This window comes from Nelumbo lutea, chromosome 1 (genome assembly GCF_056320005.1).
Source record: "Nelumbo lutea isolate HS-2025 chromosome 1, American lotus-T2T, whole genome shotgun sequence".
Lineage (NCBI taxonomy): Eukaryota > Viridiplantae > Streptophyta > Magnoliopsida > Proteales > Nelumbonaceae > Nelumbo > Nelumbo lutea.
Genome location: NC_142684.1, coordinates 152,719,271 through 152,780,218, shown reverse-complemented (window position 1 = coordinate 152,780,218; position 60,948 = coordinate 152,719,271). Strand labels below are relative to the sequence as shown.

Sequence of the window (60,948 nt, the reverse complement as noted above, 5' to 3'; positions counted from 1 at the left end):
GCAGTAATGAGTAGCGATGAGGGCAGATTTGGCCCTCCATTGACATCATGACACATGGTATATCAAAACAATTGGACTACATCCCAACATCATCTAGGCAAAAACTTGCCTTAGCCAAAATGGGGTCCTAGCTGCTGACCTGCCTCTACCGCCGACCTAGTGACCTACTTCGGTTGCTGACCTTGCGACCTGGCAATCTGGCTCTGTCGCCAACTTGGCGACCTACCTCTCTAGAAGCTTGCCAGTTGTCTCATAACCCTTTAGGATCACGAAGCGTAACCGTAGGCCTTATCTTCATCCCGCCTGAATCGGAGGGAAACGACAAGCCTTATTAATTGGCACATTATCCTCCTTCCAAAGCAGAACGGACCCCTACATCGTTGGCCAAGAATTCCAGGAGGTTTTGCGAGACCCACGACAGCCCAACTATATAAGGGCATTAGCCCCTGAGACCCAGGTAGATGCGCAATTTAGTTCTTGTTGATCTTTAGCTCTCTCACATTTGGCTATCTTAAAATCTTTGATTCACTAACTTAAGCATCGGAGTGCCCACCCCGAGTAAAGCAACTCGGGCACTCTGACATTGTTTCCTTCCAGGTCGCATCAGAGCCACCTCTCTAACTCGTCACCATTCAGCTAGGCAACAGAGCCACCTTTCCAGCTCGTCACCACTCAATTGGGCATCAGAGCCACCTCTCTAGCTCGTCACCATTCAGCTATGCAACAAAGCCACCTCTCCAGCTCATCACCATTCAACTAGGCAACAGAGCCATCTCTTCAGCTCGTCACCATTCAATCAGGCACTAGAGCCACCTCTCTAGCTCGTCACCATTTAGCTAGGCATCAAAGCCACCTCTCTAGTTCGTCACCATTCAGCTAGGCGTCTAAGCCACCTTCCAGGTAAGAACCATTCAACTATGCATCTAAGCCACCTTCCAGGTAGGAACCATTTAGCTAGGCATCCGAGCCACCTGCCAATCGGGGAGCTGCCAAAATGTGCATCATCAATTGGCGTTGTCTGTGGGAAACGCTACAAAAGGCTATGTCCTCACCCAACTCTCCGAGCCTCAAGTAACAACAATAGCGCTTGATCGAAAGAACCCCCTAGGGGGGCAGAAGCAAAGTGATTAATCCAAACGAGTTCTCGCAGTCTTGCCCGAACAAAATCTCCCCAACTGTGAGGCCACTCCCATATGTCGAGCTCTACGTGCTCTCTGTGAGAGTTGATGGCCAATAGAATGTGAGGCCACCCCACAGGTCGAGCCCTCTGTGGTTCTCGTGGGAGTTGATAGCCAATAAACTGTGAGGTTGCGCCACAAATTGAGCCCTCCATGCTTTACGTGGGAGTTGATGACCAGCAGGTTGTGGAGCCACCCTCGCTGGTCAATCTTGCCAAGGTGACGAGGTGTTTGTAGGACGAGGTGCTGAGAGCAAAACTAGATTGTCAAAATTCTGACGACCTAGCGACCTAGAGACCTATCTCCGAACTGGAGACTTGCTTCCACCGACCTAGCGATCCGCCTCTATCACCAAGATGGCAACCTACTTCCATCGACCTAGTGATACATATAATTAGCGCGGATGAGCGTTGTTAGCCCTGTTCGCGAGGTCGCCCCTACAGGTCGAGCCCTCCATGGCTCCCATAGGAGTCGGCAGCCAACAGACTGCAGTCACCCTTACAGGTTAAGCCTTTCAAGATTCCCATGTGAGCTGGCAAACTATAGTTAGTAAAGCTGCTCTTGTAGGTTGAGCTCCTTGTGGCTTATCGTAGGATAAGATGACTAGCACCTTAGAGGACTGACACAATGCACCCGTGACACCGACCCGCTATTTAAATTCCAACATCGACACACATAGCAAGGGGAAGTCAAACTGCTTTCAGCATCAATGACCCCTAAGCCGACCTCAAAATATGTTGGTAACAAGCCAAAGGGCCTACGACGAAGCACAAATCTATTCCCTTCGCTGAGCTGACCTCTGCTTGGGAGTGGGGGGCAATTGATGAAGGCAGATTTGGTCCTCCACTGACATCATGACACATGGCTTATTAGAACAGCTAGACTACATCCTAGCATCACCTAGGCGACAACTTGCCTTAGCCAAAATGGGGTCCCAGCAAGTGACCTGCCTCTGCCGCCGACTACTTTTGTTGCCAACCTGGCGACCTACCTCTACTGCTGACCTGGCGACCTAGCGGTCTACCTCTATCGCCAACTTGGTGACCAACCTCTCTAGAAGCTTGCTAGTTGTCTCCGAACCCTTTAGGAACACGACGCGTAACCATAGGCCTTATCTTCATCCCGCCTGAATCGGAGGGAAATGACAAGCCTTATTAATTGGCACGTTATCCTCCTTCCAAAGCAGAACGGACCCCTACGTCGTTGGACGAGGATTTCGGGAGCGTTTTGCGAGACCCACGATAGTCCAACTATATAAGGGCATCAACCTCTAAGACCCAAGTAGATGCACAATTTAGTTCTCGTAGCTCTTCAGCTCTCTCACATTTGGCTATCTTAAAATCTTTGATTCGCTAACTTAAGCATCGGATTTCCCACCTTGGGTAAAGCAACCCGAGCACTCTGACATTGTTTCCTTGTAGGTCGCATCAGAGCCACCTCTCTAACTCGTCACCATTCAGCTAGGCAACAGAGCCACCTCTCCAGCTCATCACCATTCAGCTAGGCAATAGAGCCACCTCTCTAGCTCGTCACTACTTAGTTAGGCGTCAAAGCCACCTCTCCAGCTTGTCACCATTTAGCTAGGCAACAGAGCCACCTCTCCAGCTCGTCACCATTCAGTTAGGCATTAGAGTCACCTCTCCAACTCGTCACCATTTATCTAGGCATCAGAGCCACCTCTCCAGCTCATCACCATTCAGCTAGGCGTCTAAGCCACCTTCTAGGTAGGAACCATTCAGCTAGGCATCCAAGCTACATTCCAGGTAAGAATTATTCAACCAAGCATCCGAGTCACCTGCCAGTCGGGGAGCTGCCAAAATGCGCATCATCAATTGGCGTCATTTGTGGGAAATGCTACAAAAGGCTATGTCCTCACCCAACTCTCTGAGCCTCAAGTAATAACACCTTCAAGCAACAACAATAGCGCTTGATCGAAAGAACCCCCTAGGGGGGCAGAAGCAAAGTGATTAGTCCAAACAAGTTCTCGTAGTCTTGCTCGAACAGAATCTCCCCAACTGTGAGGCCACTCCCATATGTCGAGCTCTACGTGCTCTCCGCGAGAGTTGATGGCCAATAGAATGTGAGGCCACCCCACAGGTCGAGCCCTCTGTGGTTCTTGTGGGAGTTGATAGCCAATAAACAGTGAAGTCGTGTCGTAGATTGAGCCCTCCATACTTTATGTGGGAGTTGATGACCAGTAGGTTGTGTGGAGTCACCCTCACAGGTCAGTCTTGCCAAGGTGACGAGGTGTTTATAGGGCGAGGTGCTGAGAGCAAAACTAGACTACCAAAATTCCGACGACCTGGCGACCTGGAAACCTATCTCTAGCGATCTGCCTATATCGCCAAGATGGCAACCTACTTCTGTCGACCTAGTGATGCACATAATCAACCCGGACGAGCCTTGTTAGCCCTGTTCACGAGGTCGCCCCTACAAGTCGAACCCTCCATAGCTCCCGCAGGAGTTGGCGGCCAACAAACTACAGTTGCCCTTACGGGTTAAGCCTTTTAAGGTTCCCATGCGAGCTGGAAAACTACAGTTAATAAAGCTGCCCCTGCAAGTTGAGCTCCTTGTGGCTTATCGTAGGAGTAGATGACCAGCACCTTAGAGGACTGACATAGTGCAGCCATGACACTGACCCACTATTTAAATTCCAACGTCGACACACATAGCAAGGGGAAGCCAAACCGCTTTCAGCATCAAGGACCCCTAAGCCGACCTCAAAATATGTTGGTAACAGGCCAAAGGACCTACGACGAAGTACAAATCTTCTCCCTTCGCTGAGCTGATCTCAGCTTGGGGGTGGGGGGCAATTGATGAGAGCAGATTTTAACCTCCACTGACATCATGACACATGGCATATCAGAACAGCTAGACTACATCCCAGCATCACTTAGGCAGCAATTTGCCTTACCCAAAATGGGGTCCTAGCTGGTGACTTGCCTATGTCGTCGACCTGGTGACCTATTTCTGTTGCCAACCTGGCGACTTGCCTCTAGCGCCGACCTGGCGACCTACCTCTACCGCGACCTAGTGACCTGGCGATCTACCTCCGTCGCCGACCTGGTGACCTACCTCTCTAGAAGCTTGCCAGTTGTCTCCAAACCCTTCAAGATCACGACGCATAACCGTAGGCCTTATCTTCATCCCGCCCGAATCGGAGGGAAAAGACAAGCCTTATTAATTGGCATGTTATCCTCCTTCCAAAGCGGAATGAACCCCTACGTCATTGGCCGAGGATTCCAGGAGCGTTTCGCGAGACCCACGGTAGCCCAATTATATAAGGGCATCAGCCCCTGACACCCAGGTAGATGCGCAATTTAGTTCTCGCAGCTCTCCAGCTCTCTCACATTTGGATATCTTAAAATCTCTTATTCGCTAACTTAAGCATCGGAGTGCCTACCCCGGGTAAAGCAACCTGGGCACACTGACATTGTTTCCTTGCAAGTCGCATCAGAGCCACCTCTCCAGCTTGTCACCATTCAGCTAGGCAATAGAGCCACCTATCCAGCTCGTCACCATTCAACTAGCCAACAGAGCCACCTCTCCAGCTTGTCACCACTCAATTAGGCACCAGAGCCACGTCTCCAACTCGTCACCATTCAACTAGGCAACAGAGCCACCTCTCCACTTTGTCACCATTCAGCTAGGCAACAAAGCCACCTCTCCAGCTCGTCACCATTCAATTAGGCATTAGAGCCACCTCTCTAGCTCATCACCATTTAGCTAGGCATCATAACCATTTCTCCAGCTCATCCCCATTCAGGTAGGCGTCTAAGCCACCTTCCAGGTAGGAACCATTCAGCTAGGCATCCAAGCCGCATTCCATGTAGGAATTATTCAGCCAGGCATCCGAGCCACCTGCCAGTCGGGGAGTTGCCAAAATGTTTATCATCAAGTAGGCTAGTGATCTCTTCGTCGTCGTACTGGCCGGCAGTCTTTGTACTTTGAATCGATGAGTCATAGCAGCATGTCATTCTCAGTTTTGCAAGCACGTTCCGCCAGCTTCTTGCGAGTTTGGTCACGGTGACGGTGAGCTTGGATGGGGAGGTTAGGGAAGATGACACTGATGGGGTGCATTCCATTATCAAGATCATGAACGAGAAGACACATCTCTCTTTGTGCTATGGGGAACAACACATCTTGTGTTACTAGTAGTGTCGCCGATGGAGCAAAAGTTTTGTTCAGTGATGGGAGAATGGAAGTATACACAAGGCCAATAAAAGCAGGTCAACTCATGCAAGAGAACCCCTACCAATTCGTTTGTGATTCCATTTATGGGTCACCGAGTTCCTGGCTTAACGGTCGGCGTAGAGATCGAACAAGGTCGATTCTATTTTCTTCTTCCCATGGATAAACACTGTTCTGTGCTCACATATGAGATGGGAACACTTTCATACAGAGCATCCAAAGCAACCAATTAAGCGTGGAAGCTCTAACAACATTGGAAAGATATTCCCTGTGTAGGCTATGTTCAGTGACTTTATCTACTTGACTCCATCGATATTTAAAACAATGGAGCCACCGATGAAAGACCACAACTTACTGAGAGATGCTCAAAGCAGTGGACATGGAAACCTTCATTGGATACCATAGTTGAAACCCCATATATGCTTTGATTAACGATTGTCTCTTCTTTTTCTTATGCTCTTAATGATTTTGGTGTAATTTGTTAGGTAGTTTCAATTTAGTCCGATTATTGTGTTACATGGAAGAACCTCTCACTCTCTCTCTCTCTCTCTCTCTCTCTCCCCCTGTACATAAAGACACCCTCATTGTTGGCAATATCAGTGATATCGGTGTGAGCCACAGCACCAAATTTCTTGTTGTGACCCTCATTTCTCCCTCCCTCCCTATATTCTCTGAACACGTATCCTCCCCATCACCACCTCCACCAACTGAAGATGATATCTTTGCCTTCTTGGCATTACTTGAAGTAAACATAAACATTGCAAATCGTCCCCTTGGTGAGATCGGTTGCTTCACTTTTTTCGTCATCGGTGGTGGGTCTAAAGAGATGACCCTGGACGCTAGAAGAGGATGAGCTTTTGTCCATATACATAAAGTGAGAAGGGAAGGGACGGTGGCAGCTGACGTTGCTGAAGCGGGCAGGGCTGCTTCTTTGTGGCAAAAGCTGTCGCCTCTGGTGGTTGAATTATCTCTGACCCTCCATTAAGCGAGGCCAGATCAAGCCTGACGAGGAGGATCTCATTCTTCGTCTGCACCGTCTCCTTGGCAACAGGTCTACGACGACTGACCACTCACTGTACCTTCGTCTCTCTCTCTCTCTGTTTTTAGTGAAGGGTCGGAGACATTTAAATATCTCCTCCTTCGTCGTCGGAAAAGAACAGTAGTTAACAACGACGACTTACCAATTACCACTCATTGTTTCAAGAGCGATTAATCAAACCAGAACATGTGAAAAAACAAATAAAGATTGACGACATTTCTTGAATAGGGTATCTGTTGCTGTTCTTTTCTCAGCTATTAACTATGAGATAATGCGGAAGAGAAGGGAACATTGGTTGACAAGTGTAATCAATGATGTGTTTTGAGGACATGTTCTTTTGCTGGTTTAAGAGGGAATGAGTTAGGAGTATATAGGGAAAGAAAGAGAAGGGAGATGACGGGCAAGAAAAATAAAATAGAGAAAACTCAGTGGGGTATTTTGGTAATTTAATGTTTTCCATCAATTGATTTAACGGTCAAAGAGGTCTTTATCTAACGGCCAAAATTCAGAGGGTATTTTATCACTGACCCTATAGTACGGGGGGTCCTTGTAATTTACTTTTTTTTTCCATAGACTAATCCATTCATCAAGAGAAATTCTCGATTATATCAGAGTGCAAGGGTGTTTTAATAAACGAACTTTGTTAAAAAAATGGGATATCGTGCCTGTTTTTTCATTGGTGGTACCGCGGTAGCAAGAAAGTGCTACACATGGTTTTCAAAACCGGATTGAACCGGATGGTTGGACTGGAAAAATCGGGAATCATCTGTTTTATCCAAAATTGTTATTTCGCCCAAAACTGTTGATTTAGTCAGTAAATCGTTGACTTGGGCGATCGAATCATTCAAACCATTCGAACCATCTAACGGTTTGACCATTTCTTATATTTTTATTAAATTTTTTATTTTTTTTATCAAAACAAGCCATCTGTTTGGTTTGAATGGTCGGACCATTCAACCCGGGAACCGGACCCTGACCGGTTTGTTGTACGATTCGGTTTTAAAAACCTTGGTGCATGTAATATCTGTTTCATGAACTATCACGCATCTTCATCCAAGTAATATATGTAATAACTCCAGATATCTTGCCCACGTCTACCCATAACACACTACCAACATGAATTGAGAACATCTCCCCCCCACATAATACTATGTAAGAGAATGAGATATTCTCTCTGTGTGGCTACAATATTATGTGAATAGACATGAGTAGAATTTGTGTGGGCAAGAAATCTGAACTCATAAATAACAGCCAATCACCATGCGAACCTACAAAGGAGATCGGCTTTCTCAAACCCATACCCACACGGGCCACACCGTTCCAACCGCCTTTTGCGACATTGCATCGAGAATACCTCTCAATGACATAAAATACATAAGCAGGGAAATATTCTTCATGCAATGCTGTAAAGGATGCCCGAACTGTCGAATAGGCTTTACCCTGACTAAAGCCGAATTCCTGCGAAAAGGGTATGGTACCGGAACAACTTTGACCCAAGTATAAATATCAAATAAATCATCTCTCTATGAGGATCTAACCTTCCTTGGTTCCTCACTGTGCTTTAATGTGGTGAATAATATATCGTGCCCTCTTTTTAATAACAGGATTAATTCTTCTTGGAATTCATTCTTTAATCAGGTTAATTTATTCTTCTTAAAAAAATATGGTTAATTTGAAAACAAATATATAATTTTGTGGTACCGTACTGCTGTGGAGACCGTGAAGCTGCTATATCTGGAGACATTATCTGGTAACAAGATCTTCAGATGCAAATACTGCAAAGATCCTTCTGCATCCTACGGTGATATCTTGAGGGTAAACATCTCTGTTGGGCCTCCTGAAGGGCGGCTACCCTTAAGTGGGATTGCACACTGTAAATGACATTAATTTATTGCAGCTCCTCTCAACAAATATTAGGTTTGAGATATGTGTTCAAATATGATTGCACATTTTCTTGTTCTCCAGATTAATAAAAAAAAATGAAGTTGCAGAGCATGCACAGCATACCTGAAAAAGAGGTCAGCACTGCTCTTTATTCAAACATAAGGCTGTGTTTGGTTGCAGTGCAATTTTATTTGCCCTAGTTTAAATGCATGGAAGTGCAAATGTAAAAAAATGCACATTCTCGTTTAATTTTGTTTTGAATTTTACTTTATCCTGCTTCATATCTTAATTTACTTCATTCATTTGTATTGCAATCAAAGAAAATAAGTTGAAATTTGAAACAAAAAATTGGTCAGAATTTACACTCAAATCATTTGCATTGCCATGGTTTTGCATCAATACAATTTTATTTGCATTGCAACCAAACACAGCCTAATATTCTAGTTTTGTACTCTGTTTTATATTTGGTTCAGTAAGTTATCAACCATACAGGTAGACATATTTGGAGTGATCCTTCTTTTTTATTGAGCATTTAAACCAGAATCCTCATAACATAGTAGCATCTTGGTTTTAAGTGTAATACAACCTGATAGTCAAGAGCTGCCGAGACTCGGGTAGAAGAGGAAAATGAACATGCTTCAACTTGTAGATACAGCAAACACTGCTTAGAAGAACTGTAGCAGAAACACAACAGCATAAAATAGAGAAAACAATACCAAATGACTATTGTGGGCTAATGCACCTTAAATCCCAAGGTAGCTCAATAAGGCTCCAACCAATTTGGCAAAGAAAACTTTGCAGATGGTTGTATCTTTATAGAGTTAAAATCATGGAAAGTTAACAGAAAATAAGACAAAGTTGCAGCTAAGTGTTTTCTGTGATTCCAAGACAACTATATGACTAGTACTTTGGCCCTTTATTTATATACTTTGATATTAACAAACCAGGTGGCCTTGTGCTGGAATTGATTTAGGAGGTAGCATCCAGACCATCAACTCTGAAAGAAAGCAAACAATTGTTTGGTGTTATTCCTTATTGCAATCTGTTTGGGAATTTGTGATGAGAGATACAGAAGAATTTTCTAAGGAAAACATCATTCCGGTAGAAATGGTTGATATGTGTTCAGTGTTGGTGGAATGGTTGATGCTGCATTCCAAGTTGAAGGATGTGAACAAAATGGAACTTTGTACTATTTTTTGTATGCTCCAGATATTATTGTTGATAATGTCTAATTCGTGATTTTCTATTTTGTTTTGATGTAATTGTTTTCTTTTCTTTTTTAAGGTAATACATGTTTACCTTTTCTTGTATCCTTCTTTCTTTTAATGAAAATTTATTTAACTCATCAAGGGGTGAGCATTCAGTTTATTTAGTTTATTTGGTTAACCGAAATTTAGAAAAACCAAAATAACGTTAAAACCGAATTTTAATAATATACTCTATTATATATATTATAACATATATTATATATTATAAAATATATATTGTGAAATCAAATTTCAGTATATTATATATTAATATATAAATATATAATATATTATATATTATATGTTACATATTATATATTATATATTACTTATATAATAAAAAGTTTGGTTAATTCAGTTAACTGAAATTCTAATTTTAAAACCTGAAAACCGAAAACCGAATTAACTGAACCGATTTAACAAAAATCCGAACAAAAAAACCGAAACCAAAATTTTTGGTTTTAACTAAATAGTGCTCACCCCCGTCATCATCATTCAAGCCTTATCCCAACTAAGGACATGTTTGGGAATGCTTATGTTAAAAACAAGTGCTTAAAAACATGTGTTTATTCGAATAAACACTTATTTGCATTTGGCACCCAGCTTTTTCAAGTGTTTATTTTAAAAAATAAGCAATTGTGACTCTTTTATCCTTCATTTTCTTTCAAAATTTTAAAATACCCAATCCAAATGAATAAATAAAAGTACTTTGATAGAAGTACTTTCATAAAAATACTTTTTAAAAATGATTTTATATAAATGCGTTTATAAAAACACTTTTGTAAAAGTTCTTTTATGAAGCACTTCCATAAAAGAACTTTTATAAAAGTGTTTTCGTAAAAGTACTTTTATAAAAGTGTTTTCATAAAAGTACTTTCATAAAAATTACTTTTATAAAAGTGCTTTTCATAAATGTAATTTCCTAAAAGTGCTTTCGTAAAAGATGCTTTCATAAAAGTGCTTTCATAAAAATACTTTACTTTCGTAAAGTACTTTTCATAAAATTACTTTTACAAAAGTGCCTTTGTAAAGTGCTTTAAAAGGGTATAATTGGTTTTCTCAAAATTTACCGGGAACAATTATGAGTGAAAATTTTTGAAAAAGTTCTTATTGTAAGAGCACTTAAAAAAAACTAGAAATTTGGGCTTAAAAAATAACCCCTTATTTTTAAAATAAGCACTTCTTTCAAGCTTATTTCCTAAATACCAATAAGTGCTTTAATGGCCCAAATAAGCACTTATTTTTAAGCACTCCCAAACATGGCCTAAATGGGGTGGGCTACATGAATTTTACTATGAAAAAAACTAATGATAAATATTGCTTATTTATTGGATCACCTCAAAAATGGTCTATTTGGATGAGGCTTTTTCCTTGACTGACTATGGCCTTATGTGTGAAAAATTTCATGTGAAAAATTTCAGTCAATGGTCACTTGCTGGATACTAAAACGCCGCCTGTGAAAGGAATCCATATCTAAGTAGGCACAACATTGTAAACACACAGAATGAGCACTGAATAAATATTCTGATAACTATATCAAAAGTTGTTTTTTTAATCTTTTTCAAGGGTAGGCTGGGGGTATTTTAAGGGACAGGTGTCAAAAAATTTTCTAAGTACTTACACAGAGTGTTCATTGTGTTTACCTACATAATCCAGACTGCTGTGAAAGTGGTTGTCAAATTTACCAGTGTATACTAAACTAACATGGTCTCAACACAAAGGCAAACTAACCAAGAAATATTAAAAAGATTTCTTGTTATATCTTGAACAACGCTAAGCCATAATAAGTTAGTTGCATGATTCCGTTTCAGTTTGTTGTAAGCCAATAGTATTAAATGGAGTAAAGCATTTTAGTCCCCGTTCTCTTTTCAATAAACTACTTACCCAGGTAAATTCAATTACCTGGGTAAGTTTTTCCTGGGAAGCACTTACCCGGGTAGGTACATTTACCCATGTTCTTTTATTTCTCATGAAAATAAGGCAATGGCCATTTTAGCCATAAAAATCCATTATCAAAAGAGACATTTTTGTTCCATTCAAGTGTTGGCAACTCTCCCCCTAGGTGGGAAAGTTATTTACCCACCTAGGAGCAGGAAAATAAAATTTCCCTAGTCCCCACATAAATCTGAAAAAAAGAACATGGGTTTTTTTTGTCAATGGGAACCAAATCCCATTGACCAACTTCCCCCCTCTCAAATCCGAAAAAAGAACACCCCCTTAGAAGTTAGATCCAAAACTTAGCTCAACCATGTCTGGGGGAGCTGGGCCTCATAAATCTCATCATGTAATGAATGGAATAAAATGTGTTATTACCAACTAGTACCTTGTTAAAAGGGTGAGATAGAATCAAAGAGGCAAGACTTCTAAAGATATTTACACAACAAATAGCTAAATAATAATACAAAATATAGAGGCAAAACTTCCAAATCCTTTTCTCTTCTATTCAAGACCCCAACTTCTTGAATAGAAGAGGCAAGGATTTGGGATTGTTCATTTTTGTCAATGTTTGTATGGTTGATAAAGAAAATTAGATGGACTTGAAAGGCATTTGTCTCTTTTCAAATTCCACTTAATGGTTGGTTAACGATAGGTACTAAATTGGCACATTTTGAAAGTTTGGTATTGAATTGTCGTGTTTTAAAGTTTGGGGACCAAAGTGGCACTAGGCCCAAAGTTCAATGAACCAATTGGGAATTCTCTCAAAAAATAATACAAATTTATGTAGAGAATAGGAAATTGACCACTTTCACTAAAGTGCAACTTAGATTGTGATTCGATAAACTAGAGATAACCCCAAAAAATAATACTTGAATGGAACTTAGATAGACACCATTTAATTGTAAATATCATAGAGCTCCATCTTTAATTTTGCATACAAATATTGTTTGTATATTGCACGGGTCCTGACTAGTGTGATTTAAAGCTCAAAGGAGATGATGGTTCCTCTCAATCGATTGGGAATGGAAAAGTCTCCCACCTGAGGCCATAGCCATAGGCACTATCTCCCATTCTTCATTTGATGAAATAACTTGAGCGTTTCACCAAGTGAGTAGAGAGATGTGTTAGGATGAAGGGCTCCTATTTATGGATTTCATGTTTATCGAATTAAGAAACTGTGAAAGGACTCTCTAACAAGGAAAGATGATGGTATGCCATGGAAACAAAGAAAGAATTATAGATGGAGCAATCAGTGGAGCGAGATAACCATGTTGTAGTTATATATAATGCTTCACAACTTCTAGTTGGTGTAGGATTAGTAAAAATAAGGAGAAAACAAAGAGAAAACAAATTTGTTTCCAAATGCGTGTAGTAGAGCCCATGGTTTTGAAAATTGGACCAAACCATATGGTTGGACCAATTGACTTGGGAACTAGTCAAGCAATCGGTTTCGTTTAACCCTAAAATCATTCTTGGTCCAAAACCATTAATTTGGTTAGCAACCTACTGGCCCGAGCGGTCGAACCATCAAATTAGACAACAACTTTTGGCCATTTTTATTTTAATTGTTTTTTAAATAATAACAGGTCGACCATTCAACCCAAGAACCGGTCTCCAAACACTTATGTGTCTAGTCCGGTTTTTAAAACCTTGAGTAGAGTCCTTTTCTTGTAGCTCCCCATTGGATATATCACAATAGGTGTCATGTTATACGTGTACAAATATTTAATAATAAATTATATGTTTCCAAAATTTTTTACAATTCTAGTCACTTATTTATCACACATATTTGTTTAATATGATATATACAATATTAAAGATTTTCCCAAATGTCTTGTACAATTTTTTGTATTTTTATACTTTTGTTTGTTTTCATCCCTTTTAATTTTTATTATTATTTAATTATGACATCAAGGATTTATAATTTAACAAAGCAAATCTGTTTTGGTTGATTTTAAATCTGTATTTTATTTCTATCATCAATAAAAACAATTATTCTTTGGCACACTTGTTTTATTAATATGGTCAATTGATATAAGAGTCAATAAAAATGGAATGGAAGGAAATTAAATGGGGAGAAACATGGTAGTTCAAATTACATTTTATGTCCTCACAATTGGAGAGACTAAATTCAAAAATATGGGTATTATAGTCAATAGCAATATTCAATGAATGTTAATGGGAGTTAATACCTTGAGGTTGTGTTTGGTTTGAAGGAAAAAGTAGGGAAAGGAAGGGAAAGGTAGGGAAACCTATACAAGATTTGTAAAGGTTTCCCTACCTTTCCCTACTTTTTCCTTCAAACGAAACATAGCCTAAATACAAGTCTTAATGAAAAGGATTTGAATGAAAAAAGTGGTTGTTCAAATTATATTTCTGTCCTTACCATGAGAAGGGATCAAATTAAAAAAATGGGTATTTTAGTCAAACAAAAAATTCCACACCTGTAATAGTAGTATAGATATAGATGGGGTCTTAAATTTTCTTTTCATAAATGTTGTATTTGTATTTGTACAAATACAAGGTTTTGCAATCTACATATTTTTATTTGTACTCCTTCCAAACTGAGCCAAAACTACAAATTTACCCCATGATAACTCATGATCAAGGGGTAAATTCCATCCAACAAAAATTCAAAAAAATGAGTTTCATTCACACTTTTATAAGTAGTATAGATATAGATATAAATAATGATCATTTTGTTATAATACCCCTCTAGACTGTAGTTAAGTGAGAGATAGGAGTGGCAGTGGGATATATTACATAGTTTACACTACACTACTTAAGATGGTTGGCAAGGGTGGGGCGTTAATATTGGGTAATCTCGAACATCATAACACAACATTAAGGCTCAATTTGGAAAGAGTGCAAATGCAAATATGTAAAGTAAAAATATAAGGTTTATTAATATCCTATACACAGTTTTATATTGACTATCGAGCATATTTGTATTTGCATTCATCCCGTATTTACACCGGAAAAAGTATAAATATAAATATGTATAATGTAAATACATATAAAATAATACAAAATATAAGATTTTGCAGAAACTGAGCCTGAGGTTGCATTTGTTTGTGATACAAACGCAGAATTGGGGTATTTATCCGTTTCAGATTTGTGAGTGCTTGTTTGAAAAAAAAAATGCAACAATTAAGAGAAGAAAAATGTCTTTTCTGTTGACATTTTAGTAAGGTGAGGAGAGTGCATTGTTGTACCTATTTTTTGGGTACAAATTTGTATTTTTTGAATCTCAAGTTGATCGAATGGAAGAGAGACCACCGTACAGCCTTTTGCATCAATTTAAAATAAATAAGAAGAGAACAAAAATGGGTTAGAATTGAGAAATCATTTTACATCTTTGAACAAAAAAAAAGGTATTTATGCAAAGTATATATTTATATTTATATCACAAATAAACACAGCCTGAAGTGCAATATTTTTTAGAAAATGCAGTGATTGCGTTTGGCATTGGATTTTCTTTGGGTGAGAAAACCATAAATTGAAGTAGGAAATCATCCATCCGTTAGTTTTGGGGGGAGAGTTTTTTCCTTTCTTTTTTATTTTATTTTTTATGGTAATTCTTGAACTGTTGAAATAGTAGCGGATTTTTCTAAATTATCTTCGCTCCTAGGCCTCTGGGCGACTAGACGTGGACTTATTGTCGAAGCCCATAAAATGTGGTGGTTTGCATATGTTGATAAGAAGTCAAAAGAAATAATTAGGATTTTAAATAATAAATGCTTTCATAGCTCAGTTGGTTAGAGCACCCGTTTAGTAAGCGGGAGGTCTTGAGTTCGAATCTCAATGAAAGCATATTTACGTATATTTTGTTCGAAGAAAGGTTGACGTTTTTTCCTTTTTTTTTTTTTTTCAGGAATCCTCACTTATCATAAAAATTCCTGTCTTCCAGGATATTTCCACAGAGAAACAGAGCATCTTTAGCTAAAAGAATCTGACGACTGACGAGTGATTTGAAACTTATTTGCTTGTCATTTCCTGCCATACCCCTCAAACAACAAAACAGAGCGAAGTCATTCAACACGCAGTATGTTGGTTAGACACCCAGACTCTGTAACTGGGCATCCAATTATGCTATCCGTCCCTCCCTTTCTGGGTGAAATCTAATGGTTGTTGTTGAATGAATTGCATGAGTTTGGGCCTATAAAAAAAGGGCATCTTTGATTTTGTAACCGTTTATTCAAAAATAAAGCCATGTTGACGCTAAATTGCTGATTCGATTTCAACATAGAAATCCCGTTTGGTTAGACATATTTTTCAAGAAAAAAACACTGATAATTGGTCATGCCTCGAAATTTTAGATAATCGCCATTGCAGGAAGCAAATAGGGTGATGCTTAGTCGGTATCAACGGCTCAATGCAGATTTCTCAAAAATCGGTCACATTAGACCCACGTTAGCGATTAAAAAGCCCAGATGAATCTACTGTTTAGTTGGCTGATTTCTGAATAATCAATAATTCACTTAAAAACGATTATGAAAATCAGGCCTAAAAATAAAGAGGAATTGCCATTTTCGCTGCTTCCTCTTTCAGGTCGGTCCGTTTTTTTTTTTTTTTTTTAATGACATGGCATCTGGTGTGGAAAAGGGAGATTGTTCCCATAATTACTATCAAACAAACTCATTGTTGATTACTTAGGAATGGTTCCAAATAAACAAATTCTCTGATTTTTGAGAAATCAACGATCTCAGAAATTAGTGATTTCTAAGAAATCTCATCGAAGGGATCGTCAATAAAACCAAACATCACCTAGATCACAATTGTGAAAACCAGATAAGTTGTTTACAGCAGAGGCATGAGACTTTTCACAAAACAATATGTTTAAAGTATTAATACATATTGCATTGTATCGTTCATATCAGTATTATATTCTTGGGCGCTACAAATGTTGGGTCCGACTATGATATCGAAAACCATATCATATCTAAAACCTCTATTTATAGCGCTACTGAATTTGTTTAAGTAATCGGTCATTATTTTTTATATATTAATTAAAATTTAAAACACTGTTTAACCTATCTGTAAACCGAATCCTCGTTGCCCATTCTTATCTCCTTCGAGTTCCCCCTTTTGGTCGAATTTCTCCCTTTCGAAATCGTAAATCCACAATTGGGTTATGGATTTGACCTAAGTACAGGATTTGGATTTGGAGAATACATACCCCAGAATTTATGCGAGTCAAAATAATGTTCCTCTCATGTAACCTTATAAGTGGACGGGCAATTGGTTGATGGTTGTCAGACAAATCTGGAACAATCTAATATTGAACTTTAATCACCTTTTCATTGTCAACAACTAACATGCCAGCAATGCGTTTGGGATCCACCTCTGTATTTATTTTCCGCTGTAAGGCATCAATTCGATCCTCAAATGATTGCATTGTGTTTATAAGTGTTTCATCAAGATCAAATACCATGCCAAGACATCTAAGATTTAGCATGACAAGACAAGAATTGTAAAGCCCTGGTGCAACATTAAAACCCCAAAAACATCAATATTGTTCATCACTCTTCCTTGATAACATGGCTACCAAATGGAGTTCCTCCTCTCCTAGTGGCATAACTGCAATCTGTAAACCAAAAATCAACAAACGCAAGGCATAGTAAGTGAAAAAAATGCTTTGAGAAGTTGAAAATAAGCACAGGGAACTAACTAGTAATTGAGTTGTATTTTCAGAAGAATTGAATGTTAACAAAGAAGCTAAAACACTTGGTCAGTCGGTAAAAAGTAACTGAGTTGCATTTTCTTCTGGGTTGGACACATTTCTGATTTTGTTACAAGCTAGAGAGATTTTGAGATTTTGTTTTGTTATGATTTGTTATGTTGGAGTTGGAGCTCTACCAAGAAAGACCATTACTACCAGTACGATGCTGCATTAACGAATTAGCAGTTATAGTAATGTGAACAGAAACTGATCTTACCCTCATTAACTCACTCCCCCCATAAAAATACAGATTAATGAATCAAAACTAACTCCATCTCCAGTGCTACAATTCAGTTATTTCACCACCTCAGCAGTTGCCCACGGATATGTGCATTGTGGAACTCTTCTTCGATGACAGAATCCTACAACAATTCCTCCTTGGTGTCTGCACAAGAAAAAAGAAATCTGATTAATAACCAAAATCCCGAAAAATACACCTCTCATCACCTATAGACTACAGTTTATAGATGTGGCTGCAGGTGGTTAACAGAATAATAAGTACTTGAAGAGCTTAATTAATTAATTATTACCTTCCGCCAGCGAAGGTTGTCTTGTCTCTTGAAAGCGACAATGGACTCCATTGCAGCTTGAGAAGCCATTTTCCATCTGCAATAAAGGTTCTCTCTCTCTCTCTCTGTAGCAGGACTCGGTTGCTTCTTGGCAATAAGGTTGGCATAATGCAAGGCATGGGGGTTGGAATTTGGGGAAAAATCCATGGGGGTTGGAATTTTGAAAGAAAGAGAAAAGGGGGAGGGTGACGTTTAATGGTGAAGACGTTAACATCTTCCTTATCTTGAAATGTAATTTAAATAGTTGTTTTTGAAACCGGTTACCTGGGATAACCCGTATTCACCGAAACAAAAAGCCAAATGTTGATTGGTCCATCTCATGTGATAAGATATGGAAAAGATAATTTTTCCATATCATAGATTTTCCCATGTTAATAACCAACCAAAAGCCTTCTGGTCTCAAACTTACTAGCTTAAAAAAGTAAAAAGTACACTATAGTATTCTAAGATTCGGGGATAAAAAAGGCATTTCATTCAAAATCACTGTTTTGAAAATTGGATCAGACCAGACAATTGTGCCATTCAACTTGAAAAAAAATAAATAATAAATAATGAATTGATCAAAGAACCGCTGATCCGAGTGATTGATTTGATCAAACCGCTAAGAGTTCGACCCAGGCAGCAGTTTGCTTGTATACTTAATTGTATATGGACACCAAACAAGTTCTCAAAACCCAGATCCAAACTGATATGCCTCATTAACCTGTGTTTATTTAATTTTGGTGGAATTACCTGGATGGTTGAACCGCTGATCAGAAAATGGTGGTCAAAGTGATTGATTTCGTTTCCATGTCAGTTTTCAAAACCATGGGAGTACCAATTAAGCTCAACTCTAACACCTTGGATGATAAAATAGATATCTATCAAGTCTGGAGTGATTGGATCATTCAAGGCCTTCATACATCGGGTTTTACACATAGCTCTTGTTTGCTTGTTAGTATCTCGTAGGACTAAGTTGGCCAATCGGGTGATTGGGTAATTGACCAACTTTCCAGTGTTCGAGTTGCTATAATGAATCCCATAGAAAATGAATTTTTTGGAGAGTATCGGTTCCCCAAATAATTGATGCCTGGAGGGTGGGACCCACCCACCTAAAACATTAATCATCTCCCACTTCTGTCTTTACCAAGGTAAGTCGAGTCAAAATGCAATGGCACAATGTACTGAGACAACACTTGTAAGCACATTAATCGGATACCAAAAAATTAACAAGCAAAGGTGGAGTTAGGAAATTTTTATAAAGGTGGCCAAAACCTAAAGCGGAGGTGGGGGGTTAGGGGTGTCAACGGTATTTAAAAATCAAATTTTGAATTTGAGATTTAATATAATTGAATTGAATTCGAATAATTTAAATATCTAACGGGTCAAATTCGGATATGACCTACTTACCTTATTCGATTTGATAGATATCAAAATTCAACCGATTATTTAATTATTATATATAATATATAATTTTTTTAAATGTTTTAATCAGATTCAAATTTAAATATTAACTTTCAATATCCATCGAATATCGAATCGAATTCAGATATTGAATTTTTTTTAATTGAATTGAAATTTAGATATTGGCTGATCCAACCCGATTTCAATCCGTTTACACCCCTAGGGGGGCAATTGGAACTTGGAAAGGGGAGAAATATGCATGAAAAGAATTTTCTGGACAAGGTCTTATTTGCAGCTTGGCATGGCAAGTATGGAAAAATGGAGCATTGAAATTTTCTTTGGTTGATAATGTAGCATATTGCACAATATTAATGAATATTAACATAGAGCTTTTCCCCAATTATATGTGGCCAAATGCAGAAATTATATTTTATATCACTGCCATATCCATGGTTACATTATGGGCGTTATGCTCCAGCAACTTCTAACAACATTTTTTTTTTCTTTGAAAATTGCGAGAGAGGCTCCATGGTCTATTAGTCCATACAAGTGAAAGACTCCATACCTACTAAAAACAAGCAAGGAAAAGTGGAAAACAAATTCGAGTTTTTTAATCTGAAAGTGGGTTTGGTGGATATTTAAGAAAAAAAATAAACATTTTCCTGCAACATTTTGTTTTTCTCATTTCCTTGCAACTTTTTTCAGTATTAAAAAATTGATATTCTTTCCTCATCTATTTACAACCATGCTAAACAAAACTCTAACCATTAAGACAACTGTAATCAACAGGGATGCTCTTGAACAAGTGTAAATCTATAATCAAAGGCGGGAGATAAATATCAGACAATGGCTTTGGCATCTGATAAATGAGATTCTATATATCATTTTGGCCCTTGGATTGGAGCATATAGCTTTTTTTTGGGAGGGGTCCTCCCCTTTATCATACTTTTCATTAAAAAAATGTAATATATGAATTTCTCCCACATTTTGGATATGGTTTGTGATGAAGACAGATTTGGCCCTCTAATGGAATTATGACACCTAGCACCTCACCAAAGAACTAGGCAGCTCTCTGCCAAGGAGCTCTCCAAGGAGCTCACCAATGAGTTCACCAATGAGTTCACTAAGGAGTTAGGCAACTCTCCAAGGAGCTCGCTAAGGAGCTTGGCAACTCACCAAGGAGCTCAGCAACTCTCCAAAGAGCCCACCAAGGAGCCCAATAGCTCTCCAACAAGCTCGTCAAGAAGCTAGACAACTCACCAAGAAGCTCTCCAATGAGCTCACCAACTCACCAAGGAGCTCAACAGCTCACCAAGAAGCTAGGCAGCTCTCCAAGGAGCTAGGCAGCCCTCCAAGGAGCTTGATAGCTCACCAAGGAGCTCGACAACTCTCCAAGGAGCTAAGCAGCTCTCCAAGAAGCTCGACAACTCTCCAAGGAGCTCGCCACCAAGGCAGTGCACTCAGCAACTCATCAAGGTGGCTCACTACTACGGAACTCGTCACCAAGTAGCCACCAAGGAACTCGTCGCCATAGGCAACTCGCCACTTGCAAGGTAGATCAGTACAAAAGAGCAGTTTGGCATATCGCAAGATCTCCTACCTAACAACCGTACCTAACAGATCTGGTGGCAGCGCCCACATCTCTTGTAAGACGACATCGTGCCTGTCGTCTCTAAAAAGCATGGCACACCTGCCGAGTCCATACCCTGCAACAACAGCCTGCACCCACCACCTCAATCATAGAGGTAATGGCTAGGGTAGTGGCGATTACGCCTGATGTGACTGGGCACAGCTATATAAAGACTCCGACCCACAAAGCCAAGGGGAAGAGAATGAAAAAATGGAGATAATCCCTGCTCTCTAACTCTCTCATTCCTCTAATATCATCTTTAAGCCCTCTACAATCAGAGTGCTAACTTAAGCATCAGAGAGTCTCTGCCGGGTAAATACCCCCAGGTCCCCTGGTTCAATTCTCGCAGGTTCTTCAAACTCTCACCGCCTACAAAGAAGAGGAAAAATGAAGTTCTCACAAGTTCCTCAAACTCCTATCGCCTACAAAGAAGAGGAAAGATAGAGTTCTCGTAGGTTTCTCAACTCTCGCCGCCTACAAAAAGAAAGAAAGATAAAGTTCTCGTAGGTTTCTCAACTCTCACCGCCTACAAAGAGGAGAAAAGATGGAGTTCTTGCAGGTTCCTCAACTCCCGCTGCCTATAAAGAGGAGGAAAAATGGAGTTCTCGCTGGTTCATCAAGCTCTCACCGCCTATAAAAAAAAGGAAATATGGAATTCTCGCAAGTTCCTCAGCTCCCACCACCTACAAAGAGAGGACATATGGAGTTTTCACAAGTTCTTCAAGCTCCCGCTACCTACAAAGAGGAAGAAAAAAATGTTCTCACAAGTCCCTCAACTCCCGCCACCTACAAAGGAGAAGAGATCACCACATAAATAGGGCAGTCAGGTCATGCTACACCAGAGAGCTCCACCATCCTCTGAGTTACAAGCCGCTTAGGAGAATATCAAATGATGAATCCACCAAAATAGCTCACCACCAGGGAGCTCAACATAACTCTCCCCCGGGTAGTTCACCATTAGAGAACGCAACATAGCACGAGCAGCTCGACATAGCTCTCCCCCAGGCAGTTAGCCATCAGGGAGCTCGGCATAGCTATCCCCAACTCAACATAACTCTCTCCCAGGCAATTCACCACCAGGGAACTCCATCCTCTCCTAGGAGAATGTCAAATGATAAGGTACTTAGCCAAAAAATAAAAAATTGGTACATGACAAAAACCAATTATATCAATTTATATGATACGATGACAGTAATAATAATGTATTTCTATATATGACGTTGGATCTATTAAAATTTCATGGTAATAAACAATTTTCTTGGTTTTTATTATTACATTAAAGATAAAAATAAATACAAAATAAATATTTCAACAAGAAAATCACCAGTTTCATTCTTACATACAATTTGAATCTTGGACAACTTATAGTAGAAATAAAAGGATTTCTGAATTAAGACTTTTCTTTCATCAGTATTTCATGATTTAGTTAACAATAAAAATAAGGGAGAATGACCAATACCCCCCGTGTCGGAATATGTAGGTTCAATGTACAGTCAAAGTAGGTGCCAGCTCAGAACTATGCCAATTCAAGGACGGGCATAGGCGTATAGAGTGTGGGTATCGGTCCATTTGATTGTTTATAGCCCTTGAAATACTAGTTGATGCTTCAATTGTGAAGTTGACTTCATCGAAAATTTCTACAAATAGAATATAATGAAAAGGCACCATTAGAGTACATGTTACTTGTATATATAGTTTGTTTGTCATTTAAGAATTAGATTTATTGTTACTTGTATACTTTTGAGATTTATTTCAAATCTCCAGAGTTCATATCTTAATATCTTTTCAAGTATTATTCCCAGTAAAGTTGAATGTTTTATGATTTACAACTTCGATTGGGTTGATTACTACTTTACCGAGGCTCCAAGTTTGGGAAATTACAAATACAAATATGTTCGGTGAAAAATCAGGTATAGATAGATATACAACATAAATAATTTTTCACCGTAAATATTTGTATTTGTCCTCCACAAACTAAGCTTTCCCGAAAGGCAAGAGCATACCCATTAAGTAATGGAAGGCCAATTAAGTAAACTGATTGCAATCTTTGGCAAGTGTTTTTGTATAACACAGGCCCTTTATATCATTTAATTTGCAAGACTAAACAGTCCACAAATCCTTGCAGAATTCTATACAAATATATCACAATTGCATCAAGTTTTATAAAGATATCTGTTTCAAAAATTGAATGCTTCGGCTAATTAGGGGAAGGAGAAAATAACTGAATTGCAATTTGAATGGAACTATTCTAAGCCCAAACCGCCCCAATCCAAAAATTTACACAGATCCTAGGGTTGGGCTCAGGCTCAAGAAGTCAGCTGGACTTGAATAGCCCAAGCCCAGTCCAATTATACACACTAATACATATGTTTATATACACAACTTTTGCATACCCATTTACATATATACAATACATAGTGTACGTTTGTATACACATTTACTTGTGTTCATACATATTTATCTTTATATATACTTATATGTATACATTTTACATAAATGCAACCCAGGCCCAAGCCCACCCCGAGTGCAACAAATTACATATGATGGACTCAGGCTCGGGCCTTAATCCCATATTTTAGGGTCAGGCCTGGGTTGACCGACCCCACACGCCAAACTTGCACCCCAACTGGATCATAATGCTCAACTATCAAGGATTAATATAGGTTATTCCACAACCCAGAAGGGGCAGATGCATATAGAATAAACAGTAGTAGCCTGCAGAAATCCATGACGAGGAGAAATGTTAAGAGGGAAAAACATCGTCTTAATGGTCAAGGACGGTGCGTAGCTTATTGTGTTTCTGTTGCGCTCAACCCCAGCATTATGGGAAATCGCCCAAACTTAATGGCAACAATTCTACAAATAGTTCACCGCAACAAAACCCATAATGAAATCTGCATACCAAACGGCAACAAAAATCAGAACCACCATTAAATATGTACCACAGTAGAAAAAAGAAAAAAAGAGACGAATAGACTACACTCCAGGTCGGAAATCTAAAATTACAGCCCCCTCCTACTCTATTTGTAGCCCCCTGTAACAATACAAACCCAGAAAGAAAACACGGGTTTAAAACAAGAAACTACAGAACAGCTAAACGATTTCTAGGAACAGAACCACAAAAGCCTGCCAACGCCCAAAAAGCCAGCAGCCTCTCCCCTCAAAACAAACAATCAACCAAAACGACAGAATATGTTGCATACTCTGTAACTACAAACCAGAATCTGCAGTTGTATCGAACACCCATCTCTCAATGGGAATGCCAAAACCATAGCACGGTAAGAATACAAGTTCGGTAACAGCTAATATGTGCATCAAAAGAAAGACGAGCAAAATAAATTCCAGTCCCAGACTACATACAAGGAAAAGACCACTATTGTTGATAGTTGGTTAGCATCACAGATCAAGCACACCCTAAAGCACAAAAATTTTTGTACAAACTACCGTTGCCATTTCTTGATTCCTACACCGGTATCCTGGATTGAATTCCTGGATACCACCACAAAACCAAGAATTAGTTTTCCCCAGTAAAGGTAAGATAGCCACACTCGAATAGACCATGAAGCATCAAGAATAACTTCACAGGCATAGCCACAGAAAAAAAAAAAAGTTGAATGACCTCTGAATTGGAATAGTACAGCTATATATAAGCATGTCAGCGGAAAAAAAAAAACTAATTGGATGTAACAATGTCAATAATACATTGCTGGTCCATGAAAATAGATCAAAGCCTTATGCATATGGCATCAAGACCATTAAAAAATCAATGCCACAAGGCATTGACTGATGTTGACTGGTAACTACGTAAAATCAACAACTGGAGAGCATGATGAAACAAGAAAAAGCAAACCCATATGCAACGAAGAATAAACAGACTGCAATAATGAAAAGCCATGTTCACCTTTCAAGGTGGAATTAGTTCTTCATGTACAAAGACTAATATCATAGCAAACTCCTACCTGTTCATGATTGCAGTAATACTAGCTTTCAATAAAGGACTGACAATTACAAGACGACTGACTTGATGTAAGATGTAAGAAAGTTTAATCCTCGAGTCTTTACCAGAAAGACCAACCATAAGAACATTTGGGATGAGAGCAAGCTTACAACCCCAACTATACACTTCTAAAGCATCCAACTGTAAGTATCATGGATAGAAAGACTGACGGTACTGAGATGGCAACCCGTAGCCACCAAATCCAGTGGACCTGTCATAAAGACCAGAGGCTGGGCGGGTCTCAGAAACGTATGGGTAAGATGATCTAGTTGGACTAAGGTTAGCACCAAAACTTGAGTTTCCTGCCAACCCATATAATCCACCTGTTGAACTCATATATGGTGTAACAGTAGAAGGGCTTGCCAAGCCATATGGCCCAGCTGTTGAACTTAAATATGGAGTAAACCTATCCTGCAATACACTAGGCAGTTGCAGTTGGGCTTGTGGGATTGAGGGAACAGAAGTAGCTGCAGAAAGAGTCCTTGGAGCTGGTACAGCAGGCCGAGGACGTTTGTTCCCTGTCTGCTGCTGTTGCGATTGAGGCTTTTGTGCAGGAGTTGCTGCCGGGCGTTTCCTGTCAGCTTTCTGCTTCTCTATCTGTTCAATACGCTTGTCAAGGCTCTCTCGAGGGTACTCGGATTCAAGCTTGTAATCATCAATGTATTTAATTACTGCATTCAAGGCAGCAATTTCTTTGGCGGAGGCCTCATTCTGTAGGAAATTGTATATATAAAAAGATATGAAATGGCCTTCAGGGTCAAAATCTATCCCGACAAACAGAAAAGAATAAATTTACCTGTGCCTGAATAGAATCGTTTCCTTTCTTTCGTATCTCTTGTGCAACCTTCTTGGATGCCTTAACATGGGCTTTAAGTAAGGGTACAGGTGGGAACTTGTCAACGAGCTCAAATGCAAAAACAAATTTTACAGCCTCAAGATGCTTCCCATTATTTTTTAGTTTCTCAATAAAATCTGCAATGAAGTAAGAAAATAACCGCAAGGTTCCATCAGTCTGCCCTCAAGGAACAGAAAACAACCAACCATTAGACTTGATGTAAATTACTAAAGGAGATAAGTTCTGCCTAGTGAAGTATCCAATTTTACTGGAACAAAAAGGACATCAAAGAAGAACAAATAAATGCCTGTCATCATAGAAAACAGAATTTGCACTAAAGCACAAAATAAAAGCAAGATAGCTATAGAATAAAAAAGAGACAACAAAATGCATAAAGTGCTATAGATAATTAATGAGGCAGAATAGACCTCAGAAATGTAAAAATAAAAGCAAAGCATAGTAAGCCATTCAATCCTCAAATATGGTTATGGAACCGATACCCCCCCCCCATCCATAAGAGACAAATTCAAAGTCACAAAGGACATAAATATATAAATATGCAGGTTATAGTGGTCAAAGGATCGACACAGAATTGGATTAAGTATGGGTGTTCCATGGGAATGCAAGAACATAGGAATGAACAGAAACCACAGTTCTGCCTCAATAATAGGTTCAGTAAAACTGTAGAATAAAGTGGATACAGGAGGAAAGGTAGATAGACAAGAATCCAAATGTATCCTATAAAGTAATACCATAAAAACAATAAGAGACTACATTTTCATTGCCAAGAGGTACTTTTGGCAAACATACTCAATTATGCAACAATATAGCACATCAATAGAGGAATTCCAAAAAACTGAAGACTTTCTATGTTTCTATGCCGTTCTATGGCATTAACTACTGAAAATACAAAGTCAGTTAAAAACTGACTTGCGTTTATAAATACAGGTGATTGTACCCATTGAGAAAATATATATAATAAGAGAGACTCCTACATCAAATATCATAAAAATCAAAAGACAGACTCATGAAATGCTTATGAAGCTTGGACTTAAACAACATGTAAAGAAGGATTAGGCATGTCTATCATGCAAATAACAGTAACAGCTTATTAAAAACCAAAAATAAAGACATTCTTAGGTCAGGACAAAGGCCACACACACTTTCCAACTAAACTCAGACATAATCCCAACCATGTAGGATCGTCTATATGAATCATGCCCCGTCACTCTGCTCTATCAAGAACCTCGACCAGCATTCTGAATCAAATATATGAATAGAATCCTGACAAAGTAGAAAGAACCTTGTCTATACATGACTGGCGCTGACCAATCAAGCCCGATGCATTGCAAATGCAAATAAGATGAATATTAAAAAGACAAAAGACATAAGAAACCTGTAACAAAGAACTGCAACCAATGCACATTATGATATTCTGAGGAAACGACAACATAAAACTACAGAACTGACTGGGAAGCCAAGAGGAGGGTTGAATATATGGCCCTGCAGCAATTAGATGTAATAATTGCAGAGATTATTCCCAATTAGCTTTAACAGGAATATTATCAGTCCAAATGACAGAACTCCAAAGCTCTTCATAGAGGAAGAGAAGGAGCAATCAAGAGCCCATATCAGACTCTAAAGACTGATGGAAAGAACAGAATGAAAAAAAGTAGAGGAATGAAGCACAATGAGAAAGCCCATGGAATCAATGGACACATGTGAAGTTTAGAAGTTTCATTATAATTAAAATAGAATAGCATTCAAGAAACAGAGAGAGGGCAATCTCTCTGACCACTCCCATTTTGACCAAAGCAATCCCAGAAAAAGAACACATGAAAAAGATATCATAAAACAACATAAGAGTAACTCAAAACAATGATACTCCACTTTGAAGGCAATATCCAAAAACCATAATAGGGGTATCGGATTAAAAAAAAATTACAAAATCAAGAGAATTTTCACTGTACAATGAACGGGGAGTAGTTTGTAGTTTGTACAATAACCATGAGAAACCACAATGCTGTTTCTCCAGGTGTAGATTGCCTCAAACAACACTATTTTTGGCGAACACACAATAAGAACTGAAATTTAAAAAGAAGATGAAGTACAACAACAAATTGATGTACAGATTAAGGATGTGAATAGTATAAGAGGCAAGGTTCAAAAGGAAAACTTGCAGTACAACAAACTATCTACGAACAAAATATCAAAAGATCAAATAATCAATACAATTCAACCACTCTTATTATGGATCATGATAATCATCCATGCAAGGCTCCTTTGGCAGTGGGCATCCGTGCAATGAGATTATGGAAATTTTTCCTAGACATCTAACCACTACGCGAGGGGAAAACCACAACGGAAATTAGGCAATCAAAAGAAAAAATGACAATACATGCCGTCCACTTGTAACAGCTGTAGACAAAAAAAAAAAAGGATCTCTTCGATTTAAAAGAACCATCCATGAAAGATGCATGGAGCACTGAAACGTTACACCAGAAAAAAAGGATGAAAAATTACCAAGCATGAATTACAAAATATGATGACAAAGCCCTTAAAACAATGCAACCCAGTAAAATTGAGAGAAGTTTTCCAGAGACATACCAGGAATCTTCTCTGAGAAACCAATCGCCCGACACAAATCAACAGCCTGTCTGCGCCGAGCAACCGTGGCAACAAGATCTAAAAGCTCGTCTGCATTAAATGCAGAACCTAACCCATACGTAGCTAAAAGCTGCAAGAACCCTAAGGCCTCTAATGGATTTTCACCCCCCTTGCTAACCTTCCCTTTCCATTCATGAGCTAAATTCTTTGCCTTTTCCTTCACATGAGGCCTAATTTCGGGGCTTATCGCCGCCGACTGCTCCAGCAGAAGAATACAGGTTCTTCTGATAGAAGCCAACTCACCATCCTTGTCTCCTTTCGAATTCGGAGGGAAGAATCCTTGCATTGCGTCCAGAACTAACGTCGCCGGATCTGACGCAGTACGGAGAGCACCGGCAAGTTCGTCCTTGACGAACGGAAGCTCCTTGCGATGCTCTATTATATAAGACCGCAATCCCATTCCGTCCATGCTGACGCAAAGAGATTTGAGCTCCGGACGAGGACTGCGTTCAGGCTCATCTGGTTTTTTCGCCGGCAGGTCAGCCGGCGAAGATTTATCGGTGGATTTGTCTTTCTTCGGCGGAGACTGTTTTGGCGCCGATCCCTTGGCAGAGACTTGGGCTTCTTTCGCTTCGAGTTCTTTGAATCGATGCTCTAGAGATTTTTGGATGGAGTCAAAGTGATCCTCCAGATCCTTCCACTGAAGGGTGAAGGAGGCAAGCGAGGATGAATGCGACTGGAGATCTTCGAAGGCTTTACGAAGGCTCTCCTTTTTCGCATCCACGGATTTCAGAGAAGCAGAAATTGCCTTAGTTGAAGACATCCTGCATAAAAACCACAGAACAACTGAACAGAGCCGGGGGGTTAGGGGGGAGAAGGGAAATATACTCCGCAACGCCTACCTATTTCAAGGCCTAGAGCTAAAAAACCAGAAAATCTAAGAACAAGACAAACCCTAAAACCGATAAAATGGGAAGGATAAAATCCGATCCTGAAGAACCCTAACCCTAATGTCTTCTACGTAGAAGATAAATCATTGGCCTTGCAAATTGCAATAGGAAACATAGACCAGGCAACAACGAAGCGAGATGAACCCCATTTATATAGGGATTAGGGACTCGAGATCTTTTCTGGTGCGTTCGATGCATATCGAGCGGTGAAAGATCGATTGTATAGAAAGGGCCCGTTTGGCAAGTCTTTTTGAGAATATATTTTCGTAGCTCTCACGGTCAATAATCGTTTCGGGTCTTTCCGGGTAAGATTAAAACGTGAAAAACGCGGAAGAAGTTTCGTTTAGAGCTTTCCGAAATCAGCTCAAAAATGGGTTTTGCATGTATTTTTGGCGCCTGGTTTTTATGGTTAGATCTTTTGCATGCCAAACAAGAATAGATCAATTGTCTTCCCAGCTTGTAAACAGTCGAAAGACCATGTGAAAAGATGCACAAAATGAAGGTTGGGGAGAGAGATTAGAATTTTGGCATTTTGTCGAGTAATTAGTAGTAATTACACATTCATGTACTAACCCCTGAACGTTGCCTTCAGACATATTCAAGGCCTTGTCTTTTGTCTTGTATCAAGTATCAACATAGCACATTTAGGTCCGAGCCCAAACCCGGTCTGAAGTTTGGACATGAGCCCGAGTTCAATAAGAAATTTTAAATATTTTTTTATTTAATAAAAAACATTTTATTTATATTAAAAAGTCCTCAAAACCTTTAAATAATAAAATATCTCATTATTATTATTTAAAATAGGAGAAGAGGAGCTGACGAGGGGAAATTTGGTCCTCTTAATGACATTACGACATGTGGCATTCGAGAAGACACCTCGGCACTGAATAAGTAGATAACTTCGGCAAATCGGCTCATAGCACCTCGCATAGGCTGACCTAGAATGCCTCGGCTTGACCAAGGTAATAGGACTTTGAACTAGGGATGACCTACTCCCAAACTGGTCAAGCTACAAGAAGTATCACAGGCGACCTACAAGACATGCTCGTTGACTTGTCACATAGATCCATTGCCAATCCGAGATCTCTAGAGCATTGATGAGTTGATCGTTAGGCCGGCCTACCCGCATGGCATGCACCTAAATTAATCAGACGGAGCTCAACCCTCACACAGATTACGTAATTGGCGTCATTATTCTCCCAACTCAACGGAAACGGCTCTGTGAGAATATGAGACCCGTTGCAAGAGGTCTCTGATCACTCACGTCTATATAAAGGGCTCATTTCTACCTGAAGAGTTACATGCAATTAAGCTCTCGCGCTCTCTAGATCTTGAAGAACTCATAAAAACATCTCGTTGACGTAAGCAATGGAGTGCCCACCCCAAGTATAAATAACCCAGGCACTCTAACTCTACCACTTCCACCGTGACATCAGCCACGATGCAGAGAATTGTAGGAACCTTAAGGACGAGATCGAGAAATTGATCCACCGCGAATATCTCAAACAATTCGTCAAGAGAGAAGAAGAAGACCGACCTGTCGAATTACGCAAGGAGGCACCCCAAACCAGTAGGGAGCAAGAAAGAGACCCAGCTCCCTGAAATCAATAGCCACTAAAGTGACCCACCCGGGGAATTATTAATATGATAATCGGGGGATCGATAATAGCAGGATGTACCACCTCGACAAGAAGAACCTCAGTCCGAGACCTCGAGCATGACAGTAATAATCTGCCAAAGCGCCCTAGAAGAGAAGAAGTAATATATTTCACTAAAGATGACACGCATGGTATATAGTATCTACATGACGACACTTTAGTTGTGAAATTGACAATCAATGACTTTGAGGTAAAAAGAATTCTGGTTGACTCGGGGAGCACAGCCGATATAATTTTCCAAGAAGCATTCGAGCGCATGGAGCTCGACAAAGACTTGCAACCAACCAACATACCCTTGATTGGCTTTAGCGAAGAGGTAGTCCGGCCCATTGGCCGGGTGAGGGTACCAGTTATAGCAGGCTCGACCCCCAACTTGGTCTAGTTTGATCACGATTTCCTTGTACTCGCCACACCCTCCACTTACAACACCATCCTAGGTCGACCTATTCTGCCTGCCCTTCGAGCAATAGTGTCGACCTATCAATTGGTAGTGAAATTCCCTACTACCGAGGGTATTAGAGTTATGCTAGGTGACCAACTGGAGTCATGCAAATTCTACTTAGCATCTTTGAAGGCCAAGGGCAAAATAACCGTCGATGTTGACCTAGAGCCGCCACTTGAGAACATAGACGAGCGAGCCTGACCTATGGAAGATATTGTCCTAGAGTGAGTCTCAAAGGTCGAGTCAGAGAAGACAATACAGATAGGAGCTTGCCTAACTGAATCAGTATGCTCCAACCTAGTAAGTTTTCTACTCGATAATCTAGATGTTTTTGCTTGATCGGCAGCTGAGATGTCTGGCATAGACCCTAATAATAACTCATAAACTAAATTTTGACCACATAGTCAGATTAGTTCGACAAAAGAAAAATGAACCTCACCCCAGAAAGATGGAAGATAGTAGACGATGAAGTAGGGAAGCTACTCACAACAAACTTCGTTAGAGAGGTCTAATATTTGAGCTGGATTGCAAACACAGTCCTCGTGAGGAATGCCAATAGCAAGTGGCACATGTGCATCGATTCTACCAACCTCAACAGGGCTTTCCCGAAGGATAGCTTCCCTTTCACACGAATTGATCGCTTGGCAGATGCGACCTCAGGGTTCGACCTCTTGAGTTTCATGGATGCATACTCCAGCTATAACCAGATTTTTATGGACTTGGGTGATGAAGAAAAAACTACTTTTGTAGTCGAGATGGGCTTGTACTATTATAAAGTCATGCCTTTGGTCTAAAAAACACTAGAACAACTTTTCAATGACTTGTAAACAATATTTTCTCAAACTCAATTGGCAATAAAGTGGAGTATTATGTAAACAATATGGTTGTAAAAACCAAGTTTTCCAACTCCCTAGTAGCCGACCTAGAATGTGTTTTCATTGTTTTAAGGAAGTACAACATGAAATTTAACCCGAACAAATGTGTCTTCAGTGTCACGTTAGGAAAGTTCCTCGAATATATAGTTAGCCGACATGGCATCGAGGCCACCCCAAAAAAAATCTAGGCAATTTTAGATATGTGACCTCCTAATACCATAAAATAAGTACAAGAGCTAACCGGTTGAAATGCCACCCTGAACCAATTTATGTCTAGGTCGGTTGGGCAATGTTTATCATTTTTTAAGGCTATAAAAAAGAATTAAGATTTTGAGTGGACTGAAAGCTCGCCTTTAACGAGTCAAAGAAGTATTTAAGTTCACCACCTTTGTTGACCAAACCCAAGCCTGGAGAAGATCTCAAACTCTACTTCTCCGCGAGTGGCAAGGTAGTCAGCTCAACCCTTATTATAGAAGTAGAAAAAGTACAACGACTTGTATATTATGTAAGTAAGGTGATGCACGTTGTTGAGACCAATTACCCGGACATTGAAAAATTGGCCTTCGCCTTAGTGTTAGCAGCCCAAAAGCTAAGACCTTATGTCCAAGCCCACACTATTGTGGTCCTAACCGACCAATCTCTGAGGCAAATCCTATAGAAGCCTAAGGTCTTGGGGAGACTTACGAAATGGGGCAACCGAACTCAGTGAATACGACATCTGATTTGAGTCGTAACTAGTAATCAAAGCACAGGTCCTGGCAGACTTCATCATCGAATGTACCTTCAACTCGCCGACCCTTGGAATGGCCAAGTGAGTAACCACCTTAGAGGCACCGACCAGTGTGGCACCTGCCCGGCTCAAGAATCCCCGGCTTGCAATGAAGAGCCCTAAATCCTCCATGTGGACGGCTCGTCCAACCAGTGCGAAAGCAGGGCCTCTATGGGCCTAGCAAGGTAAAGCTGGAGTATGCCCTCTGGTTAGCGTTCCGAGTTTCGAACAATGAAGCAAAATATGAGGCACTGATAGTCGGGCTATCACTAGCGAAGGAAGTCAGGGCAAAGCATCTCATGGTGTGCAACGACTCGCAATTAGTGGTTAACCAAGTAAATGGACAGTACGAGACTCGGGATCCAACCATGTTGGCATACCTGGCCAAAGTAAGGGATCTCCTGCACAGCTTCCACTCTTGGCAAATCCAACAGATTCCGAGATCAGAGAACCCTGAAGCCAATGCATTCTCAAAGTTGGCTAGTGCAATCGACTCCAAAAGAATGACAGTTTAAATAGAAGACTTGCTGCACCCGACTATAGAAAAAGTAGCAGAAGAGGTCGTCCCTATGATGACAACAAAACCAAGCTAGATGGATCCTCTCGTTGAGTATCTGTGCCATAAGACCCTGCCAAAGGAACGTAACGTGGTTTGAAGGGTAAAGTGACCAGCTGCTCAGTACATAATCATGGGCGAGCAGCTATATAGGAAATCATTTACCAAATTGCAGATCTACCTACTGCTTTACTTCCTTGCACCCCCCTCAATCCAAGCACAAGTTAATTGTTTTTGTAGCTTCAATGAATGAATTTTGTCATGAGCAACTACAAGCCATTGCTAATATTGGAGTGTGCCCTTGGTCAAGTCCATGAGGAAATACTATATTCACAGTAATCCATTGTACAACCAGTCTACATGTGATAACTATTGCCTCTGCACTTAATTATCAATACCACGACTTAGCTTGGTTACGTCTCTCGATCTCCAACTAGAACTAGCACCTGATAAATTGACCAGAGAAACATAATATCACGGATATATCCACATTAATAATGCATGATTAGGAAAGAGATTAGAACACAATAGCAAGTAGTCTTCAAGTGTAGATTTAGTCAATTAGTTAAAGTATCAATGCACTTTATCAGTAGTAATGATAATTGATGGTGCGCGATCTGGAAGCTCTTAACTAGATGACAGCTTGAACACTAGTTGGCTGGTCGAACTACAAGACAAATGGATCATAGAACCTGGGGTGGCTAACCCGACGAGGTTGCTTCGATGCTTAAGTCAGTAATGTGAGTGGCAAACTAGAAATTTGTATGCTAGGAGGCTAGAGAGCAAACAATTGCATGTACCTGGGTCTCAGGGGTTGATGCCCTTATATAGCTGGGCTACCATAGGTCTTGCAGAATGCTCCCAAGATAAATGGACCGAGCTGTAGAGGTCCGTTTCTGGAAGGTGGGAATCCTACTAATTGATGAGGATTATTGTTTCCCTCTGATTCGGATGAGATAAGGTAAATGCCTACAGTTACGCGACATGATCTCGAAAGGCTCGGAGACAGTTGTTAGACTTTTAGATGTTTGTCGTGTGTCGCTTTGGCAAGCTTGGTCATCCTGAGATACCCAGTCTTCGATGCTATTTGAGGTGACTGAAGTACCCGAGGTGACCCAACCTGCCAAGGTGGCCGGGGGTGGCTAAGTCAACCTGCCTGGTGCCCGAGGATGTTGAGTCATGCGTCTAGTTACCAGGTTGTGTCCACGTGTCCACTGCTTACTAGGTCAGGCCAAATCACCCCCAATCAATAATCATTTTATTGAATAGTTAATTGCTTTTCGTGAACCATTAACAGTGACTACTCTACCAAAAAATTATTTAATGGTATTGTTTGATACTCATGTAACCATACCATTTATAGGGTTGCCAATGGGTTTGGGAAGACCCAAGGCCCAACTGGACTGGCCCAAGACCACATTAAACTCGAGTATGATAGATCATCCAACTCCAAAATATAAGGAATTTTTTGTTTAATGAATATATCATTGAACTGGGACTTAGTGCTTGGTCAAAACCAAACAAGATTGTATTCATGTAGCTATATTATTTACTTCCCACCTTAAATATGGCAAGGACTTTTAATAGGAATTCTTGGATTATGTTAAGGAATCTGATTATATATAATGCTTGGATTATGTTTCTTTTGTTATCCTTGTCTAATGTGATGAATTAACTTATTTTTTCAGTCTCATCCATAGGCAAGACAATATCGTAGGAAAAAAATTGAAAAGTATGATGATTTGGCACTTGTTTGTGGAAATGATCGAGTTATTGGGAGTGGAGCTTTTATTGCAAAGGAATTAAACAAATGTGAAGCAACTTCAGCCTCTATGACTCATGGAATTGATAGTCAGGTTCCCTCACCCTCAGATGACATTGATGATGAAATTGGAGATTCCTTATTACGAGCAAGAGCAATAGATCCACTATCGTCACCAAAAGGAAAAGGCAAAAGAAAACTGGAAATTGAAGAAGAATTTGGAGAGGTTGCAGAAAACTTGGGAAAACTCGCAAATGTGGCTGAATGTGGATATGGCTTGTTCGATAGAGATACTCTCTTCCAAGATGTTATGAGCTTGGAGGGAATATCTACATCATTTTTGTTGAAGGCCTTTGGTCTTTTACTGGATGACCAGTTTCATGCCTTGACATTTTATGCGATTATGCCAGAACTGAAGAAGGATCTGTTGGTCATGAAGCTAGGAGGTCCATTTTGATGTTAGCATTCCATAATTGATATGGGCTTATGAGCTTACTAACCTTTTACATTATAGTTTAACATGATAATTTTGGTAAACTTTTTTTTAATGGATTGAACTATGTTTAATGGGCATTTTGTTTGATTGACTAGGCATGACAATTTTGATATACTTCTTTATAAATATCGATATGCATTTTCTTGTCCTTTTCGAATCGATATTAGTTAAATGGCTAAGTGTGAGCATATCTTTTATGTATAATAGTTGTGTTACCCATGATTATTAATTTTCCGTATATTTTCCTTGCCTCACCGAATAAGGGAAAATTAATTTTCTTTACCTTTTCCATTGATTAACCAAACAATGGATAGGGAAATTTTTTATCTTCCCTTCCTTTCCTTTCCCTTCCCTTCCTTTTCTTCAAACCAAAGACAACCTTAGAGAATGCCTTGAGAATGATTTGACTTTAGAATGGTTATTTTCATCATCTATATTTTTGTTATCATATCATATAATCTCTAATGAACAATTTGGTAGTTTATCTTCACTAGTAATTAAGCACATGTGTTGCACATGAGAATTATTTTCTTCATATTAATTACTTGAATTTTAGGTATATCGTTGTTAAGATAGAAATTGTAAATTAACAAAAGTAATAATATGATTAAAAACAAACTTAAATGCTTGTAGTAAATGTACACATGCATTGCATACGAAAATTTTAAAATTATTATTATTATTATTATTATTATTATTATTATTATTATTATTATTATTATCGGGGCAATGACTTGCCTTAGCCCAAATGATGGAAACCCAACTACCGACCTACTAGAGACCTAGTTGGCGACCTACCTCCACCAACCTAATGGTGTCCCAACTGGCGACCTCATACACAACTTGGGCACCTCGACAGGGCGGCTAGGAGCACCTCGTCCAGGGCCGACCTATGGTACCTCATTATTACTAGTCTGAGGGACCTTGTCACGAGGAGAGACCTCCCTTGAGGACTTGTCAAACTTGACTAAGGTCCAAGTGGTGACCTGCGAGATGTGCTCGCTGACCTCCTTCGTGTGCACATCCTGTCACTCCTAGGTCTTCTGGAAGTCAGCTTCCACACCAAATCTTTCGGAGGAAGCCGAATGTGGCACAAAGCCTGGTCTACGTGTGCCACTACCTCTAAGAACTTCGGACCGGCTAGCCACGTCTCATTTCCAATCATAGAAGGTATGCACAACTTAGCTTTCGTAGCCCTCTAGAATTTTAGTTCTCTAAAATCTCCACATCATTAACTTAAGCATCGGAGTGCCCACCTTGGGCACTCTGATTCTGTGTCTTTGCAGGTCAACCCGATGAACTAGCTAGCTCAACATCCAATCCACTTTCTAGTAGAGAGCTCGCCAGTTCGGCGTCCGAACTGTCCTCCAACAAGGAGTTGCCAAATCGTGCATCACCAATTGGCGTGGGAAATGCTACACAAAATCTAAGTTCTCACCCATGTTATAAACCTCCAGTAATGGCATTCTCAAGCAACAATAACAATGCCTGGATCGAAGGAACCCCCACAGGGGGGAAGAATCAGAATGATTAGCCCGAACAAGTTCCAATAGTCTTACCTGAATAGAATCTCCCAACCCTGACTATGAGGCCTCCCCCACCGGTCGAGCTCTCCATAGTTCTCACGAGAGTTGACGACCAACAAACTAGTGAGGTCACCCCCGCTGGTCAAGACCTCCATGGTTCCTGTGGGAGATGATGGCTAACAGACCATGGAGCTGCCTCCACAAGTCGAGCCCTCCATTGTTCCTATGGAAGTTGATGATCAACAAATTGTGGAGTCGCCCTGCCGACCTCAACTTATTATAAGTTTGCACTTAAAAGTCAGGTTCTCAACTCATTTTAAATTCACACACAGTGGTAATCAACACGGACGAGCCTCACTAGCTTTGTTCCTGAGGTTGCCTCTATAGGTCGATCCCTTCGCAGTTCACGTGGGAATCGGTGGCCAACGGACTCTATGATAGCCCTTGCGAGTCAAGCCTTTCAAAGCTCCCGTGCGAGTTGGTGACCTACGGTTAGTAGAGCTGCCCTCACAAGTTGAGCTCCTTATGATTTATCATAGGAGAAGATGACCAACATTTTCGAGGACTGACACAGTGTAGCCGTGGCACCAATCTGTCATTCAAGCATCAACAATGACACACATATCAATGCTTTTGCAAGGGGGCAGAAGCTAGATGACCAGCTTGGGCAAGATTGTCTCCCAACCCAATCGCAAAGCCTCACTACTAGTCGAGCCCTCCATGGCTCCCGTGAGAGTTGGTAGTTAGCTGAATGTGGAACCAGTCTCACAAGTCGAAACTTTCAGGGTTTCCATGAGAGTAGGCGGCTCGCAGACAATAGAGCCACCCCCTCAATGTGAGCCTCCCATGGCTCTAGTAGGAGTGAGTGGCCAACAGTTCTAGGAGTATGTGTAGTACATGTGCGGCATTGACCCACGAACGTAGACCCAAGAGAGTTAATCCCACGTGATGGCATAGATGCAGCCACGTTTAAAGCAACTACAGAATGACCATTTGCTTTGGCGACTTGGTGAAACTAAATTCTAAGGGGAAGCCAAATCACTTTTGGCTAAGGCCTCCTACACCAACCTTCACCAACCTTGAGATACATCGATAGCTCGACAACTCGACAATGACCGAAATTACGACCATCCACTTTGGCGACCTGGTCAAATCGAATTAAGGGGAAGTCAAACCTCTTTTAGCTAAGGCCCCCTACACTGACCTTGGGATACTTTGGCAGCTTGGCATCGTTTTGGTAGTTGAAATTACAACCATCTGCTTTAGTGACATGGTCAAACTGAATTTTAAGGGGAAGTCACCCCACTTTTTAGCTAAGGACCCCTCAAGCCAAGCTTGAAACACATGGGCAACAGGTAGACCGATCTAAGCAAGTCAACCTCTCATTTATCTAGCTTGACAGCGTTTTGATTGCCAATACTACACTTAAATCGATCTCAAAGGACGTCGGCATCTCACTGCCGACCTAAAAAAAAAAAGAAGACTAATTCGCTTTCAGCACCGTGATAGACATGCAAACTTGGTTGATTTCTTCAAAGTCGTCATCCACCTCAGTTTTAGGCTTCACATTGACCTTGTCGGCTGCTCCTTCGAGAATTGGCTTGAGAGAAATTGCGTTGTAGTCTACATAATTGGAGTGACCTGATGAAGTAGTCATGCATTTGTAAGCCCCTCTTGAGGACAGCATGACAAACTAACTTTGCTCTTGAGGTATTTGGTCGAATTATAAAACTCTTTGATAGTTGCACCCTTAATAAGGTAGATGTCCTCGAGATGCTTGCTCTGCCTCTCCTCGAGTGGATGAGTTCACTCTTGTACCTCGAAAATCAAGACGGTGAAGTCCTACGTAAGGTTGCATTCAGCCCTTAGACTCTTTCAACCTGGGGAGCAAATTAAACTAATGCCTACGAGCTCATTGAACTAGACATTCTGGACGCCTCCTCTGTGTGTGCATCCCATCACTCCGGGATCTTCTAGAAGTCAACTCTTGCACTGAATGTTTCAAAGGAAACCGAATAAGGCACACAGCCTAGTTTACATGCGCCACAACCTCCACGGACTTTGGACCTGCTAGTCATGTCTTCCCAAAGATCTTAGATGCGGTGCGTGAAGCCCACACCAAACAACACTTTTATAAAGGTATCATTTCCAACCTCAGAGGGTATGTGCAACTTAGCTTTTGTAGCTCTATAGTTCTCTAGCATTTTTGCTCTCTCTAAAATCTCCACATCGCTAATTTAAGCATTGGAGCGCCCACCCTGGGTAAAGCAACCTGGACACTCTAACATTGTCTCTTTGCAGGTTGACCCGACGAACTAGGTTCCTTAGCATCCGAGTCACCTTCCAACAGGGAACTCGCCCACTCGATGTCCAAGCTGTCCTCCAGCAAGGAGCTACCAGATCGTTCATCATTGATTATTGTTATTATTATTATTATTATTATTATTATTATTATTATTATTATTATTATTAACTTTCATATTCCTAAGTGTTTTTGACAAAATTTTGTACTTTTTCATTTTTTGTATTCTATTTTTTTTTAAATATTTATTATTCAATTATGACATCATGAGTTTCTTTAAAAATTGGATCGTTGACCCACCATCTAGATAAGAAAATAAATTTTCTTTTAGATCAATTTTAAATTATATATTTTACCTATATTATATAAATATATTTTTTAATTATCATACTTAATTTTTGTTTGCATAATCAATATATAATTTTTTATATATTCTTTTGATTTCTTGTACTTTTTTATATTTAAATATTTAATATTTAACTATTATATCATCGATTAATCCATTTGACCCAAACCACTAAGCACCACCCAAAAAGGAAATATAGTTTAATTTCTAAGTTAACATTAAATTTTGTATTTCATTTACATCATTGATAAATTTATTTCTTATGTATAATATTTATGTTTTGTTCAATGTAATGAATGTATAATATTAGAGAAGTACCCAATATTTAATTTTTTTACAAATATATAACATTAGATTTGTATCCAAAATTTTCTCTATTTTTTTATATTTGTTGTGATTCTTTGTATTTTCTATTTAAAAAAAATATTTTTGGCTATAACATCATTTCATTTCTAGGTTAAATTTGGTATTCCATGTTTATCATTAATAAAAATACTTCTTACATTTAAAACTTGTTTTTGTTTAGTATAATGAATATATAATATTATGGATATGCCCAATTTTTGTGTATTTATGTTTTATTTATTTTATTTTTTACTATTTAATTATGATATTATTTATTAAACCATTTGACTTCAAATGGTTGAATTCACCATTTGAAGGAAAGAAAATGGTTTTGTTTTCAAATTATTTTTCAAAATATTTGTTTTTATATCGTTAAAATTAATGCTTTGGATTTTGATGAGGGGCATTTTGGTCACCCTGCACAATTACTGACACGTGGATGTTGTCAGCAGCACAACATCCAACTCAACAAAATAGCTCGATAGACCGATACGTGGCAATCCACAGCATGTACGCGACCGAGCTGAGGCGAGGGGCTGTTGACAACAAAAGCTCGCCCCAAAACTGTTTCACACAAAGCGCCTACACGAACATCGTTACTACAACTATAGGAACAACTCGTCGAACCATACACCACAAGACCCGTGGGCGACCTATAATCGCCGCGCGAACCCCCTATAGCTATAAAAGGACCCTAGGGTCTCCCCAAAAGGTATGCGCACACTAGCTCTCACACTCTCTCACATATTCTCACTTAGACCTACGTACTAAATTAAGCATCGGAGTGCATCCTCGGGTAGAACCTACCTAGGCACTCTAACTCTTCTTTCCTTACAACTCTTCTCGGCTCGAATTCATAGCTTGGCATTGTCGGGTTGGAACCCAGTTCGAGCCACATCATCAGACACGAGGGAGTGAGCAAATTGTGCTTCATCAGATTTAACTAGTAGAATTCAATGATGAGAAAAATATATATTAAATATAGGATTTAATGAGAGAATATACCTTAGATATGATATTTATGAGAGAATAGGAAATTAGTTTTATTTCCAATTGGCTTTAAAATTTACATCCCATTTCTATAATTAATTAAAACATGTCATACATATCATACTTATTATTGTTTAATATGTCAAATATATGATGTTAAAAATGTTCCCAGACTTTTAAAATTTCCATATTTTTTGCATTTTCTCTTTTTTAATATTATTATTTAATTGCAACAACATGGATTGGCCCATTTGACCCAAAATGGTTTAACTTCTTACCACCACCTAGATGAAAACATCATTTTTTCCTGTGTAGATTTTAAAAGTGTAAGTTTTCAATTTAGTAGAATTATTAATTTATTATGAATGGATTTAATTAATAGAAGTTAATAATGAGAAGAAACAAAAAATCCTTAAATACATGATTCAATAAATATGAATGGAAGTTAATACCTTAAATGTTGGGTTTAATGAGAGGAAATTGAATGCATTAAATATCTTAGAATTAATTATTTTCAACTCATTTTCTATAAAAAATTGATTACCTTATTTGCCTTCATATTATCAATAAATTTAAATATGGAGGGGTAGTTTTTGTCCTAAAAACTATAGAAATGCTCTTGAGGCTCTTGATTATTTTTAAAGTAGTATAGATTATTGATGGTGCACGATCAGGGGCTTCCTACTAGAGGACAACTCGGACGTCAAGCTGGTGAGGTTGGTTGGCTAAGCTGCAAGAAAACAATAATCAAAGTACCTAGGATGTTTTATCCGAGGTGGGAACTCTAATGCATAAGTTAGCGAAGAGTGTTAAGAATGCTTGAACGCAAGATAACTAGAGGATTCGAAGAGCTAAATCGCGCGTACCTTCTCTAATAGATGGGGCGCCTTTATATAGGCATAGGTAACCATGAGCTTTACGTAGCGCATTCGAGATCTTCAGGGAGATGTGGATTATCTACCCGTCGTGCTCAAAGGTAGTTTCATGCTCGAAGACGGTTTTTGCATAAAGCGATAAGCTTCTCTAACTACCTCCTAAGTGGGCAATGTAGGAACCAGCTCCGTCGGTTAGGCTACGTGATTCCAGACTGTTTGGAGATGATGAGTCACACCATGCGGAGAATGGTTGCCGCATCACGCAGGTTGCCACCTAGACCTTGGTTAGGTCGGTGGGGCCTTGGTGGGAGGTTGCCCTTCAAGCTGAGGTATCTAGCTCAGTCCTAAGGTGGTCGGCTCGATCCTGCCGAGGTGTCTATAGGTTGGCCCTGGTGAGGTGGTGACGAAGCACTCTTAGGGTGTGCGAGTTGCATTTGATGCGGTTTTGAGGTGGTCTCTGTCTTTTGGCTAAAACAAGTATCAACTATGTGGTTCCAAGGCGTCATGCTATGGTTTGGGAGTGCCACGTGGCACAATGCCATTGGAGAGTTGAATTGCCCCCACTCCCAAGTCGAGGTCCGTTCAACGAAGGAAGTAGTTCCTTGTAGGTCTCTAGCCTAAAGTGACTTAGTTTAGCTGGTTCATTGGCACCGGCCCGGAGCAAACTCATCAGCATGAGGAGAAGTGGAGTGGGCACTTCGAGGACATAAACTAAGCTAGGGATGTAGCCATCAAGGAGTTTTGTCGTTCACCCAAGTACCTCAAATGCAGAGTTCATTGGCTTGCCCTCAAGAAGGGCTTCAGTTGTTGCACTACTTCCTTAAGTTGCTCCACTCACACAGACTTTAGCGCGGTGTCCCTCAAGTTGGTCATCGAGGGGGTGGCCGACGAGGTCGATGTAGAGCCCGAAACTGAGGTAGAAGATTGTGGGGAAGGCGGTGAAAATGAGAGGATGACAGTGAGTAGTGTTTTCTAACTGTTGACCCTCCTTTTTTTTATCTTGAGCCTACATGCTTAGAGAATTGGTTTTTTCTGAAGTGTGTGTCATGGGTCGGCTCAACTAGTTTGCCAAAGCGAGTGCTCATCCCATGGGAACTCAGTTGGCCAAGATCTTGTACTATATAGGTCAAAGTTGCAATGAGCCTTAAACGTAGTATCTACGCAAGTTGTCAAGGTTCCATGCACGGGGGACCTTCCTCCCCTCAAGGGTTTCAAGATCATAGGTCTTGGGTCCTATCACTTTAGTGACCTTGTAGGGGCCTTCCTAGTTAGGCCCCTATTTCCTTGAGCCCATTTCAAGTACCATAACCTTCTTGAGCACCAGGTCGCTAGTTTGGAACTGGCGTCTCTTAAATCAGGTGTTATAGTATCAAGCTACCCTATGTTGGTATGCATTAGTCCGGATGTGTGCTAAGTATTAGACCTCTTCCACCAAGTCAAGGTTCATATGTTGCTCAACATCGTTATTTTCCTCATCTATGCTTTGGATCTTTAGATTGGCACCTCGATCTTGGTAGGAATGATGGCGTTTGTACCATATGTCAAGTTGAGTGGTGTTTTTTTGGTCATCTTCTTGATTGTTGTACGGTATGCCCACAAAACATTGGGCATCTCGTCCACCCACAAACCCTTAGTTTAAGAGATCTGAGCTTTGAGACCTCCTCGTAGGACTGTTTTATTGGTCACCTTGGCTTGCACGTTTGCTTGTGGGTGAGCTACCGAGGTGAAATCTTTTTGGATCCCCATCTCGGTGCATCAATTCTGGAACTTGATGTCTTCAAACTACTTTCCATTGTATGAAATCAACATGCAAGGAAGGCCAAAGTGGCAGACGATATTCTTTTGGAAGAACCCTTGTACATTCCGAGTTGTGATAGATATCGACTGCTTGGCCAAGTAAGCCAACATTGTGGGCTCCTGAGCTTCATACTATCCGTTCACCTAGTTCACCACTAGTTGGAAGTTGCTACAAATGATAATGTGCTTTGCACCGACCTCCTTGGCCAGAGATAGGCCCGTAATCAATTCTTCGTACTATGCTTCATTATTCAATGCTTGAAACACGAAATGGAGAGCGTATTCCAACTTGACCTCGCTTGGTCCGAGGAGGATCAGTCCAACCTTGATTCATCTCTGATTAGATGAACGATCCACATGGAGGATCTAAGGCTCTTCATCCCATGTCAGGATAGGTGCCACACTAGTTGAGGCCCCCAAAGTAGTAACAAGTTCTCCAATTTTAGGGGTTAGCGAGCTGAACATGCACTCGATGACAAAGTTGGCTAGGACCTGGGCCTTTATCACTGGACGAGGCTCAAATCGAATATCGTATTCGTTGAGCTCGATTGCCCACTTCACCAGCCTCCCTGATACCTAGGGCTTCTATAATACTTGCCTTAGAGACATGTCGGTAAGGACAATAATCATGTGAGATTGGAGATATGAGCGTAATTTGTGAGTTGCTAACACCAATGAAAAGACCAACTCCTTTATGTTTGGATATCTAGTCTCTATAGCGTGCAACACCATGGTTTTCAAACCACTGTTGACCCGAACGGCGACCATTGGCCTAGGAACCGTTCAAGTAACTGGTTCCCTACTAGAGGATAGATCAGACGTCAAGGCGATGAGGTCGGCTGGTTGAGCTGCAAGAAAACACTAATCAGAGTACCCGAGATATTTTACCCAGGGTGGGCACGCAAGATATATAGAGGATTTAGAAAGCTAAATCGTGTGTAACTTCTCTGATAGATGAGGCGCCTTTATATAGACATAGGTAGCTGTGCGCTTCATCTAGTGTGTCTGAGATCTTCGAGAGGACGTGGGTTATCTACTTGCCGCGCTAGGAGGTGATTTCATGCTCGAAGATAGTTTCGACATAAAGCAATAAGCTTATCCAGCTGCCTTCGAAGCTGGCGATGCAGGAACCAGCTCCATCAGTAAGGCGACATGATCTCAGACGGTTTGGAGATGATGAGTCACAATGTCGAAGCCAGTTGTCGCATCACACAGGTTGCCACCTGGACCTTGGTTAGGTCGGTGGGGCCTTGGCCGGAGGTTGTCATTTGTGTCAAGTTCTTTAGCTCATTCTTAATGTGGTCGGCTCGATCTTTTTGAGGTGTCTACAGGTCAGCCCTGGCAAGGTGGTGATGAAGCACTCTCAGAGTGTATGAGGTGCATTTGACGTGGTCACTATCATTTTGGCTAAGGAAAATCATTGCCTACATTGCACCGAGGTGTCATGCTATGGTTCAGGAGTGCCACATGGTGTGATGTCACTAGAGAGCCAAATTGCCCCTCATCAACTGCCCCCCACTCCCAAGTTCAGGTCGGTTCGGCAAAGGGAGTAGTTCATTGTTGGTCTTTGGCTCAAAGTGACTTAGGTCAACCGGTTCATTGCCCCTCATCAATGGACTAGCCTCCACATTGGGTGACTCATGACCTTTGAACTGTCTGGGATCATGTCACCTTACTAATGATGCTGGCTCTCACGCCTCCGGCTTCGGAGGTAATTGGAAAATCTTACCGCTTTATGTGGAAACCATCTTTGAGAATGAAACCACCTCTGAACATTGTGGGCGGATAAGCCACATTGCCCGATAGATATTGGATGTGATACATAAAGCTTATGACCACCAACACCTATACAAAGGCACCCCATCTATCAAAAATGGTATTTGCGATTTAACTCTCTGAATCCGCTATCTATCTTGCGTTCTAGAATTCTTAACACTTTTTGCTGAATTAAGCATCAGAGTGCCCACCAAGGGTAAAACATCCCGAGTATTCTATTAGTGTTATCTTGCAACTCGTCCAGTCAACCTTACCACCTTGACACTCGAGCTGTCCTTTAGCAAGGAGCACTTGCACACCATCAATTGTCAATTCTACTTGTAGTCAAGGATCAAAGTGTTGAAATATAGAAGTTCAAAAGGGTTTATAACAAAGTTTATGGGGATAATTATTACCAACCCTTAATTACAAAGTTGTTGCTTGTAATTTATTCTTTTTTGAGTAGGCAAGATTTGGATTATCATAAGGTCAATCATCTCGACCCAAGTCTATGTGGTCTATAATAGCTCGAGACCAAGCTGGAAGCTTGGAACATGTATTATCAAGTTTGATGTATTGGTTGGGCCAAGCCCAATAAACCTCAAAGTCACTAACATCCTATAAAGTACAACATGGCCCAAGCCCAAATCATCCCTAACTTTCACTGTTAACTTGTAATTACATGAGTTTTATCCCGTGCTTTCATACATTGAGAAACACCGAATGACCATCTCAACTACTAGGTCATTAGTTGGATTTTGATGTCGCATGACAAGGAAAATCAACCCCTCTTAGATGGACAACATTTAGAAAAGTGTGATGATTGTACTCAAATTGTGCTTAAGAAATGCCCAACTATCCTAGGAAGTCATGAAGCCATTAACTACACAACTACCACTAGTTGTCAAAAAAATCCCACTAAGTGCATCAATGAGTAGAAACACTTGTAGACTAAACTTGGTTGAGGGATGCAAATGGCCCATTTAATAAATGAGTCTTAATATTGAGCCCAAGCACAACCTATGGTCATCCATCCCCTACCCCCTCAATCCCTTCTTCCAATCCTATGGCAACAAGATTTGATCCCAAGATTCTACTATAACTAAACAGAGATCCTATCAATCGCTACCAATCCATTGGTGCCTTTATATTAACTAATAAGTAGACATGTGTTTTGCATGTGACAATTTCTAATGGCGATAATAATGATAGTAAAAAAACTGTTTCCAAAATTTTCTAGATTTTTGTTTTTATATTTTATGTCTATAAAAAACTTTCTTATTTGCCACACTTATTTTTGTTTAATATGATGAGTATTCGATAATAGGGATACATCCAATTTTGCTCTTCATTTTTTTGCATATTTTATACTTTAGCGTTTTCAGTCTTTTAATTATTATTATTATTATTATTATTATTATTATTATTATTATTATTATTATTTAATTATATAGGAAATTTCTTAAACTACCTTTATGGTCTAGCTAATTGACTAACTCTACCCTTACCGTTTACATATTGTCTTAGAGTACCCCTTGGTTTTCTAACAATTGACTAAAACCTCCTCTACCATTAACTTTTTGTCACACTTGGTCACATATGACATCACGTGACCGATCATTTTTAAAAATTCCAAAAATACCCTTTGAAATCTTTCTCTCTTTCTCACAAACTCTCTCTCTTCCCTTCCTTCACACATAGTGGACTGTCAACGAAACCATTAACACCGCTACAACCTCAAGCGGTGGTTCTTCCCTTTCATCTCTTGCTCTTGTTCTCCTCATCATTATCTACATTACTCTACATCATCTGCTACAACACCTACGGTCTCATTGTTGTCTCTCTTGCCTTCTTTTGTTACTTCTTGTTGGTTTGTATTGTTCTGCATTGGAATATGTATTGTTTCACTGCAACCCCTACGATCTCATCGCTTCTATGTTCATTCTATCGAGTCCTCTTCCTAGACCCCATACATATTGCAAGTGAATTCACTCTCAGGATCGCTGAATTCGGTTGCTCTATTGAAGAATTGCTGGCTTGCATAATTGTTGTGATTGTGGTTGCAAGCTACGAGCTGAATATGATCTGCTTGATGGTGTCGCCGACTAAATATTTTAAAGGGAGAATGGGTTTTTACCATATAAGGGCAACTTTTGGGGTTTAATATCAATAAAAGTAATATATTTAAAAAAATTTCAAAAATAGGTTAATTTTTTAAAAATAATATCAATAAAGGGAAAAAAACTGTTCATCTTCTTCTTCTTGCCATTTCTTCACCAGAACCGTCGTCCACCACCACCCGCCACCACCTACCACTGTCGGCCTCTGCCGCCCGCCGCCACCTCTGCCTTTGGCCATCTCCGACAACGTTGCCGGAAGCAGAGGCAAAGGTGGGTGGAGGGGGCAGCAGGTGGTGGCGGGCGGCCACGGATGACGGCTCTTGTGAACAAATAGCAAGAAGAATAAGATGAATAGTGTTTTTGCCCTTTATTGATATTATTTTTAAAAAGTTGACCTATTTTTTATTTTTTTTAAATATATTACTTTTATTGAAATTAAACCCCAAAAGTTGCCTTTATATGCTATTACCCCTATTCAAAAACCACCTCGGTGTTTTGCTTTCAGTCGGTGTAGTATGTGGACATGCCGAGTCATTTGCAATGGCGACATAACCTCTCATCTCCTACTTCCGCAGGACACAGCTCCGGTTATAATACTTAATACTGAAGCCCCCGCTATAGATAAGATGATACACGCTCATGGTCCACCTATGACTACTGTCATGGGGCCCGCAATTGAACCTACACCTGACAAGGGTGAAGCCGGCGGGTTGAAGGTCTGTCAATCCATTCATATTCAGGGATGCAAGTCCGTTGGCAGCTGCAATGACGATTCCGTCAGTTGATGTTGTGGAACCAAAAAGGTTTTAATAACAATGATGACTTATTTAATTTTTAGAAAACCTGGGGATACTTTAAGACAATATGTAAACAGTAAGAGTAGAGTTAGTCAATTAGCTAAACCGTAAGGATGGTTTAAGAAATTTGCCCATGATTATAACATCGAGAGCTGATACACTTGACTACATATATATTTCATTCCAACATCAACACTAATAATAATAATTATTTATCACACTTATTTTCTTTAATATGATTAATATAAAACATTAGAGATGTGCCCAAATTTCTATATTTTTATTTATTTTCATTTAATTTTTGATTTAATTATAACATCATGGATTGGCTCATTTGAACCAAAGGGTTTAAATGCTTACACACCAATTGGATGGAAGACCGGTTCCAGTTTTTGTTTTTATTTTAAATACATGTATTTTATATCACCAAAAGTATTGGATATAGATTTAATTGATAGAATTTATTAGCAAAAAGAATAACTTAAATATAAGATTCAATGAGAGAATGGGACTTGGGAACTAATATCCTAAATGTAAGACTGAATGAGAAAATATTGAATGAGGAAAAATGCAGTAATTTAAATTACATTTTCTACCAATTAGAGAGGGACTTGATTAAAAAATAGGGGTATTTTAGTCAAGAAAATGGTTCAATGAATGCTAATGTGAGATAATGCTTTAAACATAAGACTTAATAAAAGGGATTTGAATGAAGAGAAAAATAGTTGTTTAAATTACATTTGTATTCTTACAATTAGAAAGGAACTAGATTAAATAGCTAAGGTATTATAATAAAACAAAAGTTCCAAACTCTCATTCACACTTTTGATAGCAACTAGCAGGCCCTGTGTGATGCACGGGATTTGTTAAGTTAAAGATAAATAATAGAAGCATGTAAGAGTATACAATTGTTTTATATAATAATTAATAATCAGTTATATTTTATATACTATTTTTAATAAATTTTTACAATAAAAATAACAATAATTAATTTTAGTTAGGGTTGCTTATCAAACTTACAGATGGCAATTTTCCCCATTTTCCCAATCCCCGTGGGGATCCACCTCGAATGGGGCGGGGATAGGGATGATTTTCCCCCGCGGGGACGGAGATGGAAAAATTTTCCTCCTCGTTGGTGGGGATGGCATGGGGCTGGGGAGAGCACTCCCTGCCCTACAGGGACCCCGATCCCCGTACCATGGGATTCCCGTTAATATATGTATATGTACGCATACGTTTATATATGTATATATGTATACATACGTTTATATGTTAATATTTTAAAAAATATGGTTGAATATGTTTGAATCTTTTCTAATAGGATTGTAAATTTTAATTATTTTATTTTTATTTTTTAAATAATATAAAAAACATAATGGTTGACATTATAAAAAAATCATGGGGAGTGGGGATCCCTGTTGAGATGGGGATGGGGATAGGCTAGTCCCCACCCCGCCCTATTGCCATTCCTAATCAAACTAATGAAACTAGCTGACCAGATTTCTAGTATTTCCAGTAAGCTTTGGTTCAACATATTCCTAACCCAAATGGGTTGGACTAGTTTCGCTTTTGCCATTTGTAAATTGACTAAAATTGAATGACTCGACCAAAGACATATATTAATATTTTATATTTAAAATATTTTTTTAATATAAAAAAGTGGGAAAATTCCAATATTTCCTAGGTTAAAATATTTTATGTCATAAATTTAATTTTTAAAATTATTTTTTTAATAATTCCATTGTAAATTTTTTAAGTTTAAATCTTTTGAATCAACTAACCTAACTGAAAAAATTGATCTAAACCGATATAACCTGAGTGACCAACTCCCCATCCTGACTAGGTCGATTTGGTTGGCCAAAGAAATTACAACTAAACCAAAGTAACCCATGAACAATAGTTTCATCTGCAATAATTATTAAAAATTTATAGCAAAAATACACAATAAATTAAATTTACAAAGCTAAATAACACTAGTTTAAACTCTAATAATTATTGAAAATATTCTATTAAATTACAAAACAAAAATAGATTTATACATAAATATTGAAAATACATTTACCACAGAAAACAATAAATATATAATTATTGAAATACAATAAATATTAATTTTAGTATATATAAATATATTTTAAGTTTTAAAATTATTATTAATAAACATTTATTTTTTGGAAAGTTATTTTCTAGAATTGTTAATTGGTATAAATGAAATTAGTTATTTACAATGTTATTTATTTATTGAAATAATACCATTATTTAAATTTTAAAATATTAATTACTTGTTGAATTTAATAACCCATAAAATTATAGTACTATTAATACATAATTTTGTTATTTTAACTATTTAAAATATGTTTATGTTAAATATTTTATTATTTAAAATATTTAGTTATTTAACTAAATATTTAAAATCTAATTCGATGTATTATAATTGAAAGTTATTTAGTAACTATTTAAAATATATTTTTAATTGATTTAATAATTATTGAAAATTTTCTATTAAATAGAAAAACAAAAATATATCTATACATAATTATTGAAAATTTATTTATCACAAAAAATAATAAATAATTACTGAAAGTTGTGACAACATGGATTGGCCCATTTGACTTGAAGTGGTTTAATTTCTTACCATTGCCTAGTTGAAAACACTATTTTTTTCAAGGTAGATTTTAAAAGTATGTTTTTATGTTATTGGAATTATTAATTTATTATGTATGGATTTAATTAATAGAATTTAATGATGAGAAGAAATAAAAATTCCTTAAATATATGATTCAACGAAGGTGAATGGAAATTAATACCTTAAGTGTTGGATTTAATGAGAGGAAATTGAATGCATTGAATATCTGTATCCACCCCATCAAGGCTTTTTTTTTTTTTTTTTTTTTTTTTTTTTTTTTTTTGTGCTTGAATACAAGTTTTGGGGTGGAAGGGACAGGTTATGAACTTTATGTATTAGGTGTAAAATTTAATGAAGCTTTGCATTTTATGTGAATGATAATTGATAGTTTGTGTTTTTTACATGTTTTAATCAAATAATTGAAAATGTTGTTGTTTTCATGTTATTTTACTTATATATATATATAACAATAGAAAAGTTAGATGCTGGTTCTAAACCCAACTCAACCCTTGAATATGGGGTGGATAGGGTCGGGGAGGGTTTTCATTTTCTTGTGCGAGGGGAGTTTGAATTCTCAAAATCCAGCTCGCTATGGGTTTTTGAGTAGGTCTGGATTGAGAGGTTTAGGAAGGTTGGTAGAATCTAGAATTTACAAAACCCTCATTGAACCCGCCTTGTTGCCATCCTAGCACCAAGCCCATAAAAGAAATAATAGATTATCAATGAAAATGAAACAAAGTGAGATTCTTTTTGACATTGATCTAATATGGCCTACACCAATCCCATTGACCCAGATATGAATTATCTACTTGGTCTAATTGAGTTCACCAAGGATTGGTGCTTAACCTTGTTTATTTGCATAGTCATAGAGTAATTGTCTAAACATGTCCATGAAGAAGTCCTATGGCGCTTAATGTTTGTTCATGACATGGTATTAATTGATGAAATTAATGGAGGATGAAATGTTAAATTAGGTTATGGAAACGTACATTGAAAACAAGAGGATTTAAAATGAACCTATACTATATAAATTAAACACTTGCCTTTTTTGATGTATAACATAAAAGTTAAGTCCAAATACCACATATATAGATAATTAATATTTGCTTGCACGTATGCTTAACACATGCTTTTACGCTAGAAGAAACAAACAGGGCATATGCAATGTAAATTTAATATAACTGAAGTATAATCTATGTTACATTTAAGATCAAGAGATAATTTAATGTGATCCACTGATCTCTTCCATTGATCTGGGTCAATAATTCAAAACAAATGGGAGCTTAAGGAAGATGGGCAAAATGAAAGTGCGTATCTATCTCATATGACAATGGAATATCATTAGGTCAGTTATGTCGTTGAAGCAAAGTGTTGGGCAATTACTAAATAATATGTAAAAAATATTATGGTATAAAATGCATAAATTTAAATAGATGAATGGTAAAACTAGAAAATATGAGGTCAAATGAAATCAGATAAAGTAAGAATAATTATAATAAATGTTCAAGCTGGCTCAGTCCAACTACCCTACCGTGTTGCGGAACTTATTGACCCGGTCTCTGGTTAGTGGTGCACATCCAAAATTCAAGCTACATTTGATGTGGACACTACCGAGGCTATTCTCTGCACTCCTCTCACTTCAAAGCCCAGCCCTGTGGAGGATAAGTTGGCTTGGTCCTTGACACTGAAAGTAAACTCACATGTGCCTCTGCTTATCGATTTCTGTGTGAGAATGATGCTAGTTATTCATTCTGCGTTTGGGGTTTTTTTTTGAAGTTTCATGAAAAGATTTGTAGAATCTCAAAGAGTAATTGATGAGGAATAATTTGGTCCTTGAATGACATTATTACACATAGTATCATAGAACAATTGAATGATACCTTGATACTATTTAAGCAAATCACCTGGCACACTTTACAACTACATCAAAAACCTTGGGGCCACTTCGGTAGACCGAACTACGAAACAATTAGATGGGACCTTAGGTCGGTATAAGAGGTGACATGCTTTCATTGAACTACCTTGCCCTTGATAAGACATCAGTTTGGCATGAGAAGCGACTTATCGGGTGACCTCCTCCTTAAGTGGGTTATCGTCTCCGACTTTCTTAGGATCATGACGCCACGTCGGAAGAGTCGGTTATCACCCCGCCCGTTTTGGGTATGGTTGGATAAGCTCTATCCACTTACACGAAGTCCATCTTTAGACGTGAAACTACCTCTGAACCAGACGGGCTGGAGATCCTGGATGTGTTTCGTGAGGCTCACAACAACCCACCTATATAAGGACCTCACCTCCAAGCTCAGAAGGTATGTGCGATTTAGCTCTCAAGCACTTGCATTCTAGTAATTACATATCCAGTTTGCTAACTTAAGCATCAAAGTGCCCATCCCGGGTAAAACAACCTAGACACTCTGATCTCTTTCTTGCAGCTCGACCAGGTGGCCTACTCAACCTAGTGTTCGTACTGTCCACCATTAGGGAGCACCAAATCGTGCATCATCACTTACCACCAAGAGCTCTCATTTTTTTATAATCGATGCCTTCCTACTAATGCTGCTTTGGCGAGAAAAATTCCCAATTTTGATGGAATCTATGCCGTTTGTAATGAAGAGCAAGAAATGGTAGAGCACCGATTTCTCTATTGTCTTGCAATGAAACGGCCGGTGTGGTTCGGTTCCATGGTGGCACTTAGGATTGATACAATGAATGCTAGATCCCTTGAATATTGGTTCTTCTTAGAATGGTAGAGGGCTAATGATGGTAATTTATTTAAATTGTGCGCCATTATCATGTGGTATTATTGGAAAGCCATATGTAATAAATTAATTATGAAGGGTGAGGCATTTTGCCCTACTTCGATCATCAGGAGAGCTTCTGCCCATATTAGTGAATTGTGTAACCAGAAAGAGTTGGCGATTCTGGTTGCGCCTTGTTCCTGGTCTTCCTCTCACCTTAGGTCAATGTCTCCTTCGTGGGCCAACTGCATTGAGATGAGCTTCAAGGCAAAGGAGAGTTCTGCTTGGGGCGTGGGATCAGCCAGAGGTCATCGAAGCTGAAGCTATTAGGGAAGACTTGCATTTGGCTTTTGAGGAAGGCATTCAAGGCTATTTGGATTGAAGGCGAGTCAAGGCTGCATCTTCTTCTTGCCAATTGCGGGAACCTATTGCTCGAATTTGGACAATACTCTATTTCTTTAGTTCACCTTACGGATAATACATTAATACCGCCCCTTATTGCTGCTTGGTGAAACATGCCTGTTTTATTTCAAGACCAAACACATGAGATGTATATCCTCCTAAAGAAATATACTACGATAATTTGATTTATGCACATGAAAGTAGCGTAGGTTGTTGTAAATTGAAGGATAGAAATACAGAAGAGGACTTGGGTATAAAAATACTCATAATTTGATCAAGAGCACTAAAGAAAATGGAATGGAAAATCATGATTCATGTAGCCGATCTGTAGAATTCGTACAAGGATTAAATGCTGATGATGATCTAAAACACGTGATTATAACCGAAAAACCAAAGAGTGACAATAATGCCTTCGGGGATTTTACGATCCACTCCATTTCAGAATTTATAAATTCATCTTACATTTTGGATTAATATCAAGAGAGAAAAAGATGATAAATTCACGGAGGCTGTAAAAATCCCTTATCAACGCGTTGATACTTGATAGTATTTTAACACATGGCTTGCCAAAAAGCCCGAAATAACGAGGCCCGTCAAGATTTTTAAAAGCACAGCTGTGTACAATGGACCACTTAACCAATCACGAATGAGAGCTGTAGCTTTGTGCCTACCCTATGTCTTCAATTTTATTTTTTTTATGAAAAAACGGTAAGTGAATCTTTTTTGGGTTTCACGGCAATTTACACGTCTGTTTTTTTCCTCTCCATTTTTCGTTCTCCTTCTCGCTTCTGCAACTCTTTTCTGATATATTGTCTGCGCTTTGTTTCTTTCTTTCTCTGTCAGTCTGTCTCCCTTTCTCGTTGTTTTCCTGTCGTTTGTTTTTCAGCAGGAATTGATCGAAGAGATGGTTCGAAGCGGTTCGTATTGCAGAGAAGTTCCAACGTCGTATTTCATGGTAATCTGTTTCAGTTCAATCTTTTTTTGGTTGTCCATCTTCCCCACCTTTCTTTGTTTATCTTTCCGTCGATCCAAAGTTGTTTGAAACCGCAGCTAGCTTAGCTATTGGTGTCTTCAGACTTGCATTTGGTTTAATTTCTCTTAGTCCTATAACAGCTGCTTAATTAGGTTTTCCTAATTTCCTTCTTCGTCATTTGGTTCCTTTTTTTGGTGTGTGTGTTCGGAACATTTTGGACGTTTTAGGTTTTGAGATCCTGAAATTAGAATTTTCAGGATCATCAACAACATCTGAAGATGCCCTGCGCAAGTCCAGATCCGTCCGATAAGGACGTTGAGCCGTTTGTGGAGGTGGATCCGACGGGACGTTACGGCCGGTACAGCGATCTGCTCGGTGCAGGCGCGGTGAAGAAAGTTTACCGCGGGTTCGATCAGGAGGAGGGGATAGAGGTTGCGTGGAACCAAGTCCGGCTGAGGAACTTCATCGAGGACGAGTCGGTCATCAATCGTCTCTTCTCCGAGGTTAGGTTGCTTCGGACGTTGAAGAACAAAAGCATCATTATGTTGTATAATGTGTGGATGGACGAGGAACAAAGCACGTTGAATTTTATAACTGAGGTGTGCACATCGGGGAATCTGAGGGAGTATCGTAAGAAGCATCGCCATGTCTCGATCAAGGCCTTGAAGAAATGGTCGAAACAAATACTCAAAGGCTTGGAATATCTCCACACTCATGACCCCTGCATCATTCACAGAGATCTCAATTGCAGCAACGTCTTCATCAACGGGAACATTGGGCAGGTGAAGATAGGGGATCTGGGGTTGGCGACGATAGTGGGAAGGAGCCACGCAGCGCACTCGGTGTTGGGGACGCCGGAGTTCATGGCGCCGGAGCTGTACGAAGAGGAGTACACGGAGTTGGTGGACATATACTCGTTCGGGATGTGCGTGCTGGAGATGATGACGCTGGAGATACCATATTCGGAGTGTGACAGTATCGTGAAGATATACAAGAAGGTGACGACCGGGGTAAGACCTCAGGCCTTAAACAAGGTGAAGGACCCTGAGGTCAGGGCGTTCATCGACAAGTGCCTCGCAGGGCCCAGGGAGAGACCGTCCGCCTCGGATCTCCTTAATGACCCCTTCTTTTACGGTATTGATGATGACGAAAACGACAACAGTAACAGCAACAACTCTTCTCCCAGCTGATGGTGAATTGGTGATGGGCTACCATTCATCATCGTTATCAACCGTTTGACGGGAAGACGATGTTGAAAAGAAATTTGGTAATAGTTTGATTCGATCATTGAGCTTGTGTAGGTACTTTCTATTATGTTGATTTTAGTTCAGACTTAGAGAAAAATAGCTAAAAAGTAGGTATTAGAGCCGGGTTGTCTTCTACCAGATTTTTTTTCTACACTTGGGTTCTTTTCATCAATCAATTTTTGTTGCTGAGAGGCGGGCGAGTTAGAAAGTCTCGTGGGTTGGCTTTAATGTAAAGCGAGGAATTGTGGATTCTGGCTTCTGGTTGTGACCTTGTGGGGGTAGTTGTTCTTCTTACATTTTTTGTACAGATTGCACTCGTATAGTCGTATATAATAATTGATTGTTTTCTTTTCCTTTTAATTATTGCTACTACTTTTCCGGTTTCGTTGTGTGATTCATCCTTTTTTTTTTTTTTTTAATTTGGTAAAATTTGTGTGACTCATGACAGAAAGCGAAATGCAAGAGTGTAACAGTAGGAATTGGTGGATGTCATAAAGAGCCAGCGTGTAACAGTTTTTTTAACGGTAAATTGTTGAAGCCTCTCTGGAGTTTTTGGTGGCTACTGAAACCTCCCCTGAATTTTGGTAACTGCAATCATATACTCTCAACTTTCTTACACATGCACCTTTTAGAATCCTCCAAGTCTCTAACAATAGGCATTAAAATGTCCAAAATATACTTTTTATCAAAATGTTTATTTTTCAAAATTTTTCTTCATATCAATCATAAGTCTTGTCCAATTTTTTTTTTAAATCGATTTATTTTCTAAATTTGGTCTATATATCAATGTCTCAACAGTAATATTACAACTTTAAACTTTATTTTTTTTTTTTGTTCATAAAGTTTGTACACTATTTTCATGTAAAAATCAGCCTTAGTAGTAAATGTATGTATATTTTGGATATTTTCATGCATGCCTCTCATAAGAGGATTTTAAAAGAGGGGTCTAATTGCAACTTTGTCAAAAAATTCAGGGTTGATAATTGTAATTACAAAATTTTTGGGGAGGTTTCAGCAATTGTAAGAGACTTTAGGGGAGGATTCAGTAATTTACCTTTTTTGTTGTTATTTTTTTTACCTAGGGATTTCAATGGGTCAGGTTAAATGGTAAACTCGGCTTGACCTGACCCTATAGGGTTTGGTTAGGATCAAGTATATTTGGTTTAGGGTCAGGTTAGGGTTTTGATTCTTTGACCCAAGTTGGATTCGGGTTTTGGCTGACCACCCTGTCGGGTCATGATACCTTTCATATATATCAAGTATTCTGGTAACTTTTTTACTTCTAACTTTATAGGCTTAAAGTTTATAATTTATTTATATATTGATTTTGGTTTTCTTTTATTTTTAAATGGAAAAAATAACACCTTAGAATCTATAAAACAATTTACTTATTTAAATTAATATATTTTAGGTCTACAAAATGTGTTAAAAAATATATTTAAAACTATATGGGTCAAGTCAAGTCGGAATCGGGTTAAACCCTATGGGGACATGACGGGTTTAGGAATCATGTTTTTAAAGCCAGGTCCGGTTATGTTTAGGATTGGGTGCTAGAGGATAGAGTTAGGGTTGAGGCAAATCCGTGCCAAACCCAACCCATTGGCATCCCTATTTTTACCTATGTCTGGGAAAATCTTCTAGTAGCTCTGATAGTCAAAAGACGCATTGAGCTTTTGCATGAAGATCTGAGTAGTTTGAAGCTAGTTTGGCTACCGCACGTCTTTCCGTGTATCTTTGTGTCTTTTTACGTGAGGATAAAGCGAGAAAGACGCGAAAAACTCCATTTGGAACTTCCCGAAATCAGCCCAAAATGGGCTTCTCGAGTCTTTTCGGTGCACTGAATTTTAGTGGATAAATCTATTATGAACCAAACGGAAAAAGAGCGAGGTGCAGTCTACCCAGCATGTAAATAATCGAAAGATCGCACAGAAGGACACACCAAACAAAAAGCTGAAAAATCACACGGAAAGATATGCCAAACGAGGCCTAAGGCATCCTTCAAGATGAGAGTGGTTGCTCATCACCCATATACTTGGAAAGCATATTGAAAATTAGGGAAATTATTTATTTTGGGTTTAAATATTATTTTGTGAGAATTTAAATTATTTACTTTCCTTCATCTGATTGATGTGTTGAGAATTGAGATAGTGAGATGTGAGATGTATCATCTGTAACATGTTTAACGCCGGTGTCCAAAAGCTACTTAAAGCCAAAGCTAGCTTGTTGAGAGAGAGAGGTAATTTTTTTTAATAAGAGAGAGAGGTAATGGATACGTTGCAACTATTACAAACGTTATGACAATCGAAATTCATTGAACATGTGGGAGAGACGTGTAAAAGTGTGCAACAACATGTATTTTACTATTTTTATAATTAATAAATATTAATAACCAAAAAATAAATAATTAATCTTGATCAGAAAAGGAAGTCATATAAGATAGTCCTAATTTAGCAAAGTCAAAATGCTCCAACTGGAGCTGGAGCTGAACAAACAAAACTTTACTTTTCAAAAATTTGGTTGGTTTCCCTAGCAGTCTAATACCAAGACTCAGCGTCCCCCACACATTTATCATTAATTCCCGTTTTTTTTTTACTGCAATTAATTTCCTTGTTGTTATGTTTTTTTTTTTTCGTACTCTAAAATTCAACAAAAGCAAGTCAGCTAAATGGGAATGTTGATAGGAGTTGGTAGAAAATAGGCGCGATCACATTGAGTCCCACTTGATGTAGCCGCGCTCTGCTCGTCCAATCGCGGGCCTACACGTGTTTGGCGGCGTAGTTTACAGCGGACTCAATCAAGGTGCGCGTAACAAAGCTCGGCGGGCTTTGCCGATCACTCGGTGGCAGCTTCGGATGGCCGCGATCTCCGCGTACGGACTCCATCCAAACCGTCCGAACTTATCTACCTCCAAATGGCCTTAAGAATAAATAGGAGGTGACCCTCAAGGTAAGAGATCCGAACCAATACTCTCTAGCTAATATTTGAGAATTCTTGTGGCCTCGTTTGGGCGCTCACCTTGTAGAACTCGTCCATATTTTACCCCTTAGGCTTTTTTAATACTAACTTGATCGTTGGAGTCTTCGCCTCAGATTCTCGCCTGGGGGCTCTGACATTCTCCTCTTTGTAGGACCGGTTCACTAGTCCCGAGTCTCCTCACGCCTCGGTCACCCAGGACCTCAAACACCTCGGCCAACCCGGACCTCGGGCACCTCAGTCATCTCAGACCTCGGACACCCTAACTTAGGAACAGAATTACTGTGTTGTCCTCGGCCCATTCTGAGCATTAACAATTGGCACTGTCTGTGGGAACGTCACTAAGACTTCCCTCAGTCAAACTTACCTAGAAAACTAAAAGAAACAACTCCTAAGCCTAAGCTACAGCCGACATGGTGAGAAACACCAGGAACGCCTAGAATTTGATTACAACAGAACAACTCCAAGTGGTCCTCGACCGGTTAGACCACATCGCTCAACGGATTAACAAGGCGTATCCCCAGATAGGAGGCCACCCCTAGGGCAGCCACCCTGTCGGAAGCTCATGCCACCAGGGCGAGCACGCGTCTGCAGACCCGTTGGCCCTTGGCCTAATCGATGCCCACCAGGCCAACCCCTCGGAATTCGACAGGAGTTGGCGTGCTAGCCAGCCATAGAGAACCTCTAGACCCCCCAGCCGAAGGGGGGAAGAATCGACACAATCTCACGATCACTGCGGAAATCCAGTACAACATCACCACTACCAGAGAGAGAACTCTCGGGACGAAGGCGGGTGGTTCGGCCACCACAACCCCCTCTCAAGGGCCGAGGGCCAACGTCGTGCCTCTCCCTCACACGTCTTGGACTTCCGAGACCTCTTGAATGATAGGCGGGCTAGAAGGAATGGATGTGGCCCAGCATCAAAATACTTGGGGGTTAGGGCCGACCCCTACCGAGTTCGTGAGGACTGGGATGGGGCCCAAGCCCCCTCAACTAACGAATTGTCAACCTCCAAGCACAACTCGGAGCCATCAAAGACGAGCTCTGCCAAGTCAGAGAGAGCCGAGCAGAGGCCTCGGCCAGCCAAAGCCATTCGTCCGGAAGGATGGATGCCTTCACCTTGAGTGGCATCTCTGAGCCTCTCCCCCCGCACTTCAAAGCGCTAGTGCTGGAAATGTACAATGGGACGACCGACCCAAACGACCACCTGGAAAGCTTCAAGGCGCTTGTGCTCCTTTATGGGTACTCCGACGCCTTGACATGCCAGACTTTCTAGGCAACTTTCAAGGGAGCATCTCGTCGCTGGTTCTCTGTCCTCCCTCCTTGTTTCGTCGGTTCATGGGAGCAATTTGTTGGTCTCTTTCTCGTCCACTTCATCAGCAACAAGTAATGCCAGAAGAGCGACGTTTCC

The 60,948-nt window shown here is 39.5% G+C and overlaps 2 protein-coding genes, 1 long non-coding RNA gene and 1 other non-coding gene across 5 annotated transcripts; 2 read left to right on the top strand and 2 right to left on the bottom strand.

Annotated features, from left to right (window-relative positions):
- Positions 1 to 15,216: 15,216 nt before the first annotated feature.
- On the top strand, positions 15,217 to 15,290 carry TRNAT-AGU (transfer RNA threonine (anticodon AGU)). The gene has a single exon. It is a non-coding gene; the product is annotated as a tRNA-Thr (tRNA).
- A 1,538-nt stretch (positions 15,291 to 16,828) lies between these two features.
- Positions 16,829 to 18,063, bottom strand: LOC148878451 (uncharacterized). Its single transcript, XR_016102197.1, has 3 exons — positions 17,730 to 18,063; positions 17,417 to 17,584; positions 16,829 to 17,064 (listed from the first exon to the last, which is right to left on the bottom strand). It is a non-coding gene; the product is annotated as an uncharacterized LOC148878451 (long non-coding RNA).
- A 6,573-nt stretch (positions 18,064 to 24,636) lies between these two features.
- LOC148878450 (truncated FRIGIDA-like protein 1) lies at positions 24,637 to 29,394 on the bottom strand. Its single transcript, XM_088954744.1, has 3 exons — positions 28,221 to 29,394; positions 25,575 to 25,750; positions 24,637 to 25,489 (listed from the first exon to the last, which is right to left on the bottom strand). Exons 1-3 carry the CDS (start codon positions 29,041 to 29,043, stop codon positions 24,929 to 24,931), a joined length of 1,560 nt encoding a protein of 519 aa, XP_088810870.1. The 5' UTR covers positions 29,044 to 29,394; the 3' UTR covers positions 24,637 to 24,928.
- Positions 29,395 to 55,104: 25,710 nt separating this feature from the next.
- LOC148878449 (putative serine/threonine-protein kinase WNK11) lies at positions 55,105 to 56,924 on the top strand. 2 transcript variants are annotated; one of them, XM_088954733.1, is made up of 2 exons: positions 55,105 to 55,299; positions 55,545 to 56,924. In XM_088954733.1, exon 2 carries the CDS (start codon positions 55,596 to 55,598, stop codon positions 56,505 to 56,507), a length of 912 nt encoding a protein of 303 aa, XP_088810859.1. In that variant the 5' UTR covers positions 55,105 to 55,299; positions 55,545 to 55,595; the 3' UTR covers positions 56,508 to 56,924. The 2 variants fall into 2 exon arrangements, with proteins under 2 accessions (XP_088810859.1, XP_088810849.1); XM_088954723.1 differs by having other exon boundaries at positions 55,109 to 55,299; positions 55,575 to 56,924.
- Positions 56,925 to 60,948: the final 4,024 nt, after the last annotated feature.

Coding starts and splice junctions, on each gene's coding strand:
- LOC148878450 (XM_088954744.1), bottom strand. CDS start 29,043: ATGTCTTCAACTAAGGCAATTTCTGCTTCTCTGAAATCCGTGGATGCG. Junction 25,751..28,220: donor TTTCTCAGAGAAGATTCCTG/GTATGTCTCTGG, acceptor ACTTCATTGCAG/ATTTTATTGAGAAACTAAAA. Junction 25,490..25,574: donor ACGATTCTATTCAGGCACAG/GTAAATTTATTC, acceptor AATTTCCTACAG/AATGAGGCCTCCGCCAAAGA.
- LOC148878449 (XM_088954723.1), top strand. CDS start 55,249: ATGGTTCGAAGCGGTTCGTATTGCAGAGAAGTTCCAACGTCGTATTTC. Junction 55,300..55,574: donor TTCCAACGTCGTATTTCATG/GTAATCTGTTTC, acceptor TAGAATTTTCAG/GATCATCAACAACATCTGAA.